This window comes from Danio aesculapii, chromosome 12, assembly GCF_903798145.1.
Source record: "Danio aesculapii chromosome 12, fDanAes4.1, whole genome shotgun sequence".
Classification (NCBI taxonomy): Eukaryota; Metazoa; Chordata; class Actinopteri; order Cypriniformes; family Danionidae; genus Danio; species Danio aesculapii.
In genome coordinates, this window is record NC_079446.1 from 6,815,094 (window position 1) to 6,875,093 (window position 60,000).

At 32.4% G+C, this 60,000-nt stretch overlaps 5 protein-coding genes and 1 long non-coding RNA gene across 6 annotated transcripts in view; 4 read left to right on the forward strand and 2 right to left on the reverse strand.

Moving 5' to 3' along the window:
- Window positions 1-8,513: 8,513 nt before the first annotated feature.
- On the forward strand, window positions 8,514-12,610 carry si:ch211-131k2.2 (protachykinin-1). The gene is made up of 6 exons (XM_056469745.1): window positions 8,514-8,726; window positions 9,291-9,387; window positions 10,268-10,300; window positions 12,222-12,272; window positions 12,411-12,476; window positions 12,556-12,610. The coding sequence occupies exons 1-6, from the start codon at window positions 8,613-8,615 to the stop codon at window positions 12,591-12,593; spliced, it is 399 nt and encodes a 132-aa protein (XP_056325720.1). The 5' UTR covers window positions 8,514-8,612; the 3' UTR covers window positions 12,594-12,610.
- kat7b (K(lysine) acetyltransferase 7b) lies at window positions 12,486-29,118 on the reverse strand. Its single transcript, XM_056469744.1, has 15 exons — window positions 28,944-29,118; window positions 28,360-28,410; window positions 25,660-25,807; window positions 23,559-23,804; window positions 23,327-23,409; window positions 21,680-21,763; window positions 21,318-21,416; window positions 19,864-19,974; window positions 18,908-19,099; window positions 18,692-18,781; window positions 18,417-18,557; window positions 17,503-17,596; window positions 15,727-15,873; window positions 15,520-15,626; window positions 12,486-13,191 (listed from the first exon to the last, which is right to left on the reverse strand). Exons 1-15 carry the CDS (start codon window positions 28,956-28,958, stop codon window positions 13,093-13,095), a joined length of 1,707 nt encoding a protein of 568 aa, XP_056325719.1. The 5' UTR covers window positions 28,959-29,118; the 3' UTR covers window positions 12,486-13,092.
- Window positions 29,119-34,146: 5,028 nt separating this feature from the next.
- On the forward strand, window positions 34,147-37,829 carry LOC130238834 (protachykinin-like). The gene is given in 6 exon segments (XM_056469950.1): window positions 34,147-34,210; window positions 34,213-34,259; window positions 34,821-34,887; window positions 34,890-34,916; window positions 35,785-35,817; window positions 37,741-37,829. Coding segments are annotated over 6 exon segments (327 nt in total).
- A 115-nt stretch (window positions 37,830-37,944) lies between these two features.
- On the forward strand, window positions 37,945-38,130 carry LOC130238742 (uncharacterized). Its single transcript, XR_008838646.1, has 2 exons — window positions 37,945-37,996; window positions 38,076-38,130. It is a non-coding gene; the product is annotated as an uncharacterized LOC130238742 (long non-coding RNA).
- Window positions 38,131-38,533: 403 nt separating this feature from the next.
- Window positions 38,534-54,621, reverse strand: LOC130238741 (histone acetyltransferase KAT7-like). Its single transcript, XM_056469839.1, has 15 exons — window positions 54,445-54,621; window positions 53,856-53,906; window positions 51,157-51,304; window positions 49,054-49,299; window positions 48,822-48,904; window positions 47,180-47,263; window positions 46,818-46,916; window positions 45,369-45,479; window positions 44,414-44,605; window positions 44,198-44,287; window positions 43,923-44,063; window positions 43,012-43,105; window positions 41,237-41,383; window positions 41,030-41,136; window positions 38,534-38,711 (listed from the first exon to the last, which is right to left on the reverse strand). Exons 1-15 carry the CDS (start codon window positions 54,457-54,459, stop codon window positions 38,613-38,615), a joined length of 1,707 nt encoding a protein of 568 aa, XP_056325814.1. The 5' UTR covers window positions 54,460-54,621; the 3' UTR covers window positions 38,534-38,612.
- A 2,769-nt stretch (window positions 54,622-57,390) lies between these two features.
- The window catches only part of ptges3l (prostaglandin E synthase 3 like), a 5,375-nt gene continuing 2,765 nt past the window's right edge, over window positions 57,391-60,000 (forward strand). Inside the window, exons 1-2 of the mRNA XM_056469568.1 lie at window positions 57,391-57,653; window positions 58,099-58,212. Coding sequence (XP_056325543.1) covers window positions 57,625-57,653; window positions 58,099-58,212 — 143 coding nt within the window. The 5' untranslated portion in view covers window positions 57,391-57,624. The remainder of the gene's footprint in view (window positions 57,654-58,098; window positions 58,213-60,000) is intronic.

A 60,000-nucleotide genomic window follows, 5' to 3' on the forward strand; every position in this document is an offset into this window, starting at 1 on the left:
TTTTGTAACATAAACATTTCTAATTTTTAATTTAGATTATCTGACTGACTTCAGGCCACACAGTTCGTTTACCACAGTCAATAGCTGTTTCCATCAAAATATGCAAATTAAATCTATTCTAGAACGTCGCTTAAAAGACGTGCGAATAAAGCAACGTTTTCATTCAAACAAAATCGTCACTTCATGATTAACTGGCACCAAATATAAAAAGTAAAAATGGACACGCAATGAACACATGGTGGCATTTGAAGTCTCTTGACATTCTGGAAGGTAATAAATAGGGCCAGACGGAATCTGCGGACGTTTTTTTGCCATTTCTGCGCAGAATTTTGGTAAAAATATGCAGATTTCTGCGGAATTATTTTGGGAGTATCATTATAAAACCTTAATTTGTGAAATAAAAAAATATTATCTTTTTAACTTTTATTTAGTGTTTAAAATGCAAATTCAATTAGATTCACTTCATTTGGTAAACAAAGCAAGCCTCTCATATATTATATCTACTAAAAGACAGAAAATATTACTTTACAAACTATATTGTACATAAATCAGATGAACATTTTTATATTAGTCAATAATATCACTGTAATTAATTTAAAAACTGAATAAATATAGATTTACACACATTTACACAAGTAAATAAACAGAATTAATGACGGGCAAAAAATCTGCGGATTTTTGCGCGCGCAGATTCCGTGAGCCTAGTAATAAATAATACAATAACACTAATTCTGAAATGGCTATGGTGTTTTAGAATGACCAAAACAATATTTCAGATGTTTTAAAATGTGGTCAGCCTGCTGGCTTGTCCATTCACACACATTATATCACCACATAATGCGAATACTGGAATTTGCTCGGTAAAAGTGTTTCCATCGTAGTGTATGTACTTTTTTTAAATCGAATAAAATGTTTTTTCTACTCAGTTATGCGCATTTGTTTTTATGTGCATTTTCGAAATGTATGCGCATCTTGGCGTTTCCACTAACCATTTTTAATGTGCATATACAAAAATGCACATAAAAATAGGTGGATGGAAACATAGCTACTGACAACTAACAAGAAAACTATTGGCTTTGTGTTATAACGTTATACAGCGTATTCCTCTTCTAATGCCGTGTACATAACCTCATGAGGTAATGTAACCATTTTATGTTTTGTGGCTAATTCGTACAAATTTATACAGTACAGTCATGCAAAAATGGAGATTTAACCCCACCTCTAAACCCAATCGTCATTGGAGGATGAGCAAATCGTACTAAATTGTACAAATGAGATCATACAAATTCATAAGAATTAGCCACTTAACTTAAAAAGTTACGAATTGACGTGAGATACCGTTGGTTTACCCATCTTACATTATATGTTTGCCACCAGAAGTCAATGAATGGAGTTTGTTATTTAAAAATTACAAATATTTCCATCACAATAAGACTTCAAGCTGCTTCATAAGACATGTGTTAACCTCCTGCTGGTGTTTGGGTTCATTTTATAGTGGATTTAGGAGGTTTTGGAAGATTTAAAATATACCACTATCATACAGCATGTAAGACTAAAAATATAAAACTACTTTGATTGTATTCATCTGACAGAAAAATATCCCGGTTTTTTTTTTTTTTTTTTTTTTGGGTGGGGGGGGGGGGTATGGGTAAATTATGTTGTATTTTCAGATTTGGGTGAACTATCCCTTTTATGACTTAACTACTAATGTTTTAACTTGGGAAAAGTTTAATATTTAAATATTTGGTTGAATAACCCTGAATTACAATGAAAATATTTGTGTGTGTTTTTCTAAAATGCTCTACATTACAATGTTTTTATTTTAATGGAAGAAATGTTATCAGACGTTTATAAAAACAAAGCAAATATTCTACTCAAACACGTAGATAATAAATTCAGTACATGCAGAGAAAATTATTTTCAGTTGTCTCTTAATTTTTTCCACAGCTGTTTACAAAAGTGATTTTAGTTTTACAGTTTTATAACTGCAGTAACACTGCTGTTAACAAACATGAATAAACAATTAAATTTTTATGTAACACTGGCAAACACAGTCATTAACTAATGTTAACAAACAAGACCTTTTTTGTAGGTGTTCTTATATGTATTTTCAGTTGCAATAAAAATTACCAATCATGTCATGTCTGTCGCTTCTCAGTCTATTAAATTTTATTCTGTAAAACAAGAACAGGATCGTCGTGTACCTTTAACACTTCAGCCAACATCAGGTAACAAAGGTGATGTTAAAAGCCTTTCTAAAATCTCAGAAAAACAAAACATTTCAACTCTCAGCATGAACCTATGATCTAAAAATATCTTGTCATACAGTGGTATGAGTTATCAACACTGGGTACACAATATCTCAACCAACAACATATATTCCAAGAACAATTTGGTTGCCATTCAATTTCCCAAAAGTCATTTGCATATGACAGTAAACCATTCAAAATGTCTTTAAACGTTCTGAAACAAATATAGTAACATCTAAAAGCATGTTATTTCAACAAAAATTGAACTAAAAACAAATACTGGGTGTAAAATACTTGAATATTGAGTAATTGAGGATTTTACACCAATTAATTGTTGTGTACATTTCGGAAGAAAAAAAATGGGCTTTTTACTTCTTACAAGTGCTATTATTTACATTTTTCTTCCACCTCATTTTATATCTATTTTGTCCTGTTAGCTGAAGGTTGGTGGCATGCTCAAGATTGTGGAAATCATATAAAATTAAGATTAATTAAATATAGTTCATATTATGGTAGCTAGGATAATCATTATTGCTAGCTTTTATTAAATGCACAAATCTCAAATCAACCATTTAAATAAAAAAGTGTTTGTTAAATTAATTGTAAATCCCAAGTACTGATCTTCCTATCAATATTGGAAAAGTGGTGTCTACCAATTATACTAAATTAAAAGTGGTACATACAAAATAAACTCAGTAACTAATACCTTGCTGCATAATTAATAAAAACAATCACAAATTGTATATCCGTATTTGTAAAGGAAAAAATGTAAATGTTCCAGAAAAACAATAACCAGAAATGTAGACAGGAGAGAATAGACAGCAAATTCTGTCACTCTTCATCACTGAATTCAACACACAGTTTTGTATTTTGTCTGGATATATTTCTGGCCTCAGCATCAAACATTTGAAACTTTGCTCAAAAAATATTTACTAACATATTTTTGTCCATAAAATGCAAGTACTCAAAAGACAATGAGATAAGCCATTTGGGTCTCAAGTTGAGTGTTTGGACAGCTAAAGACGTTTTTGATTTGATAACCAACTAGATTTAATTTACACGAAGCCCAAATGTAAAAATAAAATGCGGCACAGCATTAACAACAACTTAAAACTATTAATACCTAGCGTTACATATTAAACAAACAACCCCACACTACTGTCTGAGAGCTACATGGACAAATATAGGTTAACGTTAAGTTATATTTCTTACCTGCAGGAAGCATCTCTGGATCAGACCTTGAAGAGTGGAGCCAGTGTTGATTCAAGTTGAGTTGAGAGTTTGTCACGATGTAGTTGACGTTAAAGTTTGTTTGGCTTGAGCCTTCCTTTTAGCAGCTTAAGATTCACCGTTTTGCTCAACAGATGACCTAACTGAAATTTCTCCTACATTGACAACTAGTTCTCAGATTAACTCCAGCGAGATACAACAAAGAGAATATCGCGAGCTTCTCTGTTTGCGTTACTCATGTGAGGAGGAAACGTCAATGGCGAATAACGGATGTAACGTAACGCGATTACGCAACGTTACCAGCGAAATTATTCCTGACAGGTGTAAAATATACAAATAAATCATATGCGAGACATAGCGCTCGTTAAAACAGGCGGTTTAAAAAGAATTGAATATTTACTCGCTCATTATTTACGCTTTGCCTCTTTTCAATGAAATACTAGATGGAATTCAAGCAAAGCCTATGAATGCGCATGCGCGATGGAGATAAGAAATAACGTTAACGTTACGTTGGTTAAATAAATTCATGCCGCTCATTTGCGTATCGGCATAGCTGATAACGATGACCAGAGGTAGGATGGTAAAATCGTTTACAGTCTTTAAGTAAAATGCTCACCTGAAATCACTTAATCAGAGCATAATGTGAAACTTTATGTACCTGAATCTAACTGCAGTTTATTTACACAAGCACTTCAGTCAGTAACTCGCTTGTTTCCCATCATAATAAAACCTTGCTTTTGAAAATGTTTCTTACAAAGCAAAAAGAAAAAAATATTAAAATAGGGTGAAATAGTAGGCGATTGTACTTGTAAAGTGTACAAAAAAATCTGCAATTTACTTAATAGGGTCAGAATTTGGCATCAACACCATGAAAGCACGGATCCACCCTTCCTTGTATCAATGGTTCAGGCTGGTGGTGGTGATTTAATGGTGTGGGGGATATTTTCTTGGCACATTTTGGGCCCATTAGTACCAATTGAGCCTCGTATCAATGCCACAGCCTACCTGAGTATTGTTGCTGACCTTGTCCATCCCTTTATGACCACAGTGTACCCATCTTCTGATGGCTACTTCCAGCAGGATAACGCACTTGTCATAAAGCACGAATCATCTCAGACTGGTTTCTTGAACATGACAATGAGTTCACTGTACTCAAATGGCCTCCACAGTCACCATATCTCAATCCAATAGAGCACATTTGGGATGTGGAGGAACCGGCGATTCACATCATGGATGAGCAGCCGACAAATCTGCAGCAACTGCGTAATGCTATCATGTCAATATGGAAAATTTCCTTGTTGAACCTATGCCACGAAGGATTTAGGGAGTTCTGGTGGCAAAAGGGGGACCAACCCAGTACTGGTAAGGTGTACCTAATAATGTAGCCGATGAGTGTATATAATATTAATAAAATCTTTAATTAATTTATTTGTTGAAACATAAAGTGGAGTACATAAATAGGGGACTAATATATAAATTGGCTACTATTATTCTGATACTTCGTTTCTTTTTATTGTTAATTATATGTGCAGATGAATAATACTAACGGGAAAAATGCATAATGTAAAATTGTGCAAATGATGATGTATTGGACTGACATTTTAAGCCATTTGAATCGTTTTTTTTAACAGAATGCTAAATGCTAACCACTTTAGTTAAGTAGTTTTTCCTCTAATGGCACGAAATGACAAACTAACAGATTTTCGTCAACCCAGCCTTATTTGGAAGCAATGGGCTTTTTCTTATGTGGATTTGACATAAGAGGTAAAAAATGGACTGAACGATTAAGTACTTACTCAGAACTTACACAACAGAAGGCATTGTTTGCCAAGCCCTGTACAGACGCCTCAGTCAATTTGAAAACACAGATCAATATGTCAGAAATGTAATCATAAACAGGTCATATTCATTTATGCAGAGACAGAAAATGAGGTCAAATATTTGATTATGTCATTCCAAACATATGGAGATATACATTTGCTCATATATTTTACCGTTCTGTTTGTTTATCCCACACAGTACTTTGTGTTAATTGCTGTTGTCAAAAGTACACAATGAATTCCTTGTTGTACTTTTAAATGAATCATCAGTGAAAGGTCTTAAGCAAACCATTTTAAAACTAAAGCCATTTTTGCAACTTGAAATGAAATATGTTGATTAAATTAAAACATATAGTATTACATAAGATATAAATATATAAACGAATATAACAAAAACCTATTTTACTGCTGTTTTTTGTCATATTATTAGTTTTTATTTATTTACTTTACTGCATTAGGTTTTAGTTAACCTTTTTTCCAGGTTTTTTTTTTTTAGGGGTTTTCGCCTTTATTAGATAGGACAGTAGAGAGTTTTGACAGGAAAGCATGGGGAGCAGAGAGAGTGGAAGGATTGCTTAGGACCACGAGGCGGGAATCGAACTTGGGTCGCCGTGAGCACAGGAGTGCATGTGTCGACGCACTAACCACTACACCACTGGCGCCGACTCCAGGTTTTGATTAAATGATTCACACCAAAGAAAAATTAATTCTTGAACATTTCGCGAGCTTGTGTAAAATATTATGTTCAGTAATATTCAGTGTCACAAAGATGCTGTTGTGTTCTAATATAGAAAAATAAAAGGCCAATTTATCATGTATGGGTTTGAAAAAAAGAATAACATTTTATATATATTTTGGGATTTTTTATTTCAAATAATCAGTTATTTTACTATCATGAACTAAGAATGAATAGCAATTGTTAATTATAGTTCAACATTTACTAATGCATTATTAAAATTCAAAGTTGTGCTTATTAACATTAATTAATGCACTGTATGAGTTAACATGAACTAACAATTAATGACTTAATTTCATTAATGTTAACAAAGATGACTAAATACTTGTAGTTAATTTCTTGTTCAAAACAGTAACATTAACCAATAGAATCTTATTGTAAAATGTTGCCATAAAATATCATTTAGACTTTTTTTTTTTAAATGACAACTGCACAGTAAAAAAAATGCTGGGTACAACATCGATCGTATTGTACTCAGCATTTTTTTTTCTGTGCAGTTGAGCTGTGTTGGGACAACATGAAGGAATTAGCTTAACTTATTCGTTTTTTCAATTTAAGTGGTTTAAACAATAAAGAATTAAGTTTCCCCCCCCCCCCCAAAAAAAAAAACTTAAGAACACTGTTGTTTCAGCTCATTTTAAATAAGTACTTTGAGCAAACGTCATTTTTAACAAATGTCAGCTTTATATATTACAATTTTAATAGCAAAACCTAATTTGGTTTAATATATAGCACCACATTTTGACTTCATAACTCTTCTGAATGTAAAATATTGGTATTGATATATAAAAACGTATGAAAACATGTCACCTTTTTGTTAACTAAAAATATGCTCTAAACGACATTTAAATTTTAAATCTGTAGTTCAGAAAAAAAAATTTTTACTCTAACATCAAAAATCTAGAGAAATTTCTAGTCTGGTTTCAATGTTAGAGTAAAAGAATGTTTTAAAATTTGTATTAAATATGTATTATTCTATAATTCAAACTACAGCAGCATCTCACAATATATCAGGAATGTTCGCAAATCACAAATCGATTAAGTTAATTTTAATTGTTTTTACAAATTTAAGTGGATTGAACATAAAACAATTAAGTTGTTCCAAAAAGATCCCAAGAATTGTGTTGTTTCAGCTTATTTTAAAGTAGTTTGAACAAACAGCAAATGTCATTTTTACCAAACGTCAGCTTTATATATTACCATTGTAATAGCAAAACCTAATTTGGTTTAATATATAGCACCACATTTTGACTTCATAACTCTTCTGAAGGTAAAATATTGGTATTAAATAATAAAAATACTGAAAACACGTGACCTTTTTATCATTTACATAAAAATATGCTCTAAATGACTTTTATTTTATATTTGGAAGAAATTACATCTGTAGTTTACAGAAAAATATGTATATCCAGGGTTTCTACAGGTTTCATCAAGTCAAATTTAAGACTAAGATGTTTTTAAAACCATTTTAAGACCAATGAATGAAGTTTCAGACTTACACAAGGCTAATCTCTAAAGATTTTTTTTTAAAGGCCAAGTTAAAACCTTAAAAACATTCAAACAATTGTTATTGTGAGGAAGATATTTATAAGTAAAAAGAGTTAATAAATAAATGTTTCCTAAAACTTTTATTGAAATATATTGTTAGTGATTGGATGGGTGTTGGCGCGATTGGGTATAGCTTTAAGTATACATAGGAAAACTAAGACCTGTTTAAAATTATTTAAGACCTACAAGACCATATTTTGGTGGATTTAAGAGTTTAAGAGGCCAAATTGAAGACATTTTAAGATTTTTTTAAGATCCCGCAGATACCCTGATTTACATTTTATTCAAACACAATCTAGAAATTGAGACATTTCAAGTGTTCTAGCTTCCCTTTTGTGATAAAATGGGGGAAAGCTGTTTTAAAAATTGTATGAAATATGTATTGTTCTATTAATTCAAACTACAACAGCATCTCACAATATATCAGGAATACATTTATTTAACTGAATAATATGTACGCTTTAATAAATGCTGAGTTTCACACAATACCTTCAAGTTGTCCCAACACAAACCAATTAGTTAACTTAATTGTTTTCGCAAATTTAAGTGGATTGAACATAAAACAATTAAGTTGTCCCAAAAAGATCCCAAGAATTGTGTTGTTTCAGCTTATTTAAAATAAGTAGTTTGAACAAGCAGCAAAAATAATTTTTAATATAGTCATAATAGTTATTTCTAATTGTGTAGTATCAGTTGATTGAATTTCAACGTGATTGGCCAATTAATTAAAACTAATGAAATCAAACGATCAACAAATTGAACTCTCAAGTCAAGTGGTAGTCATTTTTCTCCAATAGCTGCACCGTATGCATTGGTTATGGCAGGGGGAGATGGAGGTGATGCTGGTTGTGGTGTGTCAGATCGGGGAGGGGGCTTTGGCAGGCTATAAATGGCTATAAATGCAGCCGCTTCGCTATGTGGAAGAACAGAAAAGAGCTCTGCTTTCAGAAGAAAACATAATTTCTGAACTCTCATTGTCAGAGTTTTTTAAATAGACATAATAGCATCCTCTAGACCTGTTAGTTCCATATGGAGATTTGGAAACTGTCAGCATTAATGCTCACTTTACTCGCTCTCGCCTACAGCGTTGAAGGATTTTCTTTCTCTCTAAACCGAGACAACTGGATTTCTGATAATTGGGAGGTGAGAATTTTTTTTGGATGGATTTTAGTTAAGCAGACATTTATTTTGTTAATACATGCTTTATAAATGCATAATCTGTAACTAAAATGATGTGATATTTATTGATTTATATGTAGTATTTATTTTAAAATGGAGAGACATTCTGTTTAATGGAGAGGTTATTTTTCAAACATGCGTTTTAATAGCTAATTTCTAACATCTAATTTATTTTGTCTTTGCCATGACTGTACATAATATTTTTCTAACTATTTTGCAAGATACTAGCATTCAGCTTAGTGACTTTTAAATACATCACTATGTTGATCAAGTTATTGGATAATCAAAAATATATATCTTAAGGGGGCTAATAATATTAAAATTGTCTTTTTTTTTAATGTAAAACCACTTCTAGCCAAACTAAAAGAAATAAGACTTTCCAGAAGATGAAAATATTATAGCAAATACTGTGAAAATTTTCTTTCAGTAAAACGTCACTTAGGAAATATTTGAGAAAGAATACAAATTTCACCAGAGGGCTGATAATTTTGACTTGCATAAATATATATATATTTTTTGTTAACACAGGATGAGCCGATGGAGGAGACATTAGCCAGTCAAGTGGCCAGTCTGTTGAAGAGATCCAAATCTCATCAGTTTTATGGGTTAATGGGGAAACGCTCTGGTAATACTGCACATTTTGTTGCCTCTGGAAAACATACTGCTCAAAATAAATAAATAACTATAAGGAACACTCAAACAACACAACGTAATTCCAAGTGTTCCCTTTATTATTTTGAGCAGTGCATATATAATTTTACTTGTGATATATAATGCAACATTTAATCCACATAACAAACTTTACCAACTAATATATATATATATATATATTTAAAAAATATATATATTAAAAAAAAAAAAAAATATATATATATATATATATATATATATATATATATATATATATATATATAAATATATATATATATATTAAAAAAAAAAAAAAAAATATATATATATATATATATATATATATATAAAAAATATATATATATATAAAAATATATATATATATAAAAAAAAATATATATATATATATATATATATATATAAATAAAAAAAATAAAAATATATATAAAAAAAAAATTTATTTTAAGCTGTATCCTGTGTACTTATTTCCCCAAGCAAGAAATGTATAGTATATTTTTTAACATGATTTAAAAATTACCTACTGAAATTTTTTGAAATGTGTTGCATTAAATGATTATAAATAAGTTTATCCATATTTTAATTTTTATTTTTTTAAGCATTTAATATGCCGGTTTTAAAAAACTAAATCAATTTGTACATGTAATGCACTTCAACATGTATATTTGTTGCATTAGAAGGCGTTTAATTTAGAATAATTTGTAATAACTCTAAAAATGACGGCATATTTAATAGCCTGTATTGCATTTAATTAGTTCTAATACATTTGTTTTTCTAAACTACATTGATCATTTGCAATTAAATTTCTTCTTTATCTCACTGTATATAAATAACCCACATTTCTATGATTTTTTTAGAAGTCCTTCAGCCTGTAAAAATGGAGCGAAGAAGTGAGTATATTCACTTCATTAATTCATCTGTAGATAACAAAATGACTCACTTTATTTTAAGCGTCTTTGTTCTATGTGCTTTAATCATCAAACCTTGTTGTGTGGATACATGTACTAATGTATACTCATTTAAAACACCTGCATGTAGTTTATAGCTGTGACAACTTGTACATTACAATGATCCATTGACCATAAACCTACCAAATACCTCTAGACCCGTCTCAGACCTATACACATCCTTTATGTAGTTTTGCAGAAAATGACAAAAAGAAGATATTTTGAAAAATGCTGGTTGCTGAGACCCATTGATTTCCATAATCATAGGTTTTCCTACTATGGAAGTCAATGGGTGCCAGCATTCTTCAAAAATAGATTCAGGTGTAGTCAACAGATGAAATATACTGGAAGATTTAAACTTTACATTGTTTTGTGATTGAAAAATAAAGAGTTAATGAATCAAATATAGATTTTTTTGGCTTGCTTTAAGTTAAAACATTGGTATTATGTCTAAAAATGTATATAAATATTTGAATTATTTTTGTTATTTTGACCATTTGTCAATGAAATAAATGTTCAATATGACACTATTTAAATTTGGAGATCTCATTATTGTGTAGAATTAAACCAAAATAATGTAACTGCTAAAATTGTAAATCCAGAAAAGCTGAGAATTTTCAAGTGGTCTTGGCTGTGATTTTTTTTTTTTTACAAGTGGCTTAAACAAGAAAAAAAGAGAAAGAGCAAAAAAAAACAGAAACAAATTGAGAAAGACTGAAAAGGAGACTTAAAAACAATGACGAAATACAGACTGAGTGCTCACAGTCTGACTGTTGAGAAGGGATGATACAGACAGAACTGGCAACTCAGAGAGCCGCTTGTGCTCACACTGTGTCCAGGCAGAGGTGGAGATGGAGGAACACTTCCTCACTCGCTGCACAAACTAGAGAAACATTCTACCTCAAACTCCAGAGCAATCACCCTCAATTCACCGAGTCAGACAATAAAACACAACTTCAATATTTACTAGAGAAAAAAAAACTGACTGTATCCTTCTAGCGGCACAATACATTAACGCCTGTCACAAAAAAAAAAAAAAAAGAGAGGAGACCAATAAAAACATCAGTGATGCGCTTGCAAACACAAACACTAGATTACTATAAATGAATCATTGTAAATATACCGTTAATTATCATAACCGTTTTATCCCAAAATGTTGATTGTAAATGTAGTTTATTCTGATTTATTATTATTATTTATTTGTATTTTTGTTAATCTTTTTTACTACTACTACTGTTTTGTGTCTAACATACATGTGTATAAAAAAAAAAAAAGACATTTTCTTAAATATACATGTTCTTAATGTAAACTTTATAAATGCTTTGGCAATACATTTGTCATGCCAATGAAGCAATTATTGAATTGAAAAAGAAACAAAGAGAGAGAAAAAAGAATAAGAGAGGAAAAAGAACGAGAGGAATAAAGAAACGAGAGAGAAAGACATTCAGTGAGAAGTGTTTTGTTACAAAGGTAAAACATTTAGATACATTAAGTGGTCGGTCGGTCAATGGATGGATAATCAAAAATTACTTCATATTATTCTCATCATTTAGTTTATTTCTTCTGTTGACTACACATGAATCTTCTGCGAAGAATGCTGGCACCCATTGACTTCCATAGTAGAAAAAACAAAAGATTATGGAAATCAACGGGTCTCAGCAACCAGCATTTTTCTAAATATCTTCTTTTTGTGTTCAACATAAGGAATAAAAAGGAAAAAAACTCCACCAAGGATCATTAAATAATGACGGAATTATCAGTTTTGGGTGAACTATCCCTTTAAGAAATTAATTTGTTTCTCTCAACACAGAACTCTAAGCATCTACACATGTAATTTAGCATTATCTCTATTATTTCCTCACAGGGCACAAGGGTGATATGTTTGTGGGGCTCATGGGAAAGAGATCTTTAGGAGGTATGACTTCACTTAAAATATTTGTAAAATTCTGGTAACTGATTTAACCAAAGAAAACCTTTACAATCCTTTTAAACACAGCCTGGGGGGGCTTAGTCTACGCTGCAATGCTATAAAATGAATGACATTAATCCACAGGTTCTGGCACAAGAGCGATCCCAGAGACGAGTACAGCAAAATCTGCAGATCTGAACAAACGGACAGGTACAACGCTGAAGTATCAGAAGTGTATTTATGCAAAGTGATGAAACGGACCTGAAATGATGTATTATTCTTCACACAGCAGATCTGCAGGAGGAATGGGACAGACTTCAGTACTGATGGCCTCACAGACGTCTTCACCGACAGTTATTCTTCACTCTTAGCATTATACTCCAGGAAAACTGGGAGTATACGCAAGTAAATGTCTTGCTCGGATATCAAATGTGGCGTAATAAAAGTATTTATGAAAAAAAATGACATTTCTCTTTAGCTCTGTTGTCATTTAAATCAAGACATTTTCATTAAAACACAAAGAAATACTGTCTATTGACGAACGTGTATTTTCTTTTTTATGTAAGGCCCCTTTTTTTCTACATTCTAATGACGATAAGCTTATTTCTTTGCTTTTAAAAAGAGAATCAAAATACATCTACATTTAAAAATAAGCAGGGGCAGAGAAAATACTTTGGCCAAAGACTTCAACAAAAATAAATAGCACTGTATAAAACAAAAGTGAGTTTCCGGAGTTTCAAAGGGCACATAAAGAGACACTAAGAGATGAAGCCATTGCAAAAGACATGATGGAGTCATAAAAAGGGATGAAAAAACAAAAAGTCAATTAGGTTCCTTTAGGAGGGGTCCATTTGAGAGAGCCGGGGTCGATGGTCTTGCTGTTTCCCCTTTTGGTCTCTTTGGCCTTCCAATCGTCAATCAGGTCCTGCGCCGTTTACAAACAAAACACAGTTACTCAATACATCTAAATGAACCGAACATGCACTGAAAAAATGACTTATGCTCCATGTTCAAACTACTCATTTAAAACAGGCAGAAAATACAATTCTCAAGTCTTTTTGGGACAACTTAATTGTTTCATGGTCAATCCACTTAAATGAGTAAACATAATCGATTTGTGTTGGGACAACATGAAAGAATTGTGTGGAACCCTGCATTTTTTTTATAGTGTGCAGAGTAAAAGTAATATATTAAACGTATACGATGAATCAAAGTTGTCCATTTTATGGTCTTATAATTGTATATATTTATATACAAATTACTACATTTTAATTTTAATACGAGTTTTAATTCAAGACTTTTGTCCAATTATCTGATTTCTTTGAGTGAAGGGTCTATTGATAGTTTTCATGTGACGTCACACCATTAGGACAATGCAAAGAATGTACTATGTCCCACTAAAGTCAGACCACCAAATTACGGGACGAGTGATTTCTTTTTTTTAAGCTATATATAAATCTTGTGCAATAAGATATAGTTTTACTAACAAACTCCTGGGGTTTGCTTCTACAGAATTTCCTCAGAAATAACAGCCAGAAAGGGAAATTTAAGAATTTGTGCTGAATGGAAACATAATTGTCCAATAACAACCTATGGTACCTATAATTGTCAGTACATTCGTATGCCATTTATACAGTTTCTATTCTAATTTGACAGGTTCTGTCTGCATTTATATTTGGTATTGGTTTGTTTTGTGTACATTAATATTTTCCCTACAAGCAAATATTAATGTATGCAAAACAAACCGATACCAAATATAAGAGCAGACACTTATGCGCTATAACCCCATCAATAATGACTAAATCGTTGAGTGGTATCTACAAGATTGATGTAAACGACAGCGAATTGGAGCTATGACAGGGACATGATGGTTTAAAATTAATAAAAACAGCTACGGGTGCATAAAATGGATCTCAAGTGCCCACAGTTTACATTCTAAATATTCACAGCTTGAAACAGATCCCAGTATAATTGGGATTATGGCCCATTGTTTTTTAGCCTGCCAGGTCACGTGACAAACTCCCAGGGACTTCCGGGAGAGTAAATTTTTACAGAAAGTTATAGTTTGTGTGTATTTTAAATTAAATTACTATATAGTGTAAGGTTAAACCGGGGGTGTCCAAACTCAGTCCTGGAGGGCCGGTGTCCTGCATATATTTTAGTTCCAACCCCAATTTACCAGCTAATTAAGCTCTTTCTAGGGCTGTTTCTCAATTCCAAGAACACAGAGAACGGACTTGCGTTCTTGTGAAGACCGGTCTTGCGAGGTCACATTGGAAGAACTAAGTCGGGAGACCGTGAGAACAGAGAACGCGTCCTGTGAGAAATGAGATTCTGCGTTCTTCCTGATGGTGACCTGACCTTCACGCATTTTTAATGGAAAATTTTTTAAACATTACAGCATTCATACACTGATTTACTGTTTTTTTTCCCCTTTTCAATATGAATTTTAAGACTTTACAAATATACATTGCACAATTTAAATAAAACAGATTTTAATACGAATTTCAGAATGTTTTGGACACCCCTGGGTTAAACCATTTTAAGTTTTATTTATATAGTAGGTGTTGGTACTGTATAAGCTTTATAAAAAATTATTTTAAAAATGCAACATACAGATGCTACAATCTATACTAAATCAAAAGTCAAACAATTCTAATCATGTGCATTAAAATAGAGAACCTACATTAATCATGTCACATCTCAGTAGTGCAAAATGCATTTATATTCATTTTTAAAGAAAGAAAGAAAGAAAGAAAGAAAAAGAAAGAAAGCTTCAGAGCAGAAAATTATAGCTGCTTTTTGCAGCAGAAAGTCAAATCAATTTATATTAAATGCTATATGGCACAAAGGTCATAAGCATCTAGTTTTATTGGTGAACTTGCAGTGTCAGGTGCTTTGACAGAATGATTGTGCTTTCATGAGTTTGAGAGATGTTTTCCTCTGAACACAAAAGTAATATCTTCCTGTAATTTCCTATCAAAATCACTCAAGTATTTCCATTTTGGAGGGAAAACTTGTTTTAAAAGCAAGCGAAACATTGCAAGTTGCAATAGTTCATAAAGCATGCACATGACACTTTAATTAATACTGCAAAGATAATTTTGCAGGAACAAAGTAATAACTGCTTTTACATACTTGTATATAGTTTATTCTATTTTTAAAGTACAAAACAAACAGCAGCCTTATAATATAATACAACACAAAGGCTGGAGATGCACCTTTAAAAAATTGAAAAACAAAAAGCTGATACCTGTCTTTTCAAAACTAGATGTTTTCCTTTCCAGTACTTGAGCATCTGAAGGGACTGCAGGGTACTGACGATATCCACAGGGTTCACTGCTGTCTCTTGACTGATCTCTGAAGAGAGGGAATAAAATAAAAGTGGAGTTAAAACCCACAGGGATGTCTGATTGAACATGCTTAAGTTCAATCTGTTTTAAGAAGAAATGCCTCTTACCCTTAATGGAGATCTCTTTGCCCTTAAAGTTGTACATGTAGCGCAGCAGGACTTCCTTCCAGTAGCTGCGATAACTGATGAGGCCCAGATCAGAGAGCGGGCGTTCAGGAGAGCCCACCTTCTCTTCAACCTTCGACAGCAGGTAACCTGGAACGCAATTGCAACACAACAGCATGGTATTTAAAGGGTCGTGTATAATTCTTATTTTCTAAATAAAAAAGTAATTAAAATAACTAAATTAAAGGGTCATGAAACCCTTGACTACATTTTCTGAGATTTCAACAGATTTGCGGTAGAACAGCAATTAAGACCATGTTAGGAAAACTGGCTAATTGTGTTTTTTTTCTGCTAATATCACTGGGTGATGATGCACAGTTTGACATCAGCATTTTATTATTATTTATGAGACAGAGTTTTGCATAGAGTTGATGCTTTCCATTTACAGACCAGTCAAGCAATAGACCATTTTGAGGGATGTAAACAATAACAATGGTCTTTCCTGTATTGCATTTTTAATTTCCATAGTTTACAAGAATCCAATAAGGTCCACATATTGATAAACAACAGCTGTTTTAATGTTAAGATATGATTAAACTGCCTCTTGTTACAGTTACAAAATAGTTTGACAACAAGTAACCAGTAAATGTTCATGGGCCAGTGCCATTGCCACACTAAAATGGTCTATAACAGGGATGTCCAAACTCGGTCCTGGTGGGCCGGTGTCCTACGGAGTTTAGCTCCAACTTGCTTCAACACACCTGCCAGGAAGTTTCTACTATATCTAATAAGAGCTTGGCTGTTTCTCAATTCCAAGAACGCAGAGAACGGACTCGCGTTCTAGGGGAGACCGGTCTTGCCAAGTTACCTCAGAAGAACAAACTCAGGAGACTGCGAGAACAGAGAACGCGTCCTGTGAGGAATGAGATGCTGCGTTCTTCCCTGGTTCTTCTTAATGGTCACATGACCTTCACACGTTTTAATAGAAAATTTAAACATTACAGCATTCATACAACGATTTATTGTTTTTCCCTTTTCTAAAAGATCTTCATGGTAATGTTTACTTTCACCGTCTCATTTAGGGAAACTCCTGAGATAAACAAGTTGTCTCTGAACAATAATAATGAATCTATATAAAATGCTGCGCTTCCCACCTCCTTTAATCAGCCGCAATGACTTCTGGGACTTCTAAAGCGAGCTTTCCACTCAAGTCTGCATCGATGCATTCTTGATATCAAGAACACATCAGGGAACTTTCATGCGTCCTCCATTCTTGCAGCCTTGAGTACTGGAACTGAACTTTGGCAGTTAATGATGACGTTACATGAGAACGCAAGATCGCTGAAGAACACATATTGAGAAACAGCCCTTGATTAGCTGATTCAGGTGGGTTTGATTCGGGTTGGAGCTAAACTATCCAGGAAACCGGCCCTCCAGGACTGAGTTTGGATACACCTTGCCTTTAAGAATGCACAGTTGTTAGAACCATCACAACATAAACAATTTTATAAAAGTAGTGAGTAAATTAATAGTAATTATTTATATCATCTATTCAGAATTGTGATCTCTATTAAAACTTCAAAAAAAAAACATCAAAATCAGGATTTGTAGTTTAACAAATGTTGTGTAGCTATAAACTCACAATGGCCCAATATTAGAAAAGTGGCTAGTCACACTTTAGACATTATGTACAGTACTTACAGGCCATATAGGCCTTAATTAAACTGAATCAAAAACACTTGCAGAGATGACAGACGCACACGCATCACAGGTACTCACTAAAGTCAATCAGCATCTTGCCGTAGCCCTGTCTCATGTACTGTGGCATCGTCAGGATACAAGACACATTGTAATTCAGGAACGAGTTCTTCTCCTGCACAAATGAAAACAGATGATTATGCTTACAAAGAGAATTTATGATCACGAGATATAAATATATATAAATATATAAATATATATAATGAATTGATATGGCCAGTCATTTCTTAAAGCGATAGTTCACGCATTTTCTTTTATTTACTGTTACCTTACTCACAGGTCAACCAAGACGGAGGTGACTTTATTTTTCTTTAGTAAAATATTAAAGATCTTTAGCTGAATCAGAGGATGATTCAAAAGTGACCAGACTACAATCAGACTACATTCGCATATGCGCCGAGAACTGTTTGACCAGGCTGTAGATTAAAGCTAATAATATAATAGTGTTCAATTTTTTACACGGAGCAATCGTTTTGCTTCACAAGACCTCAGTGTTTCATCAGAAGCCATGGCTTTTGATTTGGACTTGTTTGCATGCGTATATTTTAAATCTAAAAAAACTCACTGCCATTATATGAATCACCAAGGACCACGGATTTAGCTACAAATCTTCAATGTTCTACTGAAGAGAAAAGTCACCTACATATTGGATGACCTGTGGGTGAGTAAATTAACAGTAAATTTTAAGTGTAAAACTAGTGCACTGTTCGCTGCCAGCACATGAAGAGTACACCTCATCCACTGTCTTCAAATTAAAGTTTAATGTTCTCTGAATAGCATTACCATAGCCTGAGCCTAAACAAAAGATGACTAACAATCAGCCAAACATTGTTCTTAGTGTGACGACGACCTTAGATGCAAATTTTTTGAAGGTATGTAATGTTATAATAAATTTCAATTCAAGTAAGTTTCCATAGACTACACCACTGCATTACCTTTGAGAAATATCCCACAAGGTGACAGCCTGTGTTATCAGCTTCAGTCATGACATAAAACAGGAAAGGCTCCACATCATAATACAGTGTTTTATGGTCCAAAAACAGCTTGGCCAGCAAGCAGAGGTTCTGGCAGTAGATCTGTTGAGACACGGATGAAAGAAATCAGTTTCATATGTAGCAAGTAAAACTAGAATTTAATTTAGAAGTGAAAACTGCCACAAAAACAACAGATATATCCCAAACACAAGAGTAATCTAGAATTCATTACCCACCTTGTTCTTTTTTCCATCAACCTCAAACACAGAGATGGCACCTTTTCTATAGACTTCATCCCCTGGAGGGTGTTTCCACACACATTTGGCCTGTAGAGATGACATACAAATGAAAATGTCAAGCTTAACTTCACCTTCATAAACATGCCTCCAACACAAACATCTGACTAAAGTCAAGCCATAGCAGAGATTATATAGGGACGGTTTATTTCATACCATATGTCTGCGCAGGATGGTCTGGCTCTTCATGTATTTGAGGCAGAACTCACAGACATACAGTCGTCCCAGACGCGCATATTCCTCTGGGTATGGAGAGTGGTACCACGTCTCCAGCTCATAGCGGCCAAAAAAGATGGTTTTGATCATGTTACTGCCCTCTGTGATCTGACCCTGTAGACGTAGTTTCTCCTGCAAACAACAAGAACATTAGACATTAAATCTCTCTATGATTAAGACAGACAAATGGCAACTAATGTGAAAATTCATCCAAAAAATGTAAATTTGCTCGCCCTCAAATTGTCCCAAACAGTTTTGAGTTACTTTCTTCTGCTGGACAAAATATATTTTAAACAATGTCGGAAACAAGTAACTATTGACATGAAAACAACTCATATAAAAGTTAATGGCTACTGCTTACCAACATTATTCAAATGATCTTTGTGTTTAACAGAAACAAGACACTCAAAGCAGATTTAGATTGTGCACAGTGAGTGAGCGAGTTTAAATTTTGTTGTGAACTACACCTTTAAAAACAGCGGTGTAGTACAATACCAAACTCCAAGTATAATTATTGCTGCTACATCAAAATGTGTTCTAATCCACATATTATATAACCACATTGTATTATACTCGCATTAAAGTTTTTAACCAACATAATTCACTCAGGTCTGTTTTGACCAACAATTGGAATTACTTTTTTGGGATTAATAAAAATGCGTGTATATGGAGTGAAAACATGAAAAGCATTCTCATTAATGGGAGATTATTGATCAGACAATACCATGCATTACACAAATATAAATTATAAGGGTTAAATTAGTACAAATGTTTAATTATTATTATTTATGCTATATTTACAATTTGATGGCAAGCCAGTTAAATTGTAGGATTTGGGTTTTATGATCAGCTGGTCTGCAGGGCCAGAAAAGTCTGTGAAGAGTGTCGGTTCATACCAGATCCTCTGATGCACGAGCCTGAGCTTTTCTGAAGAGCTCCAGATCATAATCACTGGTGATGTTCTCCAGCAATGGTTCGCGAGTGGTTCCATGCGTTTGTCTGTGCTCCTGATACAAAATAAAAAGATGTGAATGAATTACAAAATTAAGCATTAACAATATTGCAGATTAAACGGGATAATTCACCCAAAACTGAACATTCTGTCATCATTCACTTGTCACAAACCTGTTTGAGTTTCTTTCTATTGTCGAACACAAAAGATATTTTGAAAAATGTTAAAAACCAGTAACAATTAACTTCCATAGTAGCAAAAACAAATACTAAAAACAAATTAAAAAGTCAATGGTTACAAGTTTTTAGCATTGAAGAAGAAGTATCTTCTTTTGTGTCATAATGATTTGAAAACACTCTAGGAAACAGTAGCTGCATTTCCATCCACCTATTTTTGTGCGCATTTTGGAATATGACATAAAAAAAAAACCTGGATGGCAAGGCCAAGATGCGCATACATTTTAAAATTGAGTAGCATAAACTTTTTACACAACTGAGTAGCATAAAATTTTTATCCAATAAGAAAAAGTGCATAAACTATGATGAAAATGCATTTACAGAATAAATTCCAGTATCAAAAAAGTCATGTGATTTTGCTTCAACAGATCATGTGATAACAAAAATGGCGGAAAGTCACATGTATAAATGGGGGGGGGGGGGGGGGGGGGGGACGATGCGGTCCGAACATTTTCAAATGTTATATACGAGAAAGAAGTGACGTCCATCCTTGATAGAAACATCAGTGGAATGCTCAAATCTAAGTGTGAGTGGAGATGATTCTAAAAGGATATGACAAACCGTGGTCTACATTGCGTAATAAATTAAAAAGCCTTAACCAAAACTACACGGCTGAAAAAAGAAAACTTGTTTCGTCTATGTGTTCTACCAATCAAGCAAGTTATTATATATGAAAAAAGGCCTTCTAACCCAGCAACTTCCATTTCTCTTGATATTTGGTACCAGTTTATAAGGAAGTGACTATTTTGTCTTGGATGGAAATGGTGCTATAATCGCAATTGTTTTATTAGGCATTCCAGTTTTGCGCATACATTTAATTCACACCTTTGGATGAAAACATGGCTAATGAGAAAATGTTTGTGTGAACCATCTCTTTATTAATAATGGCATTAATATATTAACAATAACTGTGCTTACACTCATGCAACCAATTTTGAGACATTCAGAGCAAATGTCTGAGCTGTTGTTGTGAAAATGTAGGGATTTTTTATTTATAACTGATATTTATTTATTTATTTTTTTTATAACAGCTGTGTTCATGCTGTGAAGTTTATCATGATGTGTAATGTATGAAATAAATCACACTTGCATGTATACACAGATGATTCAGACTCTGAAATCTATTTCAGGAATCACAAAAAAAAAAAAAACACACAATTACCATGTACTTTTCCTTTTGATCTTTACTCAGGCCAGAATCCCTCCTCTTCCTCATCTCAATGACTTTCTCTTTATATCTGACCTGTCTTGGAGTTGGAGCCTGTGGAAAACCAAGCCAAATGACTATTACATCACACTTTTTACTGTTTCATGCAGATAAAACTCTTTCTGGGTCAGCTACCACAAGATTTATAGCTAGCAAACAATCACAACTCATCCTACAAATTAAAGGCACCCGCTGATGACGTTAAGCGTTCACGCAAGCGTCTCGCTTTAGTACAAAAGCATGCATGCGCTTAAGAGACATTAACACACTTGTGCGATGTTTGTTTAGTGTTGAGAGAACATCTGTTTGGCGAGTACCTGATGTCGAGTGGCGTGCCTGTTCTCCTCGTTCTGCCCCTGACTGCGCTCTTCATCTTGTTTCTCACGCTCGATAGCTTTCACCTGATCGAGACCACGGACACACAAAAATAAACAATAGGCAAAGAGGTAAACAATTCAGAATGGCATAAAGCATACTTTCATTATAAATGCTTAATGAAATTTAGTGGGCAACCAAAATGGTTTTTTAAATGTTTTCAATTTCATACAAGTTTTTATAAAACATCCAAAATACAATTTGTGTCTTTTTTCACAATTGTTTCCGCAATTACAATAAATATTTTTTAAAGCCAGTTTCACCAAATGAGTCATAAATCTCCACTTCACTATCACTTTACAGTATTACTCATACATACGTTTTCTGAAATGTTTTACAGAGGGGTATGTTCATACATTATTTGCTTATTAAATATAAAAGTTTGTACAACAAAGACATTCGAAAAATAAATAAATAAATAAATTGAGTGTTTGAAGTATTTTCTAAATTAAAAAAGGATAAAAATTTATAACCAAAATCCCCTTAATTTTTTTTCACTCTAATGCCAACAAAAAGAAACAATGATTTTGCCCGACTCTAGTTTACAGTATTATTCATATATATGTTTTCTGAAAGGTTTTACAGAAGGGTATGTTCCTACATAATTTCAACAAAAATAAAATAAAATAAAACAAATAAACTCTTTGATAGTTATATATATTTACATTTACATTTAGCAGACGCTTTTATCCAAAGCGACTTACAAATCAGGATATATATACCCAACACATTATATATATATATATATATATATATATATATATATATATATATATATATATATATATATATATATATATATATATATATATATATACCCAAAATCACCTAAAAATTTTTGACTCTTATGCCAAAAAACCCCAAAATTTTGCCCCCAACTTCATCCAATGTTCAGATCTTTGTGCTAGAAATGTAAGCTAATTTGCACAAACTTCATCGAAATAATGCCTCATTATTTAATTACTAAATAATGAAAACTTGCAATACAAAAAGTTATTTATGAAAATGTATACTTATAAAAAAAATGTCATTTATAAACGGAGGAAAACTGGTGGTTTATTATTTCCTTTTTTACCCTGTTTACCTGCAGTGTCTTGTCTTAATAACAGCAAATGAAACACCACAAACTAACAAAAAATTATTTTGTCTCGTCTACGTCCAATATTCAGATCTTTGTGCTAGAAATGTATGCAAATTTCATCGAAAAAATTCTGTCATTATCAAATAATGAAAACTTTCAAATCTTTACAAAAATTACACTCCACAAAAAGCGTAATCAATACACTGAAGATTGCACACACGCACACACACGCGCACACACACATACACACGCACCTGCCGGTACTTGATTGTATTGTTGTTGTTTTTTGTATTTTTGTTATTTTTTCATTTACTTTGTATTTGCATTATCTCAAATTGTGTATCTTTTGTATTTTCTAATAAAAAATAAATAAATAAAAAAAATACACTGAAGAATGTTGGTGATGATTATGAATTCCATTTTTACCCCATTTACCTGCAGTGTCTTATTCTAATAACAAAAAATAATAAAACACAAACACGAAAAGCACATTTTGGCCTTAACGTACCTTGCATTCATCTGCAGAGAGGTTATGATAGAGAGGGCATCCTGAAATGGCGAAATGTCGCTCATGTTTACCTGTTAAATGTCCTGTACAAAAGAAAAAACAGAAACGGAAACCATAAATGATGCAGTAACATTTAAATGTTTATTTTTCCCAATTAAGCCCTTGTAAACAATTAGCACTGAAAATGATTATTAATCCGATGCAACAGGAAATTAATCTGAAGAGCAATTACCCAGAGAATTGCACCCAGGTGTGGGGCACTTCATATTGAAGTTGTAGCTCTCATGAAAGCGGCGTCGTTTTGGCCGATGAGAGGGATCGCTGCCAGAGTCTTTCTGGTCTTTAGTCACGCTCTCGTCGTGGGATGCGTTGGGGCTGGATATGTCGATGTCGGATTCAGACGACGGGGCGTTTCCTGTGGGTGTCCTGGGAGGAGACTCATCTCTCTCTGCTGCTTGCTTTACGTCCGGAGGAGCATCTGGGTGAAGAACAAATTCATTATTTATGAACAGAATAAATGCGGGGAAAAAATCATAAGGACAATTATTGTAGTTACCATATTTATATAATGTGAAAAATATACATGCTTTGGAAAAAAAAGTGTTCTCCCTAAAGATTTACATTTATTTTAATTATTAATTTCTTTACATTTATTCATTTACTTCGTTTTTCTTTATTTACATTTATATCAAATGTGAGTTTGTTTGCTGCAGTGTCCCCCTAGAAGAATTGAGTCTCAGTCTAATTCACACTGTTTGCACCTTGTAATTCCATACATTTATTCCGTACATTTATTTACTTTTTTCTTTATTTACATTTGTAATAACTTAATGGTGCATTTTTCTTCCAGATTGCTTTTTCATTTAAAAGAAATTTGAAAAGCTTCTTGCAAGATATATGCTGTTTTCCTGCCTAATCTATATTACACATTTATTTGTATTGTTATAGAATTCTACTTTCCTGCTAAAATCTATTTTTTAAACAAAACCAAAACTGCAATTTATATGGTCAGGGTTCAACACTAAGGACTTTTTGTACTTTAAATTGCCCTGCCAAAATTTTCCACTGTCCCCACCAAAAAAATAAATAAATATAAAAAAATAGCTATTTTTTAGCCACATATTTTAAATAATGTGTCAAAAATAATGTCTGTGAATCTAAAATTTATATATTTAAAAAATGTTAATAAATGTATAAAGGGGAAAATTCAAAGTGTTATGCAAATAAAGAGCAGTATGGAAAATGTGCTGGTATTTTATTGCAGTTCTAACTTATTTAACAAAAGGTAAAGTAATGAAAAGTGACAAAAAGTAATATGGTGTTTACGACATCAGAGAGAAGTTACATTTAAAGGCTTAAAAGCACAACATGTTTATTGATTCTAAGAGTGTCTTTGCATGCCATTGACAAATAGTCACAGGCAAATTAAACTTTAGTGACAAGGAAGCAGTATATAACAGATCAGACCAGTATATAACAATCCTGACCTCTGAGCCTTGATGGTGATGGGTTTTTTTTTATGAATAACATAGCCACATTTACTTTTATTCTGACCATAATCCATTATTTAATTATTTTTTACATGAAATTAAAAAAGCTTTCTGCAATTTCTAAACTGTTTATATTTAATTTGACCATTTTATCGTTTCTTTATTTTTGCTAAATGTTTTGAATACATTCACATTTTAATAGCCTGTTGCAGGTTGCTTGTTTTCCAATTTTAAAAGCAAAACTAAAAAGATTCTATTTTATATACATTTATTTTTCTTGTTATGGTAAAATATATAGCATACGTTTATTTTTAAGCTTACAACTGGGTGCTTGGAATTTTCAATTGTGTTGTGAAGTGCAAATATTTGCATGTCGCACTGATGTTAATTACGTGCACTATTTAGAGGGGTTCCTTAGTGAAGTCTTACAGTATATAAATAAAATAAACAATATACTTCTTCTATGATTGGACTGCCAAGAAACACATGCCTTTATCAACAGCAAAGCTAATCCTACTTTATTCAATAGTTGATGAATCTATTCTTGTCTTTTCTGGGTCATAAAAAAATCTATTCTTGTCTTTTCTGGGTCACGGTGCTATGCATGCTGATTAAAAGTTCAAATTTATCTTTACCAAACATTTCAAATGGCACATCTCTACATTGACATGAGTAATATAGCCTGGTCTTTTTCGTATCACATGGTTTTGATTGACATAACCTGTGGGCTCTACTTATGTGATGTTGCTGTGGTTAACTAAACTTTACAAGCTGACTAAAGGAAGCTGATTTTTTTTTAATATGATGATTGTATGAAGCCAATAATGAGCTGTACGCTTTTACCTTGAGAGCTCTGGCTCAGGCGCAGTGATGCCCGTGTCATGCGGGTGTTATTGCGCTGGTTGGCTTCACCGTGAGAGCTGTCTGTCTTCTCATGATCTCCGGAGTCATCAGAATCTGCAGTCCCGTCTGAACTACTGCCTGCAGTTCTCTAAACACAGAATGGACATCAGCAGTGTTATATCATCGTGTACATGTACAGATCATGAATGAAACAACACTTCAAAATGCAATGCAGTCGAACTGGGGAAAAGATTATAAATAATATTGAGTGATTTCATTAAGAATTGCAAAAAAATTGCATTACAATTGTTCTAAAATGATAATTAAATGTAAAAATGATACATTATTTCATTAAATTTGCACGTATTTGCACATTTCTAGCACAGAAAACTGACCAGTGGGTCAAGTCAGGTTCAAAAATTAACATTAGCTTTTTCCACAATATGATTTCGTAAAAACTGTGAACAGCAAGTGGAAAAAAATTATGATAGTGTTTCTCAACCATGTTCCCAGAGGACCACCAACACTGCATGTTTTGGGTGTCTCCTTTGTCTGTCACACCCATTACAGGTCTCTCAGACTCTGCTAATGAGCTGATGATCTGAATTGAGTGTTTGATAAGGAGACACGGAAAATGTGCAGTGCTGGTGGTCCTCCAGGAACATGGTTGAGAAACACTGATTTATGGGATTATGGTAAAGTTACCAATTACAGAAAAATTACACACAGCATACATTTAGTCCTTATTTGGGTTCAAAAACAACTCGAAATATAGCCTACAGTCAGTGCAAACCTCTCGCATGGATCTTTAATCTTCGCCAGCACATGTAACCTCGTTAGAAAGTAGTTCCGTCATTCAGAGTTCATAATAGACTAAAGGTGAGGATTATAGATAAACATGGCAGTTTGTTCAAGTTTTAGGTTGCTGAAGCGTCATTTGCTGCTGTTTTTAACCGCTTCTCTCACGTGTGTCTCTTTCTGAAAGGATCGGTTATCAGAGCGATTCAATGATCACGCGCACGTTATTAATATGAGCTCAAAATGTTTGTTATTTCAAATATAGATGCACACGAGCTCTCTGGAGAAAGTGAAACCACTCGCACTTTTAGACGGGCTCATAAAACAACAACAGGACACAGCAGATTTTGTTATTCTTGGCTTTGTGGCTGTACATCAAGACGATGACAAGGTTTGTTTGAGCTCAGGTCGACCATAGCTTGTTATTATATGTAAATATTATTACGGTGTAATGTCTTAGCTTTGTTTTCATTCTCCTGTTTCTGCGAGTGACGCATCTCTGTAAGGCAATAGCATTCAGCAGCACATCTAGCTCCGCCTTATGGTTCCCTTTGCAAAGGGTGACTAAAAAGTGGTACGGTATGGTTCGCTTTTAGGTACCCTTTGACAGTTGAAACGGCCCTAAAAGTGTATCGAACCGAACCCCTCAGTGGAAACGGGCTATTAGAGCAATGACAATATGCATGTGGATTTAAATTTTGCATCACATAGTATTACAGTCTTTATGAAATTAATATTATGTTATCACAAATTGCTAAATACATTATCTTTTGTTGACTAAAGGCTTTGAAATGGGGATATTTAAACGTGAGGTTTGGGTATGACAGCATGGCGCAAAACTCTCCACCAAAGAGAGCCTGAGAGACAGGCTGCAAACTCTGTTTGGATAATCTTTGTGCAGTGATGATGTTTATATTTATAAAAGGTTTGTTAAGTTAGCATTAATTTGCATGAATTTAATGTCTTAAAATTCTAAATTGTCATGCTGTAATAAAATAAACATGATATAAAATTTAAATGATTGTAAAGTTATATCATTTCAAACTTTCATCAAGTTATAAAATATAACATTAACAAAGTTTAACACAATAATAGTATATTGTGACATTGGTTTTTAATAAGACTTAAAGCAGTGTCCATTTTTGCCCATGAATTGAAATTATTTGCCTATTTTAATCATGTATGAAACACCGTTAATACCTATCATCTTCCGTACACATGCGTAGATGGTACTTTTTTTCATCTTTTCTCAAAATCTACTGGTCCAAAGCACATCAATCAAAATTTGGATTGTGCAATAGGTATTCATCCAAAGAATAACATAAACTTGCTTATTTAGCTTTCAATGACCGAGAAAAGGTTGTTTGAGTGCGCTGAATAGCAAAAAGTATACAGAACATGCTTAGTCTACGTTTTAGCAGAATATTTTGGCTATTTTAAATCCTTGACTTTTCCAAACAACGGTATACCTTGAAAACAGTTATCGTCCAATGCCTAGTTGTACTTTGATAGTTATAGAATTGAGGTGAAGTTGTTTTTATATTCGCACATTGAGACTTTCTCAATAATACCATTTCAGAAAATAATTATTTGCAAAGTCTAAATGGCGAAATTATTTAAGCAGCAAATGAATAAAGTATAATATTGTTCACAATCAAATAAATAGTGCTTATTAAATGTTATTTTCAAGTCATATTTACATGTGATTTCAGATCCTATATTCAAATTAGCATAGTAAATAATATAGGGAATGTTAACTGAAGGAATGTGCGAATATAAAACCAACAATACCTCAATGTTATTGATCGCTAATATGGTTTCCCTGTTTATAATTAGCGAAGAACACTTACCTGAAACTTTATTATTAATGTTTGAATGTGCGAATATTAAAATGAACGTTACCTCAGTGTTTACGGGTTTATGTAAGATCAGCTGAAATGGAGATTTATGGCCCTGTGCAGGAGAAACAAAAACATTATCAGAATAAAATATATATTGCAACTGAACGTACAAACACACATTTTGATAAAAAAAAAAGCTGTTAAAATAACACATTAAAAGCATAGTATGGGTGTTTTCTTAACATTAGCATAAAAATAAAACAGTATCGTATTATGAATCGTACTGAAAAGCCAAAGAAATCTGAGTAGACAGATTGTGAAAAAAAAAACTTCTCCTGTCTTAATCAAATAATAACATTAGACTAAATCTCAAGTGTGTTTTCAACATTAACGTTACCACATAAAGACAAAATGCTAACTTGCTTCACTTTAACCTGAAAAACACACCGTTTTCGACGTCTCTTTCATTGTTTTTCGATTCTCATGCGTTAAAATTTTAACTCATAATACAACTGACAAAAAAATGAAATATTTTTAATAGAAAACAAGCAGCATTTGACTAAAAATGTAAACAAACATTGAGCTAGCCGTTAGCGCGCGCTCAGCCGACTGGGCTACTGACCCAGTTCTCGCATTTTCTCTCACCTTCCGCCGCGGCATGTTACCTCCGATAAATCCAATCGCTGCTTTCTTCGCACGTTTGTCAAACTGGCTGGTTTGTTTTTAGTTATAAAATATAATCCAGCAGCAGTGTGAACACAAATTTGTGTGTTTCTGTTCTCGCCAATTGTTCACTATCTATCTCGCGACTCGCGCCACACCGAACCGCGGCGGAAGTGACGCAATGACGGAAAACATGGCGGCGCTGAAGCGTGTGAGGGACGTCGTCCATTTAGACCAGTAGGACTCAGCAAACATCCATGGTCTGTGATACATGGATATATGTGTACGTCCCCATTTAATTTTATTGTTCAAAATTAATTTTAAATACGTAGAAAGCATATGCAATGCAATTAAATGTCATATAGCTCCAATGTTCAGAACCCTTTATGCAATAACCGTTATCAAAATAAATAAAACAAATGTATTTAGTTAACTGACTATAGTATAATTATAATGGTTTTTGTAGCAACCTAAATTGTGGTTATAGAAATGGTTATCTCGTCTAAAAGCTTGGTTACTACCACTACACCTTTACTTCAAGTCTAAAAACATGGTTACTACTACAAATTTACTCTATTAAAAACAGCATTCATTTGCTTATATGGGGATCATGTTTTTATGTTGTGCAGTGAAGAGTAGGCTACAGTTGCAAAAATAAAACGTAAATGACAAAAAAAATTAGAGAAGCCTTTATTAGTTCTTAGAAACCATGTTTTGACATTGCGTATGCCTATTTAAAGTCCCCATGAAATCAAAACTAACCATATGACTTTGTTAGCTTGCATTGCTAGTGTTGTGGTGAACAATTCATCAGTGCATGTCATTAAGAATAAAAAGTTTGCCCTTCTAATCTTTAATTGAAATCTAAAAAAGCACTTCCTGTTTGTTTCAGGTAAATTATCAGATTAATTGATTTTGAGATATTAGGGCGTGGCTAACGTACTTAACCACGCCCCTCAAACTGTCTGTTTTGACAACAAACAGAAATGGTAAGGAGGTGGTGGCTGTTAGGTTGTAACAAATCTCCCCAACCCCTTTCATCTTTCTGAATGAAATGCCTACTTTACTACATCCATTCAGCCGCAGTAGAAAAAACAAGCCACACCCACTGCTTTCTCATTTAATATTCTGTTCAATTGCAAAACGCTCTATATATAGCTCCTTTATAATTTCCTACCTATGGCAATTCTATTGGCAGGGTGTCCATAGAGACTTAATACATTAAAAAGAATAAGCTATTTTACTACGTCTATAGTATATATATTTTAAAAAACACTTCTTGCTAACAAATTCTTAGAATAGTGTCAATGCATTATTTTTTCTTGTTCTAAATATACATAATATTTTGGTTTAAAATTAAATACCATTTTAATGGGTGCCTGTAAAATTATGGCAACATTGTATAGAAATCTATATTTGTGGATATATATATATATATATATATATATATATATATATATATATATATATATATATATATATATATATATATTTTTTTTTAAATCTATATTTGGCTGTAATATTTGATCTTCAATCTGAACTTCAATTAGTTTTAGGATATGTTTGACATTTACATGCATGTTCTCATGCTGGTCTTTATTTGTTTAGAACAAATAATGTATGGTGAGAATGTCTAAAAAAATATTGACTTCATGGACACTCGCTACAGATGGCGCTGCAGGCACAGTAAATATTTGCAATGTTAAAAATGAAAATAGCATCGCTAACATGAACGTGGTTTCAGTCACATTGGGAGAAACACAGATAGCTCAAATGTAAAGAAAACAAGAGATTTTACAGTTTTACATACAATTCCTTTGTGTTGTCTCAATGCAAATCAAGTTAACTTAATTGGTTTTAGAAATTTAAGTAGATTGAACATAAAGCAATCAACTTGCCCCCCCCAAAAACTCAATAATTGTGTTTATTCAGCTCATTTAAAAAATTTGAACAAGCAGCAAAAGTCGTTTTTTAGTGTATATATGGTAGATCTTCACTTCAAATCAGTCAAATTTCACAAATAAAACAGAGAGAGAGAGAGAGAGAGAGAGAGAGAGAGAGAGAGAGAGAGAGAGAGAGGGAGATTATTATTATGATATTTTGTTTCTATTCTTTTATTTTGATATTTATTGTAGTTTTATATTTGTCTTCCTTTTTCAAGCTTTGGCAATATTGTATCATTTACAGTCATGCCAATAAAGCAATTTTGAATTAAAATTTTAATTGAGAGAGAGTAAAATGTAAACTGTGTAATTAATATTTCTCTATTTTACAGCTGCAAAGATGTTGACGACAACAATATCTACAAAGAGATAGAATTTGCTGACCGTCTATTTAAAGCTGTAAGTATCTTACCATTCCGTTTGTGATGAAATGAAGCTTGTAAAATGTGCTCAGGTGGCATAGTAAAGTCCCACACTGTTGGTATTCTAACTAAGGAATATTAAAGATTGTGTAGTGTTTATATGACCATTGTATGAATGAAATAAAACATGTAAACAATGCTAAATAGTTACTGACTCACACTCAAGTGGCTCTAAAGCTGTTTGAGTTTCTTTTTTGTTGTTGGGGAAAAAAGAAGATATTTCAAAGAATGTTAGAAACCTGTAACCATTGACTTCCTATAGAAAAAAAACAAAACAATGGAAGTCAATGGATATCAGATATTACTTTTGTGTTTGAAACAAGTTTGAAATAAATGGAAGAATAGCAAATGATGACAGAATTGGTGTTTTTTGGGGGGATAAATATGCATTTAACTGTATGGTAGTTAGCTTGTTTATTTATTTATTTATTTATTTTCTATTTATATTACTGTTTTACACTCAAGTAAACATTTAGTTGTGTTTCTATCTGTTTCCCACCCCTCCTCCTCAGGTGTGAACGTGAATATTCTGGTCCTGGACTCCGGTGAGGGTAGAAAATGCACAGATTTTCCTGAATGTTCCATCAGCGCCTTTAAATGGGAAGAGCCAGGGGGAGGTGGTGAAGTGGTGTGTTCCTCTCCAGCAGCTGATACCATCCATCCTAAAAATAGAGGCAGTCACTCTGCCAGACACACAGACCTATACCGAGCTCTCCAGTCAACTCTGACTTCTCTAAAGCTAAAAGAAAAGAAAAAACACATTGCCTATGAAAAATTGACAACACTAACACAGGAAATTACATCAAAGTCTATCAGAAGTCAAGATGCCGAAGATTGTGAGGCCAGAAAACTGGTAGGTGTGAACATGAGGGGCAAACATGGTGGAAACCACATGCTCTTAATGGTATAGATTTAAATGCATGGTTTCATGTTTTAAAGACCTAAAACTTTACACTAATGTTCATAATGTTACTAACGTCAAGTAATAGCAAAGAAAATACTTGTAACGTTTATTAATCATAGTTCAACATTTACTAATGCATGATCAAAATCTAAATTGTTAACATTAGTTAATGCACTGTGAGTAACAATCGACTTTATTTTCATTAACGTTAACAAAGATGAATAATACTGTAATAAATGGATGGTTCATTGTTGAAGTTAATTATAAATACATTAACTAACATTAACTAATAAACCATTATTGTAAAGTGTTACAGAGTAATGCAATGTAAACGTAAAAGATTACTTCAAACCATTTTTGTTTATTTGTTTATTTATTTATTTATTTTTAAGTCAGCCAGCCAAAACACTGTGGTACGACCGGAAAAAGTATGTCACTATCAACTTTGTGGTTCAAAACCCAAAAGACGTTCAGGTAGATGTTCAGGACAAAAAGATTATTTTAAGGTAAGAGAGATGTTATTTATTTATTATACATTGGTTTTTACATTTATATTTGTATTTAATTGTATTTACTTCATTTTATTCTTTTTTTATTATACTTTTTTTACAATTATTTGTATTTATTTGTATTTATTTTATTTATTTATTTATTGTGTTCAAATTATATGTTTTTTTTTTACATTTATATTTGCATTTATTTTTATTTATTTTTAATTTATTTTATTCTATATAATTATTTATAATATTTTTTACATTTATATTTGTATTTATTTTTATTTATTTATTTATTGTGTTCAAATTATATGTTTTTTTTACATTTAAAGTTTCAGACTTACACAAGGCTAATCTCTAAAGATTTTTTTTTTAAAGGCCAAGTTAAAACCTTAAAAACATTCAAAACAATTGTTATTGTGAGGAAGATATTTATAAGTAAAAAGAGTTAATAAATAAATGTTTCCTAAAACTTTTATTGAAATATATTGTTAGTGATTGGATGGGTGTTGGCGCGATTGGGTATAGCTTTAAGTATACATAGGAAAACTAAGACCTTTTTTTTAATTATTTAAGACCTACAAGACCATATTTTGGTGGATTTAAGAGTTTAAGAGGCCAAATTGAAGACATTTTAAGATTTTTTAAGACCCCGCAGATACCCTGATATACATTTTATTCAAACACAATCTAGAAATTGAGACATTTCAAGTGTTCTAGCTTCTCTTTTGTGATAAATGGGGGAAAGCTGTTTTAAAAAATTGTATGAAATATGTATTGTTCTATTAATTCAAACTACAACAGCATCTCACAATATATCAGGAATACATTTATTTAACTGAATAATATGTACGCTTTAATAAATGCTGAGTTTCACACAATACCTTCAAGTTGTCCCAACACAAACCAATTAGTTAACTTAATTGTTTTCGCAAATTTAAGTGGATTGAACATAAAACAATTAAGTTGTCCCAAAAAGATCCCAAGAATTGTGTTGTTTCAGCTTATTTAAAATAAGTAGTTTGAACAAGCAGCAAAATAATTTTTAATATAGTCATAATAGTTATTTCTAATTGTGTAGTATCAGTTGATTGAATTTCAACGTGATTGGCCATTAATTAAAACTAATGAAATCAAACGATCAACAAATTGAACTCTCAAGTCAAGTGGTAGTCATTTTTCTCCAATAGCTGCACCGTATGCATTGGTTATGGCGGGGGAGATGGAGGTGATGCTGGTTGTGGTGTGTCAGATCGGGGAGGGGGCTTTGGCAGGCTATAAATGGCTATAAATGCAGCCGCTTCGCTATGTGGAAGACAGAAAAGAGCTCTGCTTTCAGAAGAAAAACATAATTTCTGAACTCTCATTGTCAGAGTTTTTTTAAATAGACATAATAGCATCCTCTAGACCTGTTAGTTCCATATGGAGATTTGGAAACTGTCAACATTAATGCTCACTTTACTCGCTCTCGCCTACAGCGTTGAAGGATTTTCTTTCTCTCTAACCGAGACAACTGGATTTCTGATAATTGGGAGGTGAGAATTTTTTTGGATGGATTTTAGTTAGCAGACATTTATTGTGTTAATACATGCTTTATAAATGCATAATCTGTAACTAAAATGATGTGATATTTATGGATTTATATGTAGTATTTATTTTAAAATGGAGAGACATTCTGTTTAATGGAGAGGTTATTTTTCAAACATGCGTTTTAATAGCTAATTTCTAACATCTAATTTATTTGTCTTTTGCCATGACTGTACATAATATTTTTCTAATTATTTTGCAAGAGACTAGCATTCAGCTTAGTGACTTTTAAATACATGACTATGTTGATCAAGTTATTGGATAATCAAAAAATATATATCTTAAGGGGGCTAATAATAATAAAATTGTCTTTTTTTTATTATTTAAAACCACTTCTAGCCAAACTAAAAGAAATAAGACTTTCCAGAAGATGAAAATATTATAGCAAATACTGTGAAAATTTCTTTCAGTAAAACGTCACTTAGGAATATTTGAGAAAGAATACAAATTTCACCAGAGGGCTGATAATTTTGACTTGCATAAATATATATATATTTTTGTTAACACAGGATGAGCCGATGGAGGAGACATTAGCCAGTCAAGTGGCCAGTCTGTTGAAGAGATCCAAATCTCATCAGTTTATGGGTTAATGGGGAAACGCTCTGGTAATACTGCACATTTTGTTGCCTCTGGAAAACATACTGCTCAAAATAAATAAATAACTATAAGGAACACTCAAACAACACAACGTAATTCCAAGTGTTCCCTTTATTATTTTGAGCAGTGCATATATAATTTTACTTGTGATATATAATGCAACATTTAATCCACATAACAAACTTTACCAACTAATATATATATATATATATATATTTAAAAAAAATATAAAAAAAAAAAATATATATATATATATATATATATATAATATATATATATTATATATATATAAATATATATATATATATAAAAAAAAAAAAAAATATATATATATATATATATATATATATATATAAAAAATATATAATATATAAAAATATATATATATATAAAAAAAATATATATATATATATATATATATAATATATAAATAAAAAAATAAAAATATATATATATAAAAAAAAATTTATTTAAGCTGTATCCTGTGTACTTATTTCCCCAAGCAAGAAATGTATAGTATATTTTTAACATGATTTAAAAATTACCTACTGAAATTTTTTGAAATGTGTTGCATTAAATGATTATAAATAAGTTTATCCATATTTTAATTTTATTTTTTTAAGCAATATGCCGGTTTTAAAAAACTAAATCAATTTGTACATGTAATGCACTTCAACATGTATATTTGTTGCATTAGAAGGCGTTTAATTTAGAATAATTTGTAATAACTCTAAAAATGACGGCATATTTAATAGCCTGTATTGCATTTAATTAGTTCTAATACATTTGTTTTTCTAAACTACATTGATCATTTGCAATTAAATTTCTTCTTATCTCACTGTATATAAATAACCCACATTTCTATGATTTTTTTAGAAGTCCTTCAGCCTGTAAAAATGGAGCGAAGAAGTGAGTATATTCACTTCATTAATTCATCTGTAGATAACAAAATGACTCACTTTATTTTAAGCGTCTTTGTTCTATGTGCTTTAATCATCAAACCTTGTTGTGTGGATACATGTACTAATGTATACTCATTTAAAACACCTGCATGTAGTTTATAGCTGTGACAACTTGTACATTACAATGATCCATTGACCATAAACCTACCAAATACCTCTAGACCCGTCTCAGACCTATACACATCCTTTATGTAGTTTTGCAGAAAATGACAAAAAGAAGATATTTTGAAAAATGCTGGTTGCTGAGACCCATTGATTTCCATAATCATAGGTTTTCCTACTATGGAAGTCAATGGGTGCCAGCATTCTTCAAAAATAGATTCAGGTGTAGTCAACAGATGAAATATACTGGAAGATTTCAACTTGACATTGTTTTGTGATTGAAAAAAAGATTTAATGCATCAAATATAGATTTTTTTGGCTTGCTTCAAGTTAAAATATTGGTATTATGTCTAAAAATTTATATAAATATCTGAATTATTTTTATTTTGACCATTTGTCAATGAAATAAATGTTCAATATGACACTATTTAAATTTGGAGATCTCATTATTGTGTAGAATTACACCAAAATAATGTAACTGCTAAAATTGTAAATCCAGAAAAGCTGAGAATTTTCAAGTGGTCTTGGCTGTGATTTTTTTTTTTTTACAAGTGGCAAACAAGAAAAAAAGAGAAAGAGCAAAGAAAAACAAACAAATAGAGAAAGACTGAAAAAGAGACTGAAAAACAATGACGAAATACAGACTGAGTGCTCACAGTCTGACTGTTGAGAAGGGGTGATACAGACAGAACTGGCAACTCAGAGAGCCGCATGTGCTCACACTGCCCAGGCAGAGGTGGAGACGGAGGAACACTTTCTCACTCGCTGCACAAACTAGAGAAACATTCTACCTCAAACTCCAGAGCAATCACCCTCAATTCACCGAGTCAGACAATAAAACACAACTTCAATATTTACTAGAGAAAAAAAACTGACTGTATCCTTCTAGCGGCACAATACATTAACGCCTGTCACAAAAAAAAAAAAAAGAGAGGAGACCAATAAAAACATCAGTGATGCGCTTGCAAACACAAACACTAGATTACTATAAATGAATCATTGTAAATATACCGTTAATTATCATAACCGTTTTATCCCAAAATGTTGATTGTAAATGTAGTTTATTCTGATTTATTATTATTATTTATTTGTATTTTGTTAATCTTTTTACTACTACTACTGTTTTGTGTCTAACATACATGTGTATAAAAAAAAAAAAAGACATTTTCTTAAATATACATGTTCTTAATGTAAACTTTATAAATGCTTTGGCAATACATTTGTCATGCCAATGAAGCAATTATTGAATTGAAAAAGAAACAAAGAGAGAGAAAAAAGAATAAGAGAGGAAAAAGAACGAGAGGAATAAAGAAACAAGAGAGAAAGACATTCAGTGAGAAGTGTTTTGTTACAAAGGTAAAACATTTAGATACATTAAGTGGTCGGTCGGTCGATGGATGGATGGATAATCAAAAATTACTTCATATTATTCTCATCATTTAGTTTTAAATCTGAGTTTATTTCTTCTGTTGACTACACATGAATCTTCTGCGAAGAATGCTGGCACCCATTCACTTCCATAGTAGAAAAAACAAAAGATTATGGAAATCAACGGGTCTCAGCCACCAGCATTTTTCTAAATATCTTCTTTTTGTGTTCAACATAAGAAAAAAAAAAGGAAAAAAACTCCACCAAGGATCATTAAATAATGACGGAATTATCAGTTTTGGGTGAACTATCCCTTTAAGAAATTAATTTGTTTATCTCAACACAGAACTCTAAGCATCTACACATGTAATTTAGCATTGTCTCTATTATTTCCTCACAGGGCACAAGGGTGATATGTTTGTGGGGCTCATGGGAAAGAGATCTTTAGGAGGTATGACTTCACTTAAAATATTTGTAAAATTCTGGTAACTGATTTAACCAAAGAAAACCGTTACAATCCTTTTAAAACACGGCCTGGGGGGGCTTAGTCTACGCTGCAATGCTATAAATGAATGACATTAATCCACAGGTTCTGGCAACAAGAGCGATCCCAGAGACGAGTACAGCAAAATCTGCAGATCTGAACAAACGGACAGGTACAACGCTGAAGTATCAGAAGTGTATTTATGCAAAGTGATGAAACGGACCTGAAATGATGTATTATTCTTCACACAGCAGATCTGCAGGAGGAATGGGACAGACTTCAGTACTGATGGCCTCACAGACGTCTTCACCGACAGTTATTCTTCACTCTTAGCATTTATACTCCAGGAAAACTGGGAGTATACGCAAGTAAATGTCTTGCTCGGATATCAAATGTGGCGTAATAAAAGTATTTATGAAAAAAAATGACATTTCTCTTTAGCTCTGTTGTCATTTAAATCAAGACATTTTCATTAAAACACAAAGAAATACTGTCTATTGACGAACGTGTATTTTCTTTTTTATGTAAGGGCCCCTTTTTTTCTACATTCTAATGACGATAAGCTTATTTCTTTGCTTTTAAAAAGAGAATCAAAATACATCTACATTTAAAAATAAGCAGGGGCAGAGAAAATACTTTGGCCAAAGACTTCAACAAAAATAATAGCACTGTATAAAACAAAAGTGAGTTTCCGGAGTTTCAAGGGCACATAAAGAGACACTAAGAGATGAAGCCATTGCAAAAGACATGATGGAGTCATAAAAAGGGATGAAAAAACAAAAAGTCAATTAGGTTCCTTTAGGAGGGGTCCATTTGAGAGAGCCGGGGTCGATGGTCTTGCTGTTTCCCCTTTTGGTCTCTTTGGCCTTCCAATCGTCAATCAGGTCCTGCGCCGTTTACAAACAAAACACAGTTACTCAATACATCTAAATGAACCGAACATGCACTGAAAAAATGACTTATGCTCCATGTTCAAACTACTCATTTAAAACAGGCAGAAAATACAATTCTCAAGTCTTTTTGGGACAACTTAATTGTTTCATGGTCCAATCCACTTAAATGAGTAAACATAATCGATTTGGTGTTGGGACAACATGAAAGAATTGTGTGGAACCCTGCATTTTTTTTATAGTGTGCAGAGTAAAAGTAATATATTAAACGTATACGATGAATCAAAGTTGTCCATTTTATGGTCTTATAATTGTATATATTTATATACAAATTACTACATTTTAATTTTAATACGAGTTTTAATTCAAGACTTTTGTCCAATTATCTGATTTCTTTGAGTGAAGGGTCTATTGATAGTTTTTCATGTGACGTCACACCATTAGGACAATGCAAAGAATGTACTATGTCCCACTAAAGTCAGACCACCAAATTACGGGACGAGTGATTTCTTTTTTTTAAGCTATATATAAATCTTGTGCAATAAGATATAGTTTTACTAACAAACTCCTGGGGTTTGCTTCTACAGAATTTCCTCAGAAATAACAGCCAGAAAGGGAAATTTAAGATTTGTGCTGAATGGAAACATAATGTCCAATAACAACCTATGGTACCTATAATTGTCAGTACATTCGTATGCCATTTATACAGTTTTCTATTCTAATTTGACAGGTTCTGTCTGCATTTATATTTGGTATTGGTTTGTTTTGTGTACATTAATATTTTCCCTACAAGCAAATATTAATGTATGCAAAACAAACCGATACCAAATATAAGAGCAGACACTTATGCGCTATAACCCCATCAATAATGACTAAATCGTTGAGTGGTATCTACAAGATTGATGTAAACGACAGCGAATTGGAGCTATGACAGGGACATGATGGTTTAAAATTAATAAAAACAGCTACGGGTGCATAAAATGGATCTCAAGTGCCCACAGTTTACATTCTAAATATTCACAGCTTGAAACAGATTCCCAGTATAATTGGGATTATGGCCCATTGTTTTTTAGCCTGCCAGGTCACGTGACAAACTCCCAGGGACTTCCGGGAGAGTAAATTTTTACAGAAAGTTATAGTTTGTGTGTATTTTAATTAAATTACTATATAGTGTAAGGTTAAACCGGGGGGTGTCCAAACTCAGTCCTGGAGGGCCGGTGTCCTGCATATATTTTAGTTCCAACCCCAATTTACCAGCTAATTAAGCTCTTTCTAGGGCTGTTTCTCAATTCCAAGAACACAGAGAACGGACTTGAGTTCTTGTGAAGACCGGTCTTGCGAGGTCACATTGGAAGAACTAAGTCGGGAGGACCGTGAGAACAGAGAACGCGTCTGTGAGAAATGAGATTCTGCGTTCTTCCTGATGGTGACCTGACTTTCACGCATTTTTAATGGAAAATTTTTTAAACATTACAGCATTCATACACTGATTTACTGTTTTTTCCCCCCTTTTCAATATGAATTTTAAGACTTTACAAATATACGTTGCACAATTTAAATAAACAGATTTTAATCCGAATTTCAGAATGTTTTGGACACCCCTGGGTTAAACCATTTAAGTTTTATTATATAGTAGGTGTTGGTACTGTATAAGCTTTATAAAAAATTATTTTAAAAATGCAACATACAGATGCTACAATCTATACTAAATCAAAAGTCAAACAATTCTAATCATGTGCATATAGAGAACCTACATTAATCATGTCACATCTCAGTAGTGCAAAATGCATTTATATTCATTTTTAAAGAAAGAAAGAAAGAAAGAAAGAAAGAAAGAACGCTTCAGAGCAGAAATTATAGCTGCTTTTTGCAGCAGAAAGTCAAATCAATTTATATTAAATGCTATATGGCACAAAGGTCATAAGCATCTAGTTTTATTTGGTGAACTTGCAGTGTCAGGTGCTTTGACAGAATGATTGTGCTTTCATGAGTTTGAGAGATGTTTTTCCTCTGAACACAAAGTAATATCTTCCTGTAATTTCCTATCAAAATCACTCAAGTATTTCCATTTTGGAGGGAAAACTTGTTTAAAAAGCGAAACATTGCAAGTTGCAATAGTTCATAAAGCATGCACATGACACTTTAATTAATACTGCAAAGATAATTTTGCAGGAACAAAGTAATAACTGCTTTTACATACTTGTATATAGTTTATTCTATTTTTAAAGTACAAAACAAACAGCAGCCTTATAATATAATACAACACAAAGGCTGGAGATGCACCTTTAAAAAATTGAAAAACAAAAAGCTGATACCTGTCTTTTCAAAACTAGATGTTTTCCTTTCCAGTACTTGAGCATCTGAAGGGACTGCAGGGTACTGACGATATCCACAGGGTTCACTGCTGTCTCTTGACTGATCTCTGAAGAGAGGGAATAAAATAAAAGTGGAGTTAAAACCCACAGGGATGTCTGATTGAACATGCTTAAGTTCAATCTGTTTTAAGAAGAAATGCCTCTTACCCTTAATGGAGATCTCTTTGCCCTTAAAGTTGTACATGTAGCGCAGCAGGACTTCCTTCCAGTAGCTGCGATAACTGATGAGGCCCAGATCAGAGAGCGGGCGTTCAGGAGAGCCCACCTTCTCTTCAACCTTCGACAGCAGGTAACCTGAACGCAATTGCAACACAACAGCATGGTATTTAAAGGGTCGTGTATAATTCTTATTTTCTAAATAAAAAGTAATTAAAATAACTAAATTAAAGGGTCATGAAACCCTTGACTACATTTTCTGAGATTTCAACAGATTTGCGGTAGAACAGCAATTAAGACCATGTTAGGAAAACTGGCTAATTGTGTTTTTTTTTCTGCTAATATCACTGGGTGATGATGCACAGTTTGACATCAGCATTTTATTATTATTTATGAGACAGAGTTTTGCATAGAGTTGATGCTTTCCATTTACAGACCAGTCAAGCAATAGACCATTTTGAGGGATGTAAACAATAACAATGGTCTTTCCTGTATTGCATTTTTAATTTCCATAGTTTACAAGAATCCAATAAGGTCCCACATATTGATAAACAACAGCTGTTTTAATGTTAAGATATGATTAAACTGCCTCTTGTTACAGTTACAAATAGTTTGACAACAAGTAACCAGTAAATGTTCATGGGCCAGTGCCATTGCCACACTAAAATGGTCTATAACAGGGATGTCCAAACTCGGTCCTGGTGGGCCGGTGTCCTACGGAGTTTAGCTCCAACTTGCTTCAACACCCTGCCAGGAAGTTTCTACTATATCTAATAAGAGCTTGGCTGTTTCTCAATTCCAAGAACGCAGAGAACGGACTCGCGTTCTAGGGGAGACCGGTCTTGCCAAGTTACCTCAGAAGAACAAACTCAGGAGACTGCGAGAACAGAGAACGCGTCCTGTGAGGAATGAGATGCTGCGTTCTTCCCTGGTTCTTCTTAATGGTCACATGACCTTCACACGTTTTAATAGAAAATTTAAACATTACAGCATTCATACAACGATTTATTGTTTTTCCCTTTTCTAAAAGATCTTCATGGTAATGTTTACTTTCACCGTCTCATTTAGGGAAACTCCTGAGATAAACAAGTTGTCTCTGAACAATAATAATGAATCTATATAAAATGCTGCGCTTCCCACCTCCTTTAATCAGCCGCAATGACTTCTGGGACTTCTAAAGCGAGCTTTCCACTCAAGTCTGCATCGATGCATTCTTGATATCAAGAACACATCAGGGAACTTTCATGCGTCCTCCATTCTTGCAGCCTTGAGTACTGGAACTGAACTTTGGCAGTTAATGATGACGTTACATGAGAACGCAAGATCGCTGAAGAACACATATTGAGAAACAGCCCTTGATTAGCTGATTCAGGTGGGTTTGATTCGGGTTGGAGCTAAACTATCCAGGAAAACCGGCCCTCCAGGACTGAGTTTGGATACACCTTGCCTTTAAGAATGCACAGTTGTTAGAACCATCACAACATAAACAATTTTATAAAAGTAGTGAGTAAATTAATAGTAATTATTTATATCATCTATTCAGAATTGTGATCTCTATTAAAACTTCAAAAAAAAAACATCAAAATCAGGATTTGTAGTTTAACAAATGTTGTGTAGCTATAAACTCACAATGGCCCAATATTAGAAAAGTGGCTAGTCACACTTTAGACATTATGTACAGTACTTACAGGCCATATAGGCCTTAATTAAACTGAATCAAAAACACTTGCAGAGATGACAGACGCACACGCATCACAGGTACTCACTAAAGTCAATCAGCATCTTGCCGTAGCCCTGTCTCATGTACTGTGGCATCGTCAGGATACAAGACACATTGTAATTCAGGAACGAGTTCTTCTCCTGCACAAATGAAAACAGATGATTATGCTTACAAAGAGAATTTATGATCACGAGATATAAATATATATAAATATATAAATATATATAATGAATTGATATGGCCAGTCATTTCTTAAAGCGATAGTTCACGCATTTTCTTTTATTTACTGTTACCTTACTCACAGGTCAACCAAGACGGAGGTGACTTTATTTTCTTAGTAAAATATTAAAGATCTTTAGCTGAATCAGAGGATGATTCAAAAGTGACCAGACTACAATCAGACTACATTCGCATATGCGCCGAGAACTGTTTGACCAGGCTGTAGATTAAAGCTAATAATATAATAGTGTTCAATTTTTTACACGGAGCAATCGTTTTGCTTCACAAGACCTCAGTGTTTCATCAGAAGCCATGGCTTTTGATTTGGACTTGTTTGCATGCGTATATTTTAAATCTAAAAAACTCACTGCCATTATATGAATCACCAAGGACCACGGATTTAGCTACAAATCTTCAATGTTCTACTGAAGAGAAAAGTCACCTACATATTGGATGACCTGTGGGTGAGTAAATTAACAGTAAATTTTAAGTGTAAAACTAGTGCACTGTTCGCTGCCAGCACATGAAGAGTACACCTCATCCACTGTCTTCAAATTAAAGTTTAATGTTCTCTGAATAGCATTACCATAGCCTGAGCCTAAACAAAAGATGACTAACAATCAGCCAAACATTGTTCTTAGTGTGACGACGACCTTAGATGCAAATTTTTTGAAGGTATGTAATGTTATAATAAATTTCAATTCAAGTAAGTTTCCATAGACTACACCACTGCATTACCTTTGAGAAATATCCCACAAGGTGACAGCCTGTGTTATCAGCTTCAGTCATGACATAAAACAGGAAAGGCTCCACATCATAATACAGTGTTTTATGGTCCAAAAACAGCTTGGCCAGCAAGCAGAGGTTCTGGCAGTAGATCTGTTGAGACACGGATGAAAGAAATCAGTTTCATATGTAGCAAGTAAAACTAGAATTTAATTTAGAAGTGAAAACTGCCACAAAAACAACAGATATATCCCAAACACAAGAGTAATCTAGAATTCATTACCCACCTTGTTCTTTTTTCCATCAACCTCAAACACAGAGATGGCACCTTTTCTATAGACTTCATCCCCTGGAGGGTGTTTCCACACACATTTGGCCTGTAGAGATGACATACAAATGAAAATGTCAAGCTTAACTTCACCTTCATAAACATGCCTCCAACACAAACATCTGACTAAAGTCAAGCCATAGCAGAGATTATATAGGGACGGTTTATTTCATACCATATGTCTGCGCAGGATGGTCTGGCTCTTCATGTATTTGAGGCAGAACTCACAGACATACAGTCGTCCCAGACGCGCATATTCCTCTGGGTATGGAGAGTGGTACCACGTCTCCAGCTCATAGCGGCCAAAAAAGATGGTTTTGATCATGTTACTGCCCTCTGTGATCTGACCCTGTAGACGTAGTTTCTCCTGCAAACAACAAGAACATTAGACATTAAATCTCTCTATGATTAAGACAGACAAATGGCAACTAATGTGAAAATTCATCCAAAAAATGTAAATTTGCTCGCCCTCAAATTGTCCCAAACAGTTTTGAGTTACTTTCTTCTGCTGGACAAAATATATTTTAAACAATGTCGGAAACAAGTAACTATTGACATGAAAACAACTCATATAAAAGTTAATGGCTACTGCTTACCAACATTATTCAAATGATCTTTGTGTTTAACAGAAACAAGACACTCAAAGCAGATTTAGATTGTGCACAGTGAGTGAGCGAGTTTAAATTTTGTTGTGAACTACACCTTTAAAAACAGCGGTGTAGTACAATACCAAACTCCAAGTATAATTATTGCTGCTACATCAAAATGTGTTCTAATCCACATATTATATAACCACATTGTATTATACTCGCATTAAAGTTTTTAACCAACATAATTCACTCAGGTCTGTTTTGACCAACAATTGGAATTACTTTTTTGGGATTAATAAAAATGCGTGTATATGGAGTGAAAACATGAAAAGCATTCTCATTAATGGGAGATTATTGATCAGACAATACCATGCATTACACAAATATAAATTATAAGGGTTAATTAGTACAAATGTTTAATTATTATTATTTATGCTATATTTACAATTTGATGGCAAGCCAGTTAAATTGTAGGATTTGGGTTTTATGATCAGCTGGTCTGCAGGGCCAGAAAAGTCTGTGAAGAGTGTCGGTTCATACCAGATCCTCTGATGCACGAGCCTGAGCTTTTCTGAAGAGCTCCAGATCATAATCACTGGTGATGTTCTCCAGCAATGGTTCGCGAGTGGTTCCATGCGTTTGTCTGTGCTCCTGATACAAAATAAAAAGATGTGAATGAATTACAAAATTAAGCATTAACAATATTGCAGATTAAACGGGATAATTCACCCAAAACTGAACATTCTGTCATCATTCACTTGTCACAAACCTGTTTGAGTTTCTTTCTATTGTCGAACACAAAAGATATTTTGAAAAATGTTAAAAACCAGTAACAATTAACTTCCATAGTAGCAAAAACAAATACTAAAAACAAATTAAAAAGTCAATGGTTACAAGTTTTTAGCATTGAAGAAGAAGTATCTTCTTTTGTGTCATAATGATTTGAAAACACTCTAGGAAACAGTAGCTGCATTTCCATCCACCTATTTTTGTGCGCATTTTGGAATATGACATAAAAAAAAAACCTGGATGGCAAGGCCAAGATGCGCATACATTTTAAAATTGAGTAGCATAAACTTTTTACACAACTGAGTAGCATAAAATTTTTATCCAATAAGAAAAAGTGCATAAACTATGATGAAAATGCATTTACAGAATAAATTCCAGTATCAAAAAAGTCATGTGATTTTGCTTCAACAGATCATGTGATAACAAAAATGGCGGAAAGTCACATGTATAAATGGGGGGGGGGGGGGGGGGACGAGGCGGTCCAAACATTTTAAAATGTTATATACGAGAAAGAAGGGACGTCCATCCTTGATAGAAACATCAGTGGAATGCTCAAATCTAAGTGTGAGTGGAGATGATTCTAAAAGGATATGACAAACCGTGGTCTACATTGCGTAATAAATTAAAAAGCCTTAACCAAAACTACACGGCTGAAAAAAGAAAACTTGTTTCGTCTATGTGTTCTACCAATCAAGCAAGTTATTATATATGAAAAAAGGCCTTCTAACCCAGCAACTTCCATTTCTCTTGATATTTGGTACCAGTTTATAAGGAAGTGACTATTTTGTCTTGGATGGAAATGGTGCTATAATCGCAATTGTTTTATTAGGCATTCCAGTTTTGCGCATACATTTAATTCACACCTTTGGATGAAAACATGGCTAATGAGAAAATGTTTGTGTGAACCATCTCTTTATTAATAATGGCATTAATATATTAACAATAACTGTGCTTACACTCATGCAACCAATTTTGAGACATTCAGAGCAAATGTCTGAGCTGTTGTTGTGAAAATGTAGGGATTTTTTATTTATAACTGATATTTATTTATTTATTTTTTTTATAACAGCTGTGTTCATGCTGTGAAGTTTATCATGATGTGTAATGTATGAAATAAATCACACTTGCATGTATACACAGATGATTCAGACTCTGAAATCTATTTCAGGAATCACAAAAAAAAAAAAAACACACAATTACCATGTACTTTTCCTTTTGATCTTTACTCAGGCCAGAATCCCTCCTCTTCCTCATCTCAATGACTTTCTCTTTATATCTGACCTGTCTTGGAGTTGGAGCCTGTGGAAAACCAAGCCAAATGACTATTACATCACACTTTTTACTGTTTCATGCAGATAAAACTCTTTCTGGGTCAGCTACCACAAGATTTATAGCTAGCAAACAATCACAACTCATCCTACAAATTAAAGGCACCCGCTGATGACGTTAAGCGTTCACGCAAGCGTCTCGCTTTAGTACAAAAGCATGCATGCGCTTAAGAGACATTAACACACTTGTGCGATGTTTGTTTAGTGTTGAGAGAACATCTGTTTGGCGAGTACCTGATGTCGAGTGGCGTGCCTGTTCTCCTCGTTCTGCCCCTGACTGCGCTCTTCATCTTGTTTCTCACGCTCGATAGCTTTCACCTGATCGAGACCACGGACACACAAAAATAAACAATAGGCAAAGAGGTAAACAATTCAGAATGGCATAAAGCATACTTTCATTATAAATGCTTAATGAAATTTAGTGGGCAACCAAAATGGTTTTTTAAATGTTTTCAATTTCATACAAGTTTTTATAAAACATCCAAAATACAATTTGTGTCTTTTTTCACAATTGTTTCCGCAATTACAATAAATATTTTTTAAAGCCAGTTTCACCAAATGAGTCATAAATCTCCACTTCACTATCACTTTACAGTATTACTCATACATACGTTTTCTGAAATGTTTTACAGAGGGGTATGTTCATACATTATTTGCTTATTAAATATAAAAGTTTGTACAACAAAGACATTCGAAAAATAAATAAATAAATAAATTGAGTGTTTGAAGTATTTTCTAAATTAAAAAAGGATAAAAATTTATAACCAAAATCCCCTTAATTTTTTTTCACTCTAATGCCAACAAAAAGAAACAATGATTTTGCCCGACTCTAGTTTACAGTATTATTCATATATATGTTTTCTGAAAGGTTTTACAGAAGGGTATGTTCCTACATAATTTCAACAAAAATAAAATAAAATAAAACAAATAAACTCTTTGATAGTTATATATATTTACATTTACATTTAGCAGACGCTTTTATCCAAAGCGACTTACAAATCAGGATATATACCCAACACATTATATATATATATATATATATATATATATATATATATATATATATATATATATATATATATATATATATATATATATATATATACCCAAAATCACCTAAAAATTTTTGACTCTTATGCCAAAAAACCCCAAAATTTTGCCCCCAACTTCATCCAATGTTCAGATCTTTGTGCTAGAAATGTAAGCTAATTTGCACAAACTTCATCGAAATAATGCCTCATTATTTAATTACTAAATAATGAAAACTTGCAATACAAAAAGTTATTTATGAAAATGTATACTTATAAAAAAAATGTCATTTATAAACGGAGGAAAACTGGTGGTTTATTATTTCCTTTTTTACCCTGTTTACCTGCAGTGTCTTGTCTTAATAACAGCAAATGAAACACCACAAACTAACAAAAAATTATTTTGTCTCGTCTACGTCCAATATTCAGATCTTTGTGCTAGAAATGTATGCAAATTTCATCGAAAAAATTCTGTCATTATCAAATAATGAAAACTTTCAAATCTTTACAAAAATTACACTCCACAAAAAGCGTAATCAATACACTGAAGATTGCACACACGCACACACACGCGCACACACACATACACACGCACCTGCCGGTACTTGATTGTATTGTTGTTGTTTTTGTATTTTTGTTATTTTTTCATTTACTTTGTATTTGCATTATCTCAAATTGTGTATCTTTTGTATTTTCTAATAAAAAATAAATAAATAAAAAAAATACACTGAAGAATGTTGGTGATGATTATGAATTCCATTTTTACCCCATTTACCTGCAGTGTCTTATTCTAATAACAAAAAATAATAAAACACAAACACGAAAAGCACATTTTGGCCTTAACGTACCTTGCATTCATCTGCAGAGAGGTTATGATAGAGAGGGCATCCTGAAATGGCGAAATGTCGCTCATGTTTACCTGTTAAATGTCCTGTACAAAAGAAAAAACAGAAACGGAAACCATAAATGATGCAGTAACATTTAAATGTTTATTTTTCCCAATTAAGCCCTTGTAAACAATTAGCACTGAAAATGATTATTAATCCGATGCAACAGGAAATTAATCTGAAGAGCAATTACCCAGAGAATTGCACCCAGGTGTGGGGCACTTCATATTGAAGTTGTAGCTCTCATGAAAGCGGCGTCGTTTTGGCCGATGAGAGGGATCGCTGCCAGAGTCTTTCTGGTCTTTAGTCACGCTCTCGTCGTGGGATGCGTTGGGGCTGGATATGTCGATGTCGGATTCAGACGACGGGGCGTTTCCTGTGGGTGTCCTGGGAGGAGACTCATCTCTCTCTGCTGCTTGCTTTACGTCCGGAGGAGCATCTGGGTGAAGAACAAATTCATTATTTATGAACAGAATAAATGCGGGGAAAAAATCATAAGGACAATTATTGTAGTTACCATATTTATATAATGTGAAAAATATACATGCTTTGGAAAAAAAAGTGTTCTCCCTAAAGATTTACATTTATTTTAATTATTAATTTCTTTACATTTATTCATTTACTTCGTTTTTCTTTATTTACATTTATATCAAATGTGAGTTTGTTTGCTGCAGTGTCCCCCTAGAAGAATTGAGTCTCAGTCTAATTCACACTGTTTGCACCTTGTAATTCCATACATTTATTCCGTACATTTATTTACTTTTTTCCTTTATTTACATTTGTAATAACTTAATGGTGCATTTTTCTTCCAGATTGCTTTTTCATTTAAAAGAAATTTGAAAAGCTTCTTGCAAGATATATGCTGTTTTCCTGCCTAATCTATATTACACATTTATTTGTATTGTTATAGAATTCTACTTTCCTGCTAAAATCTATTTTTTAAACAAAACCAAAACTGCAATTTATATGGTCAGGGTTCAACACTAAGGACTTTTTGTACTTTAAATTGCCCTGCCAAAATTTTCCACTGTCCCCACCAAAAAAATAAATAAATATAAAAAAATAGCTATTTTTTTAGCCACATATTTTAAATAATGTGTCAAAAATAATGTCTGTGAATCTAAAATTTATATATTTAAAAAATGTTAATAAATGTATAAAGGGGAAAATTCAAAGTGTTATGCAAATAAAGAGCAGTATGGAAAATGTGCTGGTATTTTATTGCAGTTCTAACTTATTTAACAAAAGGTAAAGTAATGAAAAGTGACAAAAAGTAATATGGTGTTTACGACATCAGAGAGAAGTTACATTTAAAGGCTTAAAAGCACAACATGTTTATTGATTCTAAGAGTGTCTTTGCATGCCATTGACAAATAGTCACAGGCAAATTAAACTTTAGTGACAAGGAAGCAGTATATAACAGATCAGACCAGTATATAACAATCCTGACCTCTGAGCCTTGATGGTGATGGGTTTTTTTTTATGAATAACATAGCCACATTTACTTTTATTCTGACCATAATCCATTATTTAATTATTTTTTACATGAAATTAAAAAAGCTTTCTGCAATTTCTAAACTGTTTATATTTAATTTGACCATTTTATCGTTTCTTTATTTTTGCTAAATGTTTTGAATACATTCACATTTTAATAGCCTGTTGCAGGTTGCTTGTTTTCCAATTTTAAAAGCAAAACTAAAAAGATTCTATTTTATATACATTTATTTTTCTTGTTATGGTAAAATATATAGCATACGTTTATTTTTAAGCTTACAACTGGGTGCTTGGAATTTTCAATTGTGTTGTGAAGTGCAAATATTTGCATGTCGCACTGATGTTAATTACGTGCACTATTTAGAGGGGTTCCTTAGTGAAGTCTTACAGTATATAAATAAAATAAACAATATACTTCTTCTATGATTGGACTGCCAAGAAACACATGCCTTTATCAACAGCAAAGCTAATCCTACTTTATTCAATAGTTGATGAATCTATTCTTGTCTTTTCTGGGTCATAAAAAAATCTATTCTTGTCTTTTCTGGGTCACGGTGCTATGCATGCTGATTAAAAGTTCAAATTTATCTTTACCAAACATTTCAAATGGCACATCTCTACATTGACATGAGTAATATAGCCTGGTCTTTTTCGTATCACATGGTTTTGATTGACATAACCTGTGGGCTCTACTTATGTGATGTTGCTGTGGTTAACTAAACTTTACAAGCTGACTAAAGGAAGCTGATTTTTTTTTAATATGATGATTGTATGAAGCCAATAATGAGCTGTACGCTTTTACCTTGAGAGCTCTGGCTCAGGCGCAGTGATGCCCGTGTCATGCGGGTGTTATTGCGCTGGTTGGCTTCACCGTGAGAGCTGTCTGTCTTCTCATGATCTCCGGAGTCATCAGAATCTGCAGTCCCGTCTGAACTACTGCCTGCAGTTCTCTAAACACAGAATGGACATCAGCAGTGTTATATCATCGTGTACATGTACAGATCATGAATGAAACAACACTTCAAAATGCAATGCAGTCGAACTGGGGAAAAGATTATAAATAATATTGAGTGATTTCATTAAGAATTGCAAAAAATTGCATTACAATTGTTCTAAAATGATAATTAAATGTAAAAATGATACATTATTTCATTAAATTTGCACGTATTTGCACATTTCTAGCACAGAAAACTGACCAGTGGGTCAAGTCAGGTTCAAAAATTAACATTAGCTTTTTCCACAATATGATTTCGTAAAAACTGTGAACAGCAAGTGGAAAAAAATTATGATAGTGTTTCTCAACCATGTTCCCAGAGGACCACCAACACTGCATGTTTTGGGTGTCTCCTTTGTCTGTCACACCCATTACAGGTCTCTCAGACTCTGCTAATGAGCTGATGATCTGAATTGAGTGTTTGATAAGGAGACACGGAAAATGTGCAGTGCTGGTGGTCCTCCAGGAACATGGTTGAGAAACACTGATTTATGGGATTATGGTAAAGTTACCAATTACAGAAAAATTACACACAGCATACATTTAGTCCTTATTTGGGTTCAAAAACAACTCGAAATATAGCCTACAGTCAGTGCAAACCTCTCGCATGGATCTTTAATCTTCGCCAGCACATGTAACCTCGTTAGAAAGTAGTTCCGTCATTCAGAGTTCATAATAGACTAAAGGTGAGGATTATAGATAAACATGGCAGTTTGTTCAAGTTTTAGGTTGCTGAAGCGTCATTTGCTGCTGTTTTTAACCGCTTCTCTCACGTGTGTCTCTTTCTGAAAGGATCGGTTATCAGAGCGATTCAATGATCACGCGCACGTTATTAATATGAGCTCAAAATGTTTGTTATTTCAAATATAGATGCACACGAGCTCTCTGGAGAAAGTGAAACCACTCGCACTTTTAGACGGGCTCATAAAACAACAACAGGACACAGCAGATTTTGTTATTCTTGGCTTTGTGGCTGTACATCAAGACGATGACAAGGTTTGTTTGAGCTCAGGTCGACCATAGCTTGTTATTATATGTAAATATTATTACGGTGTAATGTCTTAGCTTTGTTTTCATTCTCCTGTTTCTGCGAGTGACGCATCTCTGTAAGGCAATAGCATTCAGCAGCACATCTAGCTCCGCCTTATGGTTCCCTTTGCAAAGGGTGACTAAAAAGTGGTACGGTATGGTTCGCTTTTAGGTACCCTTTGACAGTTGAAACGGCCCTAAAAGTGTATCGAACCGAACCCCTCAGTGGAAACGGGCTATTAGAGCAATGACAATATGCATGTGGATTTAAATTTTGCATCACATAGTATTACAGTCTTTATGAAATTAATATTATGTTATCACAAATTGCTAAATACATTATCTTTTGTTGACTAAAGGCTTTGAAATGGGGATATTTAAACGTGAGGTTTGGGTATGACAGCATGGCGCAAAACTCTCCACCAAAGAGAGCCTGAGAGACAGGCTGCAAACTCTGTTTGGATAATCTTTGTGCAGTGATGATGTTTATATTTATAAAAGGTTTGTTAAGTTAGCATTAATTTGCATGAATTTAATGTCTTAAAATTCTAAATTGTCATGCTGTAATAAAATAAACATGATATAAAATTTAAATGATTGTAAAGTTATATCATTTCAAACTTTCATCAAGTTATAAAATATAACATTAACAAAGTTTAACACAATAATAGTATATTGTGACATTGGTTTTTAATAAGACTTAAAGCAGTGTCCATTTTTGCCCATGAATTGAAATTATTTGCCTATTTTAATCATGTATGAAACACCGTTAATACCTATCATCTTCCGTACACATGCGTAGATGGTACTTTTTTTCATCTTTTCTCAAAATCTACTGGTCCAAAGCACATCAATCAAAATTTGGATTGTGCAATAGGTATTCATCCAAAGAATAACATAAACTTGCTTATTTAGCTTTCAATGACCGAGAAAAGGTTGTTTGAGTGCGCTGAATAGCAAAAAGTATACAGAACATGCTTAGTCTACGTTTTAGCAGAATATTTTGGCTATTTTAAATCCTTGACTTTTCCAAACAACGGTATACCTTGAAAACAGTTATCGTCCAATGCCTAGTTGTACTTTGATAGTTATAGAATTGAGGTGAAGTTGTTTTTATATTCGCACATTGAGACTTTCTCAATAATACCATTTCAGAAAATAATTATTTGCAAAGTCTAAATGGCGAAATTATTTAAGCAGCAAATGAATAAAGTATAATATTGTTCACAATCAAATAAATAGTGCTTATTAAATGTTATTTTCAAGTCATATTTACATGTGATTTCAGATCCTATATTCAAATTAGCATAGTAAATAATATAGGGAATGTTAACTGAAGGAATGTGCGAATATAAAACCAACAATACCTCAATGTTATTGATCGCTAATATGGTTTCCCTGTTTATAATTAGCGAAGAACACTTACCTGAAACTTTATTATTAATGTTTGAATGTGCGAATATTAAAATGAACGTTACCTCAGTGTTTACGGGTTTATGTAAGATCAGCTGAAATGGAGATTTATGGCCCTGTGCAGGAGAAACAAAAACATTATCAGAATAAAATATATATTGCAACTGAACGTACAAACACACATTTTGATTAAAAAAAGCTGTTAAAATAACACATTAAAAGCATAGTATGGGTGTTTTCTTAACATTAGCATGAAAATAAAACAGAATCGTATTATGAATCGTACTGAAAAGCAAAAAAAAAATCTGAATAGACAGATTGTGATAAAAACTTCTCCTGTCTCCTGCCTTAATCAAATAATAACATTAGACTAAATCTCAAGTGTGTTTTCAACATTAACGTTACCACATAAAGACAAAATGCTAACTTGCTTCACTTTAACCTGAAAAACACACCGTTTTCGAAGTCTCTTTCATTGTTTTTCGATTCTCATGCGTTAAATGCATTTAAAATTTTAACAACTGACAAAAAATGAAATATTTTTTCATAGAAAACAAGCAGCATTTGTCTAAAAATGTAAACAAACATTGAGCTAGCCGTTAGCGCGCGCTCAGCCGACTGGGCTACTGACCCAGTTCTCGCATTTTCTCTCACCTTCCGCCGCGGCATGTTCCCTCTGATAAATCCAATCGCTGCTTTCTTCGCACGTTTGTCAAACTGGCTGGTTTGTTTTTAGTTATAAGATATAATCCAGCAGCAGTGTGAACACAAATTTGTGTGTTTCTGTTCTCGCCAATTGTTCACTATCTATCTCGCGACTCGCGCCACACCGGACCGCGGCGGAAGTGACGCAATGACGGAAAACATGGCGGCGCTGAGGCGTGTGAGGGACGTCGTCCATTTAGACCAGTAGAACTCAGCAAACATCCATGGTCTGTGATACATGGATATATGTGTACGTCCCCATTTAATTTTATTGTTCAAAATTAATTTTAAATACGTAGAAAGCATATGCAATGCAATTAAATGTCATATAGCTCCAATGTTCAGAACCCTTTAGGCAATAACCGTTATCAAAATAAATAAAACAAATGTATTTGGTTAACTGACTATAGTGTAATTATAATGTTTTTTGTAGCAACCTAAATTGTGGTTATAGAAATGGTTATCAAGTCTAAAAGCTTGGTTACTACCACTACACCTTTACTTCAAGTCTAAAAACATGGTTACTACTACACATTACTATAATAAAACCAGGATTCATTTGCTTATATGGGGATCATGTTTTTATGTTGTGCGGTGAAGAGTAGGCTACAGTTGCAAAAATAAAACGTGATTGATGGAAATGACTAAAAAATTGGAGAATCCTTTAGTAGTTCTTAGAAACCATGTTTTAACATTGAGTATGCCTATTTAAAGTCCCCATGAAATCAAAACTAACCATATGACTTTGTTAGCTTGCATTGCTAGTTTTGTGGTGAACAATTCATCAGTGCATGTCATTAGGAATAAAAAGTTTGCCCTTCTAATCTTTAATTGAAATCTGAAAAAGCACTTCCTGTTTGTTTTCAGGTAAATTATCAGATTAAGTGATTTTGAGATATTAGGGTGTGGCTAACATACTTAACCACGCCCCTCAAACTGTCTGTTTTGACAACAAACAGAAATGGTAAGGAGGAGGTGGCTGTTAGGTTGTAACAAATCTCCCCAAACCCCTTTCATCTTTCTGAATGAAATGCCTACTTTACTACATCCATTCAGCCGCAGTAGAAAAACAAGCCACACCCACTGCTTTCTCATTTAATATTCTGTTCAATTGTAAAACGCTCTATATATAGCTCCATTATATATATAACTTCCTACCTATGGCAATTCTATTGGCAGGGTGTCCATAGAGACTTAATACATTAAAAAGAATAAGCTATTTTACTACATCTATAGTATATATATTTTTAAAAACACTTCTTGCTAACAAATTCTTAGAATAGTGTTAATGCATTATTTTTTCTTGTTCTAAATATGCATAATATTTTGGTTTAAAATTAAATACCATTTTAATGGGTGCCTGTAAAATGATGGCAACATTGTATAGAAATCTATATTTGTGGATATATATATATATATATATATATATATATATATATATATATATATATATATTAAATCTATATTTAGCTGTAATATTTGATCTTCAATCTGAACTTCAATTAGTTTTAGGATATGTTTGACATTTACATGCATGTTCTCATGCTGGTCTTTATTTGTTTAGAACAAATAATGTATGGTGAGAAGGTCTAAAAAAATATTGACTTCATGGACACTCGCTACAGATGGCGCTGCAGGCACAGTAAATATTTGCAATGTTAAAATGAAAATAGCATCACTTACATGAACGTGGTTTCAGTCACATTGGTAGAAACGCAGATAGCTCAAATGTAAAGAAAACAAGAGATTTTACACTGTTTTCCATACAATTCCTTTGTGTTGTCTCAATGCAAATCAAGTTAACTTAATCGGTTTTAGAAATGTAAGTAGATGGAACATAAAGCAATCAAGTTGCCCCCCAAAAAACTCAATAATTGTGTTGATTCAGCTCATTTTAAAAATTTGAACAAGCAGCAAAAGTCATTTTTTTGTGTATATACAGTAGATCTTCACTTCAAATCAGTCAAATTTCACAAATAAAACAGAGAGAGAGAGAGAGAGAGAGAGAGAGAGAGAGATTATTATTATGATATTTTGTTTTTATTCTTTTATTTTAATATTTATTGTAGTTTTATATTTGTCTTCCTTTTTCAAGCTTTGGTAATATTGTATCATTTACAGTCATGCCAATAAAGCAATTTTGAATTGAAATTTTAATTGAGAGAGAGTAAAATGTAAACTGTGTAATTCATATTTCTCTATTTTACAGCTGCAAAGATGTTGACGACAACAATATCTACAATGAGATAGAATTTTCTGACCGTGTATTTAAAGCTGTAAGTATCTTACCATCCTGTTTGTGATTAAATCTTGAAGCTTGTAAAATGTGCTCAGGTGGCATAGTAAAGTCCCACACTGTTGTTATTCTAACTAAGGAATATTAAAGATTGTGTAGTGTTTATATGACCATTGTATGAATGAAATAAAACATGTAAACAATGCTAAATAGTTATTGACTCACCCTCAAGTGGCTCTAAAGCTGTTTGAGTTTCGTCTTTGTTGTTGGGGAAAAAAGAAGATATTTCAAAGAATGTTAGAAACCTGTAACCATTGACTTCCTATAGAAAAACAAAACAAAACAATGGAAGTCAATGGATATCAGATATTACTTTTGTGTTTGAAACAAGTTTGAAATAAATGGAAGAATAGCAAATGATGACAGAATTGGTGTTTTTTGGGGGGATAAAATATGCATTTAACTGTATGGTAGTTAGCTTGTTTATTTATTTATTTATTTATTTTCTATTTATATTACTGTTTTACACTCAAGTAAACATTTAGTTGTGTTTCTATCTGTTTCCCACCCCTCCTCCTCAGGTGTGAACGTGAATATTCTGGTCCTGGACTCCGGTGAGGGTAGAAAATGCACAGATTTTCCTGAATGTTCCATCAGCGCCTTTAAATGGGAAGAGCCAGGGGGAGGTGGTGAAGTGGTGTGTTCCTCTCCAGCAGCTGATACCATCCATCCTAAAAATAGAGGCAGTCACTCTGCCAGACACACAGACCTATACCGAGCTCTCCAGTCAACTCTGACTTCTCTAAAGCTAAAAGAAAAGAAAAAACACATTGCCTATGAAAAATTGACAACACTAACACAGGAAATTACATCAAAGTCTATCAGAAGTCAAGATGCCGAAGATTGTGAGGCCAGAAAACTGGTAGGTGTGAACATGAGGGGCAAACATGGTGGAAACCACATGCTCTTAATGGTATAGATTTAAATGCATGGTTTCATGTTTTAAAGACCTAAAACTTTACACTAATGTTTCATAATGTTACTAACGTCAAGTAATAGCAAAGAAAATACTTGTAACGTTTATTAATCATAGTTCAACATTTACTAATGCATGATCAAAATCTAAATTGTTAACATTAGTTAATGCACTGTGAGTAACAATCGACTTTATTTTCATTAACGTTAACAAAGATGAATAAATACTGTAATAAATGGATGGTTCATTGTTGAAGTTAATTATAAATACATTAACTAACATTAACTAATAAACCATTATTGTAAAGTGTTACAGAGTAATGCAATGTAAACGTAAAAGATTACTTCAAACCATTTTTGTTTATTTGTTTATTTATTTATTTATTTTTAAGTCAGCCAGCCAAAACACTGTGGTACGACCGGAAAAAGTATGTCACTATCAACTTTGTGGTTCAAAACCCAAAAGACGTTCAGGTAGATGTTCAGGACAAAAAGATTATTTTAAGGTAAGAGAGATGTTATTTATTTATTATACATTGGTTTTTACATTTATATTTGTATTTAATTGTATTTACTTCATTTTATTCTTTTTTTATTATACTTTTTTTACAATTATATTTGTATTTATTTGTATTTATTTTATTTATTTATTTATTGTGTTCAAATTATATGTTTTTTTTTTACATTTATATTTGCATTTATTTTTATTTTATTTTTAATTTATTTTATTCTATATAATTATTTATAATATTTTTTACATTTATATTTGTATTTATTTTTATTTATTTATTTATTGTGTTCAAATTATATGTTTTTTTTACATTTATATTTGCATTTATTTATATTTTATTTTTAATTTATTTTATTCTATTTAATTATTTATTATATTTTTTACATTTATATTTGTATTTATTTTATTTTATTTTTAATTTATTTTATTCTATTTAATTATTTATTATATTTTTTACATTTATATTTGTATTTATTTTTATTTTATTTTTATTTATTTAGTTATTGTGTTCAAATTATGTTTTTTTACATTTATATTTGTATTTATTTTTATTTTATTTTTATTTATTTTATTTATTTATTTATTGTGTTCAAATTATATGTTTTTTTACATTTACATTTATTTTTATTTTATTTTTTATTTATTTTATTCTATTTAATTACTTATTTATTATATTTTTTGCATTTATATTTGTAATTATTTTATTTTTATTTATTTTATTCTATTTATTTATTTATTGTGTTCAAATTATATGTTTTTTTACATTTATATTTGCATTTATTTTTATTTCAGTTTTATTTTTTTATTCTATTTAATTATTTATTATATTTTTTACATTTATATTTGTATTTATTTTTATTTTATTTTTATTTATTTTATTCTATTTAATTACTTATTTATTATATTTTTTACATATATATTTGTATTTATTTTATTTGTATTTATTTATTTATTCTATTTAATTATTTATTTATATATTTTTTTACATTTATATTTATTTTAATTTTTATTTATTTTATTGTATTTATTTAATTATTTATTTTTATTGTATTTATTTAATTATTTATTGTGTTCAAATTTTTATATAAAATTCAGATTTAACGGATACAAACAATACAAACAACAGGCTATTATTTGACATTATTAACCTCATGTTAATCTTCATATGATTACCATCTTCACAAAAAAAAATTTGATTGAATTTTTGTTTCCCTATTTTTACAGGAATAATCTGTAAATATTAGCTTAAAATTACGTGTTACTCTCTGAAAATACAGAACATTTCCTTTAAAAAACAGAAAAATAACGTAACACCAAAATACAAGCAATAACTCTCAATTTAATGTTAGAACTTTTTATTACAGAACATCTGTAAAACAACAGGTATTTCACTGTATAATTAAAAAAAACTGGAAAATTCTTTAAAAAAAAATACAGACAATTACCTGTGAAAACATTTATTTTAACAGTGTAGTTCACCAAAAAAATAAATAAAATTGTCTATTTATTCTCCCTCTAAACCGTTATGAATTTCTTTTTTTTCAGCTGAACACAAAAGAAGACATTATGAAGAAAGCTAAAAACCTGTAACCATTGACTTCCATAGCAGGAAAAACAAATCCTATTGAAGTCAATGGTTACAGGTTTCAAGCCTTCTTTAAAATATCTTCTTTTAGTGGTATCTTTATAAATATCTTTTATAGCTATTTTGTTTTAGAATTTTTACATGATGGGAAAATAATGTTTTTAAATTGTATTTATTTAATTTATTTATGATACATTT

Excerpts from the sequence above, each read along its gene's own strand:
- si:ch211-131k2.2 (XM_056469745.1), top strand. The coding sequence starts at position 8,613 with ATGGAGATTTGGAAACTGTCAGCATTAATGCTCACTTTACTCGCTCTC. Across the intron at positions 9,388-10,267 it reads GTTAATGGGGAAACGCTCTG|AAGTCCTTCAGCCTGTAAAA; the intron begins GTAATACTGCAC and ends TGATTTTTTTAG. Across the intron at positions 12,273-12,410 it reads GGGAAAGAGATCTTTAGGAG|GTTCTGGCACAAGAGCGATC; the intron begins GTATGACTTCAC and ends ATTAATCCACAG.
- LOC130238741 (XM_056469839.1), bottom strand. Across the intron at positions 44,606-45,368 it reads CTCGTGCATCAGAGGATCTG|GAGAAACTACGTCTACAGGG; the intron begins GTATGAACCGAC and ends TGTTGTTTGCAG. Across the intron at positions 38,712-41,029 it reads ATCTAGTTTTGAAAAGACAG|GACCTGATTGACGATTGGAA; the intron begins GTATCAGCTTTT and ends TAAACGGCGCAG.
- kat7b (XM_056469744.1), bottom strand. Across the intron at positions 21,417-21,679 it reads GGCACGCCACTCGACATCAG|GCTCCAACTCCAAGACAGGT; the intron begins GTACTCGCCAAA and ends GGTTTTCCACAG. Across the intron at positions 19,975-21,317 it reads ATCAAAAGGAAAAGTACATG|GAGCACAGACAAACGCATGG; the intron begins GTAATTGTGTGT and ends ATTTTGTATCAG.